The 72,089-nt window shown below is 37.2% G+C and overlaps 2 protein-coding genes and 1 long non-coding RNA gene across 6 annotated transcripts; 1 reads left to right on the forward strand and 2 right to left on the reverse strand.

The window, feature by feature from the left end:
• Positions 1-9,251: 9,251 nt before the first annotated feature.
• LOC110934444 lies at positions 9,252-10,280 on the reverse strand. Of its 2 annotated transcripts, none has more exons than XR_002588349.1 (3): positions 10,238-10,280; positions 9,860-10,141; positions 9,252-9,526 (listed from the first exon to the last, which is right to left on the reverse strand). It is a non-coding gene; the product is annotated as an uncharacterized LOC110934444 (long non-coding RNA). The 2 variants fall into 2 exon arrangements; XR_002588348.1 differs by having other exon boundaries at positions 9,252-9,530.
• A 2,345-nt stretch (positions 10,281-12,625) lies between these two features.
• Positions 12,626-14,956, forward strand: LOC110933052 (protein FAR1-RELATED SEQUENCE 1-like). The gene is made up of 7 exons (XM_022176294.1): positions 12,626-12,719; positions 13,263-13,410; positions 13,457-13,813; positions 14,168-14,301; positions 14,397-14,521; positions 14,649-14,829; positions 14,940-14,956. The coding sequence occupies exons 1-7, from the start codon at positions 12,626-12,628 to the stop codon at positions 14,954-14,956; spliced, it is 1,056 nt and encodes a 351-aa protein (XP_022031986.1).
• Positions 14,957-39,109: 24,153 nt separating this feature from the next.
• LOC110935942 (autophagy-related protein 16) lies at positions 39,110-57,333 on the reverse strand. Of its 3 annotated transcripts, none has more exons than XM_035989561.1 (6): positions 57,208-57,333; positions 56,557-56,683; positions 55,406-55,587; positions 55,107-55,302; positions 52,736-53,766; positions 39,110-39,258 (listed from the first exon to the last, which is right to left on the reverse strand). In XM_035989561.1, coding segments are annotated over exons 1-5 (1,530 nt in total). In that variant the 5' UTR covers positions 57,210-57,333; the 3' UTR covers positions 39,110-39,258; positions 52,736-52,743. The 3 variants fall into 3 exon arrangements, with proteins under 3 accessions (XP_035845454.1, XP_035845455.1, XP_022033980.1); XM_035989562.1 differs by lacking the exon at positions 39,110-39,258 and adding an exon at positions 51,944-52,253; XM_022178288.2 differs by lacking the exon at positions 39,110-39,258 and having other exon boundaries at positions 52,491-53,766.
• Positions 57,334-72,089: the final 14,756 nt, after the last annotated feature.

Raw genomic sequence — 72,089 nt, forward strand, 5'->3', positions numbered from 1 at the left:
GGGTTTTCCCCTTTTTACTTCTTTTAGTTTGAAAGTTACAGTTTGGTCCCTGTGGTTTAACAGAAGTGACAAACTGCCTTTAACCTAGTTAAATGATTTAGAAAATTATAACCTTAAATTCTTTAAGATTTTGGCTAACCAAGTTAGTTTAAACTAACTAAAATTTAATAAAATTTCTTTTATTTAATTAATTTGATAAATAACAAATAAACTAATTTATCTATTTAATAAAATTTGATAAAATAATTTATTTAATTACTAAAAAAAATATTAACTTATGATTTAAAATAAATAAATATTATAAATATTTGGTTTAACCCAAATTTTCTGATAAACTACCGAATTAACGTACGAAGTCCCGATTTTGTGCGGTTTAGGGTAATCTCTTGATAACACTTGTTTCGAGAGCCAAGATTAAGATATCTTTCCACTGTTTTTACGTGTTCGACATGGTTTGACATGTTTTAACGTGTAATAACATAACATAGTATTAAAACAAGCATATGTTCAAAACGATGCAATTTTTCATTATGATTCAAGTCTCGAGATAGAATTTTGAAATAAACGAGAGTACAAACGACTAAATTGGAAAGTACAAAACATCCTGCTAAAAATAGAAAGATCGGAAATGCGAGGCGTTACACCAGACTCGCAAGTTAGGGGTGGCATACCCAAGAAAGTATCCGTCAATTGCTTTAGCCCCAAACTTTCCATTAGGATCGATGATTGTACATGGAGCTCCAAACGGTTCAAGATATGACAAATCTGGTTTCCGTTTCTGAAGAAGCTCAAAGCAGGTCTTGTTGTGCCTTTTGACTGTAAGGACTCGGTTCAATGTGTAACATGCAGAGGCCACAGCTTCAGTCCAGAATGGAATAGGCAACTGCGACTCTACTAACATTGTCCTAGCCGTCTCGATCAATGTGCGGTTCTTACGTTCAGCGACGCCATTCTGTTGAGGAGTATAAGCTGCACTAAACTCATGAAGAATACCCTTTGAAGTGCAAAACTCCGCCATGGCATGATTTTTAAATTCAGTACCATTGTCGCTACGTATCCGCCTAACCTTCAACTTATACAAATTCTCAATCTGAATGATCAAGTTTTTGATAATACCAAAGGTTTCACTCTTGTGTGCCATGAACGCCACCCAAGAAAATCTTGAATAATCATCAGTAATCACGAGGCAGTATTGATCATTCCGAATACTCTTGTGCTTGACAGGACCGAACAAATCCATGTGCAAACGTTCAAGAGGAACTGCCACCGTGTTGATCTTCTTTGTAGGATGTCGTTTCTTCGTTTGTTTTCCTTTCTGGCACGAAACACAGACGTTTTGAAGATGGAAGTTTTTAAGAGGAACACCATTCACTAATTCATTTGAAACCAAATGATTCATTTTGCGTAAGTGAATGTGACCCATTCGTCTGTGCCAAGAGATAGAGTCTTTTTCTGTGGCTTTGGAAACGAAACAAGTTGCTTGTGCAGACGTAGTAATAGCTTGGCTCATATCAAGGACGTACAAATCATTTATCCTTGGAGCTGACAAGAGAATCCATTCTTTTGGAATTTTGAAGCCGGGTTTCAGCACATAACATCCATTAGCATCAAAGTGTACTGAGAATTGCTTGTCACAAATTTGAGAAACACTAAGAAGATTGTGATCAAGTTGTTGCACAAAGTTGATCTTGTCAAAGCTGACAATCCCGTTGGATATCATTCCTTCACCCGTAATATAACCACCCTTATCTCCAGCAAATGCAACATAACCTTCTCTAATAGATTTGACGTCGTAGAGAAGCTTCATGTCGCCTGTCATGTGCCTGGATGCCCCACTATCAACGATCCAATGACTACTGATAGTTCCTCCTGGAACACCCTGCACATGAACTCAATCAATTAGTTGGAGATGGGGACCCAAGCCATTGTGGTCTTGGGTCTTCCATTTTCATCAATAACAATAACTTCTTGTCTTTGATGATTGGTAAATTGTGATGGTCCCCCTGATTCAGTAACCGTTTTTGGTTTCCAGGTCTGTTTTGTTTTACCAGTGTTATTCTTTAAAATTTTAACTTCATGGTTGTCTGAAGTTTTTGAATTTTCTGGTTTGACAGAAACAGCTGTTTTGTTAACCACATCGGTTTTAATCGCCTTTTCAATTTTCTTGACCTGTTGGCGTTTTTGTTTCTTTTCCCTTTCTTTTACAAGGCGGGGATCTTGTTTTACCGAAACAGTTTGCCTGCGGTCAGTTTGGTCACGGGGAACATCAACCTTTCCTTTTTGTTTATGAAGATATGGACAATTTCGAATTATATGTCCAATTGTTCCACACTCAAAACATGATCTTCGTTCAACAAACCCCGAAGTATCATGTGATCGTCTTGCCGATGATGATGAACTTTGTGATCCCGAGGTACTAGGTTTTGAACTACTTGGTTCATTTCTTTTCTGTAAAGTTGCTTTCTTAACAAAATCTAAGTTAGACTTGTTTTCAAACGTTTCAATTTTGTCCGTTCCTGTCGACTTCACAAAGTTTACATTTTTGTTCTTCTTTTGATCCGGCTTCTTTTGTGCTTGAGCCGGTGATTTTCCTTTTGGCTTGGTGTGATTTTGCTGTTTTTGCACTGTTGGTAATTTCTTGTTCCCAAATTGTTTTCGAATTTCGGCCTTTGGAATAGGAGGACACTGTGTAACTGTAACATGTGGTCCTGTCTTTCCTAAAAACTTACTTGTCGAATTTTCAAAGACTTTACTTATTAAGGATTGATTAACATTCTTAATAGGAAAATCTTTGTCAGAGTAGTTTTTATCATCACCAACAAGAGTGTACAGCAAGTTCACACTCTCCGACTCTTTTTCAGACGAGGACTCGATTGCAACAGTCTTAGCGGGTTTTGCAGAAGGCTCACATAGAATGTGATTCTCGAGAGGTATGTCCTCATTTTTGACTACCGCATCAGACTTTGCTGGGACAGCATCATCAGATTCATCATCAGAAGAATCAGCATCCTCAGTAATGACTGGAGAATCCTGATTCAGTTCAGTAGAAGACACACATGTATCTGCTGATACATCTGAATCTGATGATACTTCTTTCTTGTATCCGAGCCCTGTAGCAAACTCCTTTACATCTAGAGGAACAGATGGTTCAAAGAACACTCTATCCTCCTCGTCAGGCATTGCATCATAATTGTGTCTCACTGGTGGTGGACATTTCTTGTAACCTATGCATGTGACATCTCGTTTCTCTTTTTGAACGTCAATGATGTGATCCAACACATAGCTAGAGCTCAAATAACTGTCTAGCTTAAGTTGGATCGCCTCACTTTCGGTTTTCACACAAGCCATCTCTTTTTGCATAATCTCAAGGCGAGAAATATACAAATTAATGTCAGTTTGTTTTCTGGAAACCATTTTAGTTAGCTCGGTTTTATCTTTCTTTAACTTTTCAATTACCGATTTAAACTCCTTTTCATGGTTTTCATAAAACATATTGGCTTCAGTGCATTTTGAAAGATCCACGGTCAACTTTTGATTGTGGATGAATGTCACATCATACTTCTCTTGCAAAGCCTCGTGTTTGCTTTGCAATGCACACCACTTGGCATTCAATGAAACATGTTTGTCTTGCAAGTCAAACAAACTAGCTTGTAAAGCATCATGTTTGCCTTGCAACTCAGACATGTTTGCCTCTAAATCAGCACATTTAACATGCAAACTATCACAATTATCACAGTTAATAGCAGTGGGTTCATCGACACATACCTGACTTGATGAACTGTCGACATTAGCCATAAAGGCTGAATGGAGAGAAGACGAAGAATAAGCAGCTTGATCCACCAAGATAGATCTTCTTTGAGTTCCTGCTTCAGCTTCCTCCAAAAGTTCATCAATATCTGCATCGATTGATGCATTTGATGTCTCACCCACATGATCATCGCCTGAACTTGAGGATTCTTCATCTGAACTCCTGCTATATCCCGAAGAGTCTTCATCCTCAGAAGATTCACCACCATTGGCGGAAGATTCTCCACCACTGGTGTGAACTAACTCCTTAACCACTTCAGCAAAACATGCTGTTCCATCTGGAGCATCACCACTCAACTGGATTGACCAGTCACAACCTTCATCCACTTGAACCACAAGTGCCTGGTTGGCATTTGATGTTCCAGCTTGGCTCTGGTTGTTGACAGGCACTAATGTACGCTCATTGTTTCTGTTCTGGTTCTGCTGGTTGCCTTGGTTTCTGAAGGGGTTCTGGTTCCCGTGCTGTGCTGGCTTTGTACATTCCCTTTTAAAGTGACCCCGTTCACCATAGTTGAAGCACTTTACTGCCTGTTTATCGAACCCATACTTGGTGTCTTTCTTGCTTTCCAAGCTGGTTCTGCCAGTACTTTCCATGAAATCCTTTGCCCTTCTCACAACACTAGCAAAGGCCCACTTGATATCCATCAAGTCCATCTCTTCCTTATCAATCTGCCGATAGTCTTCCTGTGTCAGATTAATGTTGCCAATCTGACCTTCCACTAACCCACAGTACGCGCTCACTATAGTGTTAAGCAGCTCCATGTGTTCCCTTGCTACTTCTACACTGACCTTAGAGAAGCTTGAAGTGTCGAGCTGTACTGTATTTGGTTTTGATTGCTGACCAGCAGATGATGTCCCTCCATAACACGCTTGTTGTTGAGCAGGAGGAGGAGGAGGTGGTTGTATTGGATTTCCATACATGTCTGTGGTGGGAGCTGGCTTAACAGGAACTTGTACCGGATTGCCATACATATCTGTACTTGTGACAAACGTCGTTTGAAGTGGAGCATGTGGACCGGTTCTTGCAGACGAAGAATTGGTAGTTCCATAATACATTTCTGGATTTTGTGGCACTGGAACTCTTTTTGCCTTTAATGTTTCCTCCTGATCCTTGTTTTCTAAAAGTTGCACGAAGTCGTTGATGTTTGTAGTTCTCAAAACTCCGTTATACTTCAAGATTTCCAAGAAACTATTCCATTGTGGAGGCAATGCATCAGCAAACTTCTTCACCACCTCTGCTGTAGTTGTCGCTACTCCAAAATTGTTCAGCTCTGTAAGCAAGTGATAAAACCGGCTTGTCATGTCTCCCAAAGACTCCTTATCCATGCACGTGAAACCGTCAAATTCTTTCTTGAGAAGATCATGACGCAATTGGCGGGTTGCTTCATTCCCTACTCCTCTGGTTTTCAACCCGTCCCACAATTTCTTCGTTGTCTTGAAACTGACAAACTGGTGGTAGATATCTTTGCTTAACGCCTGAGTGAGAATGGCGTATGCTTTCTTTTCCAGATCATACGTTTTCTTTTGATCTTCAGGAAGATCGGCAAACGTAGCAGTATCTGAAGCAGCAACCTCTATAGCTTGATCGAAATCTGTAGTGAAACGTATCCACAGTTCGGTATTTTGACCAAGAACGTATGTACGAAATCTATCAACCCAGCCCGGATACTCGTTTAAGTGCATCAACTTTGGAGGTCGATTCAAACTTCCGGTTTCGCTTTCGCTCAATAAAATACTTTGAATGCTCGGAGTTTGATTTGATACTAATGCCCATTGACCTGACGATATGGTATTTGCTTGCGAAGATGTCGACACCGGAGACTCGGCCCATGAAGGCGATAGACTTGTATTTGTGTACTTTCCACTATCTGGAGCCGGTGTACCCCACCATGAGGGAGTTGAACCCGTACTTGTGTATTTTCCACTGTCTGGAGCCGGAGTTCCCCACCAACTCGGATTCATGTTTGATAAGAAAAATAAATTCTATATGAATATCTCGAAAGATGACAGCCAGCCGAAGGATTCCTTGATCGAAAGACAAGACAACACAAACTTGTTAAATTTTAAACAGACAAGAATCGAAGGATCAACACTTGTTCGAAGGATCAACAGTGTTCGAAAGATCACTGTTGAATTTCGAACAATGATTTCGAAAGATTCACAATTGAAAGATCCTTATCTTTCGAATATATATCCTTCGAAAATATTCCTTGGCTCGAAAGATAAATCACAGACTTCGAAGGATGTTCGAAGGATCAATATCTGTCGAACCTCCTCTGATCGAAAGATGATCTTTCGACTTCGAAGGATATCCTTCGATCTACTGACACAGCTGACACGAAAAGTGACAGGTTGGTGAAAAGGTGATGGGTTGGTAGAGATCTTTCGGCAGAAAGGTATGGTCAGACCATACTTTTTCACCAAACCAGATTTGACCAATAAAATATGCTTAAAATGGAAAGATCTTATCCAGAAACCGGTCACCGGAGTAAGCCGGAATTTGGCCGGAAATCACCAACTTTCTTAAAAACAAGTTTTTAAGTTACCCAACCCGTCCTTTAACATACCCGGTTAGTTTAGAACACGTTTTTACGTCAAGAAATGTGAGAAAAGCACTAAAAACGGGTGCTAAACCATGTGTCCAAACACTCCAAAGTCTTGTAAAAACTCGGTTTTAACAAGGAAAAGAGCCAAACCTCTGATACCACTTGTAGGTCCCTCGGAGGATGAGGTCAAACCTTAACCTTGTTATGTGAAACACACTAGCAAGTGCGGAATCCAAGCTAGAGTGCAAACCGAGATGAAACAAGCACAAACACAAGACACACAATATTCACCGATTAACACCACTTGTATTAATACGTATGAAAGGTTCGGTTACAAGCTCAATGTTTACAAATCAGTTTTGCAAACTCTCTAAGTGTGTGTGTGTTCTCTGTCTCTCTAAGTGTCTGCCTTTTTGTGTCTTGAGTGTCTAAAATGAAGTGAACACACTACATGGGTATATATACCCAACACAGGTTGTCTGGTCGAAGGATCAGATAGATTGATCGAAAGATCATCTATTGATCTGAAACCTGTTGAAGGATCCTCATAAATCTCGAAGGATGATCTATCGAGGTCCATCAACATCTATCGAAGGTTCATCTTTCAAGCTCATCGAAGGATCTAAACTATCCTTCGATGACTCATCCTTCGACACCAATATATGACAACCATTTTCTAACTGTTTGGCTAAGTCAAACCAGGAGGATGGTTGACTTGGTCAAACTTACAGGACTAACAAAAGACATCGTTATATCGTCACGAAATACAGACAAAGTACAGACACAAGTGCACCAACAACCCTCTACTTGTTTTGACATGTAACACCTATAAAGTAGTTTTAGTACATGTGTGGCTTCCATATACAATATCCCTAAAAAAACTAACACCAACTTTCAACTTCTTGCTGTCAAGATTAATACGAACAGATAATATGTCCTGGTTTTTCTCCAGTTGTATTTTCTCTTACATCTTCCACTACATATGTACATGTATATAAAGATAGAGTTGGATGAATAAGAATACACTTCTCATATTTCTCTTATTTTATTATACACAAACTGATCACTACATATGAAAATTGTCTTCTTGTATAGAACCCGAAGTTCTAATTATAAAGAACCCGAAGTTCTCCTAGATTATCCATTATATACCCATGCTTGTTATTAAATGCATGTCTCTTTCTTTTGTAGATAAAATGTCTAACTTATCAAAGCTTGAATTCACCGCACTTGACATCTCGGGTAACAACTACCTCCCATGGACTCTTGATGCTAAAATTCATTTGACAGCAAATAATTTGGGGGAGACAATTATTGATGGTAATCAAACTTCACCTCAAGATCAAGCGAAAGCTATGATATTCCTCCGCGATCATCTTCACGAAGATTTAAAGCGGGAATATCTAACTGTTGGGGACCCCCTTGAATTATGGACAAACATCAAAGAACGTTTTGACCACCAGAAGTTGGTCTTACTCCCCAAAGCTCGCTATGAATGGCTTCATTTACGACTACAGGATTTTAAGACTGTCAGTAAATATAATTCTGAGTTAAAATTATGTGGTGAAAAAATAACCGATGAAGACATGCTTGAAAAAAGTTTCTCAACGTTATATGCCACAAACATGCTCCTGTCGCAACAATACCGGGAACGTAAATTTACTAAATATTCTGAATTCATATCATGCCTTCTGGTTGCGGAGCAAAACAACAAGCTCCTACTACAAAACCATTAATCGCAACCAGCCGGTGCAAGCCCATTCCCTGAAGCAAATGTCGCCTATTATCAAAGCGGACGAGGTAGACGTAGAGGCCACGGCCCCAGCAGAGGTCGTGGTCGTGGTCGAGGACTAGGATATACATGGCATCGACAGTCCCAGAACACTAAAAATAGCGATGGTGAATCGAGTCGACATAATATGGGGCGACCTTGAAAAGGGAAAAGTAGCGGGAACCAAAGCAACATTTGTTATAAATGTGGGATGTCAAATCATTGGTCCTGCACATGTGGCACCCCTAAACACCTCGCTGAGGCATTTCAACGCATGATGAAAGAAAAAGGAAAGAATGTTGAAACTAATATGATTGAGGATACACCTCCAGCCACGATACCAGACGTTCATTTGGATGCATGTGATTTCATTGAAAATATTCGTGATGTTTAAACATATTTAATGTACCTTTTATGTTTTACTTTTCACATTGTGACCTTTGTATTTGGTTTTGGTTTGAAACTCTTGCAATGTTTCATTTTACTTCTTTGCACTAACTTTTATTTATTTTTATTTCCTGAAAAAAATATGTATGCTAGCTCCAGTAGAGCTATTATTGGTGATGAATGTCTGGTATATAGCGGTAGTAGTAATAATATTCTCAAAGATATGAGATTTTTTCTCTTAGTTGTCTCCGGCAGAGACACTGATTGGTACTATATCTAGTGTCAGTAACCTTATCAAAGGCTCCGGTAGAGCACAAATAACATTATCTTCGGGTACCCAATTAAGTATTGATAACGCATTATATTCTAGTAGATCCAGAAGAAATTTGCTCAGCTTTAAAGACAATCGAAAAAACGGTTACCACCTAAAAACAATAGTTGAAAATAAAATTGAATATCTTCAAATTACTTCAAGCAAAAATGGTCAAGAAACCATTGTTGAACAATTAGAAGCCTTATCCTCTGGATTATATTTTACTAATATCAATCCTATGGAATCATACATGTTGAGTAACCAAAAGCTGTTAGATAAAGACACATTCAATATATGGCATGACCGTTTAGGTCACCTGGTAGCATAATGATGAGACGAATAATCAAAAGTGCAACTGGGCACCCTCTTAAAAACTTAAAAGTTTTGCTACCACAAGACTTTACATGTGCAGCATGCTCTCTGGGCAAATTTATTACTTGGCCCTCACAAACTAAATTGATACATGAAACCCCATCATTTTTAGAAATAATCCAAGGGGATATTTGTGGGCCTATTCACCCTCCGTGTGGTCCATTCCGTTAATTCTTGGTCTTAATTGACGTATCCTCAAGGTGGTCACATGCGAGTCTTTTACCTACTCGAAATGTAGCATTTGCCCGACTTCTAGCTCAAATCATACAACTGAGAGCTAATTTCCCGGACAATCAAGGTTCTCCATTCATTGTTGATTTAGTAAATTCTCTATCTAGTCATGTATAACAAATAATTAGTGAAGTTGCTCAAATAATGCATACTCAAAAAGACTATCTAGAAGAAAATACAAAAATATTAATATTACTATAGGTTTGTCTTTCTAACATTATTTCATTAACAAATATGCCTAAGTACGTTTTGACCCGTTATCAACCGGCCATTTTTCCACCATAAACTTTGATTATTAAAGACTTTAACATATAAAATGACCAAAAATGACAATTCTAGTGAAAAATGAGATACAATATTTTAGATGAGAACAAAAAACTTGAATGAGGTTAAAAATTGTATTTATAAATAATTAGGACAGAGGTTGCTTACCCAACGACTAAAGTACCTCTTTCATGCCCACCTTCCTTATGCACACTATCTTGTTGTTGCTCCTAAGCATCAAAAACACAAATAGTATAAGTTTAATGTTGCCTTTAAAGGACCATTATTTAACATGTAACTTCTTTCATGACCTCATATTGTTCGAAGTATAATCTGTTGCTTGTATTTCATTAAGATTGAAGTCACTGGCCATGGAGTAATCGGATTGCACGTTTGCTGAACTTGAAGAAGAGCCTTCCCCTCTAGCCCGTGCTAGCTTCTCAAATCCCTCTTTTTAGGACAAAAAATAAATCAACAATAAGGCTGTGTTTTTGTGCTAATCAATTTTTTTATGAACACTTGATTCAGGCTAAGTATAGTTCTAACCTGCTTCCCTCTGGAAGACCTCCTGCTTTTCATCGTATATATTTGCAGCAAGAAATTAGCATTAATTAGAATGTTAATAGATTCATATAATAAGTTTGTAAAATAAATATTGAAAGAAAACCATCTCAACTGTAATCAGAATCCTCCATCAGTTTCATGGCATCTTCAGTTAGTTGATCAAACACAACTTTTGTTACAACTGATATATTTTCCTTTCTACTACCAGAACTCCTTTCCGCCTTCTTAAAGCTTGCAGAACCTAAAAAGAGAATTATCCTTGAGATGAGATTACCGGCACAATGATAATATGAATTTAACGTGATTGTGTCATCACAAGAAACTTACCGTTTCCCCTGGTTCAAGCACATCAGCAGTCCGTCTCTTAATCTTCCCTATAGAATGACTTGTAAGGTCAGCAGCTTCAACTTTAATGTATGTGGCCATAGATTGTCTTTGTGCAATATTTGGATTAGAATCGATGCTATCAAGCCATGCATCCTACAAAGATACTTGAAGAATGAGGGTAAAAATAACCTTCATTCCTGTCTGGTCAAAATAACCTTCATTCCTTTCTTGTTCAAGATTGAAGGGTTCGAGCTGAATTCCAACATCTTCGAGTTGCACATCATCCTGCAAAACGCAACCCCAGTTCTAAATATATTAAGTAGAGCTTGAAGATCGAATGGCCTCACTAAGGTATACTTTAAGATATAATATATCAAAACATACTAAGGTCAAAATTCTGATTGTAACAGATTTTTTAATGACTAAAGCTATTATTCGATCCATCAGCCACATGTAGCATGTGTATAATAGATCTTAACGTCTCAACATAATATCATTAAACCATGTTTCAATACCTAAAATACATGTTTTCTCAATGTCTTCCTGTTAACATGTTCGAGAACAAATCATACAAAACAGACTAGACTAACTGATTTGGAGAAAATAAAAGTATACAAAAACATAACATAATGCAAGCTACAAGACCGGAAATAAAGATTTAATCAAAATTCCTCATAATGCATTTCAGAAGCAGCTACGTCATCAAGAAGATCCCCGGTTGCTTCAATATCATATTCTGAGCGTGGATTATAAACCCTAAACAACATCAACCATTAACCAAAATCAGATGAAACCGTATATATATATATATAGGATAAGGATCATGTGAGAAGTACTAGGCTAATTGAGAAACTTGAGAAGCATTCTGGACCACACATTTTCCCTAAGCAAAAAAATGTAAAAAAATGCAATTTTTTTTTTTTTTGGAAAATCAGAGGTTTTTCTATAAGGTTTTAATTTTTAATTTTTTTTTTAAATTTTGTTTTTAATTTTTATTTTTTGAGATTTATACACATGTGTATATTGCTAATCTTTTAACTATATATATGTGTGTATATTGTCAAATATACATATATGTATATACATGTTTAAAATTGAAAAATAAGTGTTATTTAGGGTTTAGCATTAGTATTTAGGGTTTAGCATTAGGGTTTAGCCTTAGGGTTTAGGGTTTAGCTTTAGGGTTTAGCAATAGTATTTAGGGTTTAGCTTTTGGGTTTAGCATTAAGGTTTAGTTTTAGCTTTTGGGTTCAACTTTAACTTTAGGGTTTGCATAGGGTTTGGCATTAAGGGTTTAGCTTTAGGTTTTAGCATTAGGGTTTAGAATTAGGGTTTAGCTTTAGGGGTTAGAATTAGGGTTTAGCTTTAGGGTACATTCATCTTTTGTGAGAACCATGAGAATAAATCTCAGCCACTCATTTTATTTTCCATGTGTTTTAATGAAAGGTTAAATTGGTAATTGTATAACCCAATGAATCAGGCCGCTAGTTAAGTCACAATTTCCCCAGCTTAAAACCGTCGTTGTCTCCGATAGCCTGCAAACACAAACCATCGTCATTGTTTCCGATCGCCGGTGGATACGAATCATTTCCATTATCTCCGATCATTTGCAAATTCAAGAAGGAGAAATTCTAGAACTCAAGGTGGAACCTAATTCTCAATAAAAGGTTCTATATACTTATCTTCTTTGTTTATACACGAATTGATGTGTATCTGTAGATAAATATGTAGCAAAATACAACTTACCAAATGAAGATCTCAACAAACCCAGATCTCACCCACCTACCAAATCAAGATCTCAAATCAATGAAATCACCCACTTACCAAATCGCAAATCTGAAATCACCCACTTACCAACTCATGACTTAATCGTTTGATCAATTCAACGATTTTAGGCCTTTTTAATATTCAACCAGTTCTGTATTCATCATCGATTTCTCTATTTGCATGTATGAACTCGGTTTTGTTTTCTTATAATTTGCCCTAATTTGTTGTTGTTTGTTTAATTACAGTCAATCAACTGTTCAGTGGTAAAACAACATGATGTCGAATGTGTCCAGCTCTGTTGATGCACCGAACAATAGCTCTGATGATGCACTGAACAATTCCATTAATACCAATGTTGTTGATGAAGAAGGTACTACTACTCTAGATGTTCACAAGATGATGGATAAACGTTATTGTACAATTTGTGGTGTTTGGGTTATCATGATGCTAGAAATTGTCCAAAAAATAAAAGTCTAGGGTTCAACATGTTTTTCAAGTAATTTTAGTGTGTATGTATTTGTTTGTATTGTACTTATTTGTGTAGTTGTTTCTTATTTTAATGCAATATCAATATGAGTGTTTATTCTTCTGAATTGTGTGTGCCTTGATGTTTTATCATTTATGTTGTATAGTTTCGACTTAAATTAGTTTCATGACTTGATGTTCTGCGTTACACATGTGTAATCGCATACAAACAAATGAGGCTTGCGTGGTTGTTTAAGATCTTGAAAGCAGACATGTGTAATTTGTAAAAGCATCCTGTTGAGATTTACACATGTGTAACTACTGATTGCTTTCTTTTCATCTTGTTCATATTTACACACGTGTAACTGTTTGTTCTATTCTTTGTGTTATTGATGCCAAGTCTTTATCATATCAGATGTTCCATATATTCTATTTTATGTTATTGTAGAGCCACATATACAAGATTTTCAGGAATCGGTTCGTAGTACTTATTATCATTCACCGAATGGCACTAGATATTGGATACCCAATGTATTGGAAGCGTATAGACCTGTTTTGGGTACGGTATTTGCTAAAGAGGAAGATGCAATTTCCATGTATCAGTCATATGTCATATGCTGAGAAAGCTGGGTTTGATATTAGGTTGTCGACAACTAAGAAATCAAAAGATGGTACTGTTAGACTTAGGTATGTTCTTTGTAGTAGATCGGGAAAGCCCAATTGCCAAAATGTTGATTCAATGCTTTTGAAGTCATCTTCCAAGTTGCCTCGTAGCAGTAATTACAAGGTTTCAGACTGTAAAGCTAAAATAAAGGTTAAAGTTTTCAATGGTTATCCTGGTTTACGGTTATATGAATTTGTTGAGTCTCATAATCACCCGTTAGTTTCAATTGAGAACATGGATTTGACGCGCAAGAGGCGGCAACTGGAATTTAGCGACCAAGATTTCATTCATAGGCTAAGTTTAGCTAAAGTTGGCCCGTCAACTGCCTTTAAGATGCAAGTTGTTTTGAAAGGGGGACAACACAACGTCCGTGGTACCAGGATAGAATATAAAAATTTCAGCAAGGATTTAAGAGCTTTCATTGGTTAAGGAGATGCTCAAATGGTTGTAAATATGATGGATAAACGTAAAGTTAATATAGAAAATTACTTTTGCCATTACATAATTCGTCATGGAGAGCTTAGGTCCTTATTTTGGGCAGATGAGGTTATGAAGTGCAATTACAGAGTTTTTGGCGAAGTGTTAGCTTTTGATGCCACCTACAAACTAACCAGTAAGAATTTGTTTGTTTGTTTTTTCCTATTTTCAGTTGTGTATTTTTTGATTTTTTATTTATTATTATCTTGTAGGTATAATATGATTTTTGTTCCTTTTACGGGGGTTGATCACCATAAGAATTGCGTAACATTTGCGGCTGCTCTTCTTTATGATGAAACTATTGAGTCGTTCACATGGATGTTGGAACAATTTCTTGAAGCACATGGTAAGTGTTTCTATTTTACACATGTGTAACTTTGCTTCACAAAGTTTATGTTTTACACCATAAGAATAGCGTAACTTTGTTTTATTAATTATCAGGTAAACAACCGAGGCTAGTGTTAACCGACCAAGACCCGGCAATGAAACAAGCCATAGCTAAAGTTTTCAATGAATCTGTCCATCGTCTATGTATGTGGCATATTATGGATAAACATCCTCATAAGGTACATTTAATTTAAAAATAATTAATCTTGTCAGTTTTACACATGTGTATTTATGTTTTTCTAGTTTCTGTGTTTTTATTAAACTTGTGTAATAATGGTATTTTATTTTTAAAAATTTTATCTACAGATTGATGGTGATGTGTTACAGAATACCAACTTGAGGGTACGTATACATAAGTTGGTCTGGAATGTTTTTATCGCTCCTGCCACGTTTGAGAAGCGATGGGAGTTATTGACAAATGATTGCAACTTGCAGCGTTACAAGTGGTTGTTTGACATGTTTTCTATTAGAGATCAGTGGGTCCCAGGTTATTTTAGGGACATACCAATGTGTTGTTTAATGAAAACAACGTCTAGATGCGAAAGTTCAAACGCGCTTTTCAAGGTAAACTCTAGCGCATCGAATACTTTCGTTCAGTTTATGTTGTGTTTTGAGATAGCAATTGATGGTCAACGCTACCGGCAACGGGTTTCTGAGCATAAAACCGAATCAACTTCTGCCGCCTTTTTCACCATCTGTTTTTCCCTTTTTTCTGTTAAAACAATAGAAAGCAGTTAAAAACATGTATAAACAGCCTACTTAAACATGTGTAAACAGCTTACTTACAATTATTTACACATGTGTAAACATCTAACTTTATGATGTGTTTTATTACAAACCTGGAAGCAATTCTTTAATCATCTCATTCCTTTGTCTTCTTAAAACCATCTTCAGATTCACTGAACTTTCTGTTGAAATCAAAGAATTTAACCACAAGTTTATTTTATTTTTTAATGATCTATGAAAATGCATTTGTCTTACCTAATTGTCTTTCTAGTTCAGCATCCATTTCTGATAATGTATTAACTCGATCCACATTCAATGACACTTCAGAATCTGTAACCAAAAGTCGACAAAATTTATTGTTTGCTTTCAAAACTGTTATTCAAGTAATAATTGTTACTTGCCTGTTTTGTCATTGGTCTCAGAACTATCGTCATCAATTATGTCTGGATTTGTTTTTTTATTTGAGAAACTTTTTGCTTTAATCCTTAATATCCGTGGACTTTTCCAACCTGTAAATATAGTGTATTAATACATCATATTCTACAATATATCTTTATAAATCCGAGATTAATGTTTTAGGATGCTTACTTGCCATTCTTCCTTTTTTGCCTGTAGAATCTTCTGATAACAATACCATTAGACTTCCAAAAGCAGTCTATTCAAGTCGAGTCATCATTGAACATATGAGTAAACTAAGCAAGAAAGTAAAATAGCCCAACGAATACAAATATACAACAATCAACGCATCAACCAGTCCAAAATTAAACAGTATTACAATGCACTATAGCAGTTGCAAAATAAGCTTCAAACCCTAACTAATCAATAAACTCTTCACTAGTTACCAAACAGCCACCACCTCATTCATCGCTTTATTATACACAAATCCATAACTTCATATAACTAATTTACACAAATCGCTTTATTATCTACATTCCACTTAATTCAGCTATCTATTCTATATACACACATTACATATCTACTACAGTCCTCATCAGTTAAATTATGAACAATTTTGTTAACATATTTTAACAAATACATATGCAAATCCGAATTGATGGTCAACGCTACCGGCAACGGGTTTCTGAGCATAAAACCGAATCAACTTCTGCCGCCTTTTTCACCATCTGTTTTTCCCTTTTTTCTGTTAAAACAATAGAAAGCAGTTAAAAACATGTATAAACAGCCTACTTAAACATGTGTAAACAGCTTACTTACAATTATTTACACATGTGTAAACATCTAACTTTATGATGTGTTTTATTACAAACCTGGAAGCAATTCTTTAATCATCTCATTCCTTTGTCTTCTTAAAACCATCTTCAGATTCACTGAACTTTCTGTTGAAATCAAAGAATTTAACCACAAGTTTATTTTATTTTTTAATGATCTATGAAAATGCATTTGTCTTACCTAATTGTCTTTCTAGTTCAGCATCCATTTCTGATAATGTATTAACTCGATCCACATTCAATGACACTTCAGAATCTGTAACCAAAAGTCGACAAAATTTATTGTTTGCTTTCAAAACTGTTATTCAAGTAATAATTGTTACTTGCCTGTTTTGTCATTGGTCTCAGAACTATCGTCATCAATTATGTCTGGATTTGTTTTTTTATTTGAGAAACTTTTTGCTTTAATCCTTAATATCCGTGGACTTTTCCAACCTGTAAATATAGTGTATTAATACATCATATTCTACAATATATCTTTATAAATCCGAGATTAATGTTTTAGGATGCTTACTTGCCATTCTTCCTTTTTTGCCTGTAGAATCTTCTGATAACAATACCATTAGACTTCCAAAAGCAGTCTATTCAAGTCGAGTCATCATTGAACATATGAGTAAACTAAGCAAGAAAGTAAAATAGCCCAACGAATACAAATATACAACAATCAACGCATCAACCAGTCCAAAATTAAACAGTATTACAATGCACTATAGCAGTTGCAAAATAAGCTTCAAACCCTAACTAATCAATAAACTCTTCACTAGTTACCAAACAGCCACCACCTCATTCATCGCTTTATTATACACAAATCCATAACTTCATATAACTAATTTACACAAATCGCTTTATTATCTACATTCCACTTAATTCAGCTATCTATTCTATATACACACATTACATATCTACTACAGTCCTCATCAGTTAAATTATGAACAATTTTGTTAACATATTTTAACAAATACATATGCAAATCCGAATTCACCACTAATTAGTAGCTAAATGCACTCTTATAATCACGAAAACCTAATATACTGAAGTCCTCAAGGCAAACACAACAGCTGGAATGCATGAATTCATCAGAAATTACAAACCAAAAACGATAATCAAGTACGAATATAACAACACATAAATATTGACCAACTACTTTCAAACTACAATATGTAACAACACATAAATATTGACCAAAAAGCACAAAATCGGACTCTATAAGTAGGTTTCGAGTGGTGCGATTGCATAACAGATAGAAGGGGGAAGATGAGAGGCGTACCGAGTGGATGAATCAGCAGATTTTTGAGCTTCAAATCGAGTGTTCGTCGGTGTCTCTGGTGCAGATATCAACGGTTGAGGGTTTCGAGAAATGGGGAAGCAGAATCCGTTGCTGCGTTTGGTGAATGATTCGAGAAGATGGATTATGTGTGTTTGGACGGTGTCTCTAGTGCAGATATCAACGATTGAGGGTTTCGAGAAATGGGGAAGGAGAAACCGTCTGCGTACGGTGAATGATTCTAGAAGATGGATTTTGTGTGTGTGGACAATAATACCCTTTTCTATTTTACTTCAGCTTTTTTCCTTTTCATTTAAACCCAACTAATCTTAGCCATTAATTTAGGATGATCTATGAATGAGATTTGTTCTCATGGTTCTCACAAAATTTAGTGTTCTCAAGATAACCCTCCCCCATATATATATATATATATATAGGGAGCCGCTAAAATAGAAACCACCTCCAGTTGTAAGAACCGCGAGAACCACTCTCAACCAATCAGGAAAAGGGGTAATTTGGTCATTTACTCTTAAATGTCTAATCTATTCTCTCTCTCTATTTAATGTGACTGACATTCCTCATTTACTCTATCCTCTCTCATCTCACATTTACTCTCTCCACACTCATCTCCGTTCAAGATCTGTTTTAAATGGGTGGTTGGCCGATGATGATGATGACCAGTACCCCACACCTGGTTCTCCGATGATGATGGTGTTTCCGGCGACAACCCCTAGCCAAACACTCCCCCTCCGTCTCTACAGTAATCGCCGGCTACCCACCAGCCGCTGATGATGATGATGACAATACCCACCCCGACTGACCACCACCGCTTATTTCTGATCACCTCGCCGCCGCACCCACCACCGGTCACATAAACCCACCGACTTCCACCTACCACCGACCATCTCTGATTTACCTCCATCACGGCAACCACCTAACTCATCTCTCTGTTACACCACTGCCGCCCGACCACCGTGGGGCTCCGATTAACCTCCATCACGCCATCAGGTAGTTTTTGTGTTTTTTTTTTCATGTTTTCAAAGACCAGATCTTCCGGTTGTTTTTCATGTTTTCAAAGACCAGTTCTTTGAAAGTTTTGAATCTGGAAAATATTTGATTTTTGTGGGTTTTGATCTGTTGATTCTGTTGATAGGTGTGGAATCAACTGTTGATATGTGGGGGGTTTCTTTTGAAAGTTTTGGAATCAACTGTTGATTCTTTTGAAAGTTTCTTGGGGGTTTCTTTGGTTTTTGTGGGTTTGACCTGTTAATGGGTGCGGTGGGTGCGGTGGTGTGGCAGTGGGTGTGGTGGGTGTGGTGGGTGCGGTGGGTTTGGTGGTGTGGCAGTGGTTTTCGTGGTGTGTGGCAGTGGTTGATGTCGACGGCTCCGATGTTTGGGTTTTGAGGTCGACTGCTCCGATGTGCGGTGGGTGTGGTGGTGTGGCGGTGGGTGGGTGTGGTGGTGTGGCGGTGGGTGTGGTGGTGTGGCAGTGGGTTTGGTGGTGTGGCGGTGGGTTTCGTGGGTTTTGATTTGTTGTTCTGTTGAATCTGTAGGTTTTGATATGTTGGCTGTGGGCGGCGATGATGAAAAAAAACGCCGATCTTGATGACGATGACGCGGCAAGAACAGCGGAGGGTAGGTTTTTAAACCTGCAACCCTTCTTTTGCAGCCTTTTGATTATCGGTTAATCTGAGCCAAACCCTGTTTTTTTTTTTCGAGATAGACTTTGTTTTGATGTTGTTGGTTTTTAAACTTTTCCCCCTAGTCGATGATGATAACGATATATCTGAGACATCTCCCAAGTTTGCAATTTCTGGGTGCGTTCGTTTTTGCGTAAAGAACTTTTTGTAAAAAAAAAAAATTTAACCCGTAAACTTTAGCGTAAAACATAAAACGTAAAAATTTTTCATGTAAAACGTAAAAAGTTTTAAAGTAAAACGTAAAACGTAAAAAGTTTTACGTAAAATGTAAAAAGTTTTTCGTAAAACGTAAAACGTAAAAAGTTTTACATAAAACGTACAAAGGTTTTCGTAAAACGTAAAATGTAAAAAGTTTTTCGTAAAACGTAAAAAGTAAAAAGTTTAACGTAATACGTAAAAGTTTAACGTAAAACGTAAAAAGTTTAATGTAAAACGTAAAAAGTTTAAAAGGTCTAACGTAAAAAAACTGTATAATAAAACGGCGCCTAAACAAGGGGCGTGAATGTGGAGCATGAAAACGCCGCGAAAAAAAAAACGGGACATAAAAAACGCCGCGTTAAAAAAAGACGCTTGAAAAAGTCGGGCGTAAAAAACGGCGTGAAAAAAACGACCCATTAAAAAACGATGCGTTAAAAAACCCGGCGTAAAAACGGCGTGCAAAAATTGGCGCGCAAAAAAAAAATTTGTCTTTTGTTAAAAAAATGAATTTAAAAATGTTTTTAATAAAAAATCTTTTAAAAAAATAAAAAGTAATATAATAAAACTAAAAAGTAATATAATAAAACACAAAAAGTAATAAAAAATAATAAAGGCAAAAAGACAAAAAAGAGTTATTTTACTAAAATACCCTTTTGGATTAAAATATTAAAGACATAATAAGACAAAATGCATTTAGTATTAATTTTTGTTACTTTTAATCTTATCGATCTATCTTCTTGATCCAAATGCTAGAAAGTGGTTCCCGTGGTTTTTACAACTAGAGGTGGTTTTCGTTTTAGCAATCCCCTATATATATATATATATATATATATATATAGGGTTAGGATCGTGTGAGAATCACTATGCTAATTGAGAAACTTGAGAAGCATTCTTTACCACACATTTTCCCTAAGCTTTTCATAATATACACATATGTATTGTTAAAAAGTGATTATATACATATGTGTATAATTCAAGATTTCACAATATACATATATGTATATTGTGAATTTTAAACTATACATATGTGTATACTACAAAAAAATTAGGGAAACATGTGGTCCAGAACGATTCTCAAGTTTCTCAAATAGGGTGGACTTCTCTTAAAATCCCTACCATATATATATATATATATATATATATATATATATATATATATATGTGTGTGTGTGTGTGTGTGTGTGTATATGTATATATATATGATAAGGATCATGTGAGAAGTAATAGGCAAATTGACAAACTTGAGAAGCATTTTGGACCACACATTTTCCCTAAGCAAAAAAATGCAAAAAAACAAAAAGTGAAAAATGCAATTTTTTTTTTTTTGGAAAATCGGAGGTTTTTCTTTAAGGTTTTAATTTTATTTTTTTTTTTTTTTTACTTTTTTTTGAGATTTATATGTCACACCCCCAAAATCCACCATGCGGAGTATCACCGCTTGGAGACGTGACATGACCAGGACCAAGCCACCAATCATATTGAACAACGTAATTAAGTAATTAAAACCAACCACAATACAATTGATGGCCAAAAGGAAGTTAACCAAGTTCAATTTAAACAGCGGAAGCATAAGACGTTAAACCAAAACATAAGTTCGTAGTTCATAAGTTTAAAGACCCAAAACCTATGTTTCATAAGTTCATAAGGTTTATTTATTAAGTATGAGACATAGCAGTTCGCATCCCACAACGACCGCCTCCTTGTGCAAGCCCCATAGCATCTAGCAACCTGCAAAGCATGTAACAACGAGTCAACAACAAAGTTGACTGAGTTCACGGTTGGTTGTCCATTTTAGAGTTGTTTCCAAAAACGTAGTTTAATCTTAATCAGCTATCCAGCCGTGGGGGTTACCCCATAGTTCGAAGACGTTTATTAGTTAACCATCCCATGTCCACCTTCCCTGGCTTTCCAGCCCGACATTCCGGCCGTGGGAGCTACCCCATTATTTAAACTACCAGACTCGTTTATCATATCGACTACTAACGAAAATTACTTGTGCCATAGCATCGGTGTCTATCATCACCGACGTGCCATAGTCCATTTGTACACGCCCGTCCGACTGGCACGGTGTGAGGTTTGTTAATCCTAATAGTGCTATTAACTAATGACCCGCTCGCCATAGCCTCGGCGATTAAGTCGATATAAAGGGAGGGACTTCGCGGATAGAGTTCTAGTCTAGTAAGTCTAATTCCGTCCTCACAGGACGAGGAATTTTCATTCCTGAACACGTCCCAAGGACGAGGAATCCCTATTCCTGAACCCATTCCCATCCCCATCAGGAATTACCATGCTTTGTAGAAAAGTGTGAACTCACCATGGTTCGCTCGGTTAGATTAGTTACTCTAATAATCAGGAAATCAAGCACGTCCTAATAAGGTACAAATAACAATCAATTTCTCATGCACAACACGTATGGTTTATCTACTCATTACTTTCATCACATATCACACAATCTAAACGTCAAGGCATTTTGTTAAGTTATATATTATTTTACCCTAAAATAATATAACGGTAAAATAAACAAGTATTCACACAAGAGTTTTAGTACATAATATATATTTATCAAATTTTATTTACGAAAGTCAACCTCCGATACTTGGTGTTTTGTAATAGAAATCATGGCGAAGTTTATTTTGAAAACAAGGTTAAAAATACGTTTGTAAACACTTGTTAGAAAATATTTTCTAAGTGTTCAAATTTTAGAAAAGTTTCGCCAGAGTTTCCTTTGTAAATGGAGGTGTCCATGCTTACTAGCATATCATTTTCTTTTCAAAAATTCATTCAGACAATTCTCAGTCAACGACATACAATCTCTATTTACCAAACTTGTCAAAAACAAGCATAAACTATAAACTTATGAACTTGAAAATTTATAAAAGTATGTAGTAACTTACTAGCATACTTAGTAAGTCTTGTTACCTTTAAAAATGTGATTAGTTCCTTAAAAGTTTCATTTTTAAAGAGTTTGAATGTTCACAACTTCTAGTAATATTTTCCAAAAATATTTCTTTGTGAAATTTTCTCATTACACAAGTGTTTCTACACTTGTTTATCCACCAAAAATGAGGTTAGTTTATGTAAGATCCAAGTTTCAACGTAACTCATATTTTTCACTTGGTTCTTTCGAAAAACCACTCATGGATCTTTAGATCTACAAAATTATAACCTACTTTGATCTTTATTTTTCAAGAAAACATTTATTTATTCAAGTTCATAGTTTATGTGTGGATGATTCCATCATCCTACACATTTCTAACTTTCTCATTGTAACACCCCAAATTTCGTATAACATAATATAATGTTTTAATCACAGTATTTGACGGAAGGAAATGGTAAACATAGATTTTTACCATTAGTAAAGTCTTATAAATTTTAGTAAATCTAAAATTCTTAGGTATGCATGAAGGTTTGCTAGATTAGTATGAAGAAATGGGGGAAGATGACATGTTATGAATAAATGAGGGGTTGAAAATGAAAAATGTGTTATTAAAACACATAACAAAAAAAAAATGCCCAGGGAATGGAAGTGGGTGTGTGTGCGATCGTGAGGAGAGACCAGGGGAAACCTTCCCCTCAAAACCCTAACACCTCTCAAATCATCAAATTAAGAAGGAAATTGAAGGTCAATCGAATGCATGTGATCAATTCCTTAGTCATCTAAGGGTTTCCCATCATGGGGTAAGTCGAATGATGTGATTTGATGCTAGTTAATGATAAGGGTTTTGATTAATCTTTGAAGTAGTATGAAATTGAACTTGTTTATGAGTTAGAATCATCATGTAGAACATGGATTATGCATGGTTTGGGTTAAATTGATGTTTATATGTGAAACCCATTTGGTTATGGTGATGATAACAACTTGAATGATCACCCATGTCCAATTCTTGCTTAATATTGATGTATTTTGGCATGCATGGTAGATTCTTGTTAGAGGAATTGAAAGAAATGTGATTCTAGTATGTTTAATGATTATGTAGAAATGATTCATGATGATTAGAAGGAGGAATTTTGGTGAATTATGTATGAGGTTAGAAGGATATGCATGAATTAGTTGTACATTAAGCTTAGATGGTAGTACGCACACAAGGTGTTTGATGAAATGCCTGAATGACAATAATATGTGAAATTCGTACCATACGCTTGAATGATGTGATGAATATATATGGAATGTTTGATCGTATTAGTTTCAACTTAAGAATGGTTATGGAACGAATGAGAATCCTAGAAAAGAGTAAACTTAATTGATATTGGCGTTAACTATAAAGATGTGTTATGAACGGAATCGTATGTATATGTGTATATGTAATTATTTGATTATGCGGCCAAATATGTCCTACAAAATGAGCATGAAGCGTAGATGGCATAATGACTATATTCCAACATGTTAATTTGTGAATGAATGTGTGTCCAAGTTGGAAGTTGAAATGCTTGATAGTTGACTTTCTGGAAAGTCAACAATGGTAGGAATGTTGTGAGGTAGATCTCTTATCATAAATGTACGGTTTAGGAAGTCAAAGTGATGCACGAAATATTTATAGCAAGATATGTAATGGCGTGTTTACATTATGCGAGTAGAAAGGATCTCATTGTTAATCTATGCTATGAGTTGCAAGAAATCCATTAATGAAAGTCAATTGTTGAGCATAGATTTATTGTGATTGATGCTTTGTGTGGCCTTGTTTACTAACAAGGGTATCAATGTATGGTCATGTAAGGATAGATAGCATGTCTACGGGCGCAAGCACGGAGGCTAATGGGTCAAAAGAAAGCATGGAACCTATGCTTGAGCTTGGACGCTCAAGGTAAGTGGCTTCCGACTCACTTCTTAGTATGCATATAGATTTCATGTTCATGAGTATGGGAAATTATGTAAGAATATGAAATAATGAAAGTTTTAAGATATGTATTGATCTAGTTTAGATGAGGGAAGTTATCTAAGTCGAAGGTAATCTGATGGGATTAAACGGGTCAAGATGAGGCAAGGAAACGGGTATGAACACGGATGCACAAGGTAAGTGATTTCCGTAATCACTTCTTAGATCGTTTAAGTAATATAATGTTTTAATTAATTAAACATGATGTTGAGATCAAATATGTGATGAAGTCCTTCGTCGTAAATGTGGGATCCTAAAGCATATGTAGTAATAGGGTACCTAAATGTGGGATCCTAAAGAATATGTAGTAATAGGGTACCTAAATGTGGGATCCTAAAGAATAAGTAGTAATAGGGTACCTAAATGTGGGATCCTAAAGAGTATGTAGTAATATGGTACCTAAATGTGGGATCCTAAAGCATATGTAGTAATATGGTACCTAAATGTGGGATCCTAAAGAATATGTAGTAATATGGTACCTAAATGTGGGATCCTAAAGAATATGTAGTAATATGGTACCTAAATGTGGGATCCTAAAGCATATGTAGTAATAGGGTACCTAAATGTGGGATCCTAAAGAATATGTAGTAATAGGGTACCTAAATGTGGGATCCTAAAGAATATGTAGTAATAGGGTACCTAAATGTGGGATCCTAAAGAATATGTAGTAATATGGTACCTAAATGTGGGATCCTAAAGAATATGTAGTAATATGGTACCTAAATGTGGGATCCTAAAGCATATGTAGTAATATGGTACCTAAATGTGGGATTCTAAGTTAAGAATTTCCTTAATCCGGAGGTAGGATTTTAAGTTAATATGATAGAATGTGAATTTACAAGCATGTAGGAAGAACGAGAGGTTAAACGGATAAACGGTTCAAAAGTTATGCGCGTTTTAGCGCGTACGAACGACAAAACATCAGTTTTGCCAGACGCCTTATTTAGCTGTTTACGGGTATTTCTGGCTACGGGTAAAGGCAAGGCCCGTCGCCGACGGCCTCCCCAAGTCTCAAAAGCTGAAATCTTGTTATTTAAGTTGATTTATGTATCGTAGGCTTCGGTTTGTTACCCGTGGACTACGGCGTATGTAGATACGCATGAAGTGACGTAGATGTGTTTATATAAGAGTATGAACGTATGTATGTAATTGGTTATGTGTGATACGACAGTAATTCGGGGAGAATTAGGTAGGTGATATGTTCGAGTTAGTATGTATGTATGAATGTATTTATGTAAGTATATGTACGTGTGAGCGAAGGTATGCACGTGTGTAATTATGATTCGTTTATGAATGCATGTAAGTATGTAATTATGTATGCAAGATCGGTATATATGTAGGTATCGGTATAGGTATGAACGCAAGTAGCTATGTATGGGCGTAAGCATTATGTATTTAGGTACGAAGGTACATACGCGTATAGGTACGAATGTATATACGTGGATGCAAGTATGTATGTATGTATGTGAGTAGGTATGTTTGTAAGTAGATATGTATGTAATGATGTACATGAGTTTATGTGTGGGTATGTACGTATGTACGTAGATGGTCATGTGTGAACATATGAATATGTATGAAGGTAGGTACGCAAGTATCCAATGAAATTGAGTACTAACGTTAATATTAGCGTGTATGGTGAAGGAAGTGTAACGCAGGAATAACAAAGAAGTCTCACCACGGAATGTATGATCAGATGGAAAGCTGGGATGTAAAGAGTTAATGGATCAATAAGTAAACGAGAATAAATCGTGTATGTTTATAATGCGTACTAACGTTATGAATTTATGTGGTGAGCGCAGGTAACACAAGTCATGAGGATCATCAAGGAATAGAGATCGAGGATCGAGTCACATGAAGGATTGTACGGGGTGTATAAGAATGTAATTTCTTATATATATAAGTTATGTTTTATTCTATAATTGAGTTAGTCTGATGTGTTGAATATAGAGGAGTTATTTTAAAAGTGAACTTTCAAGTAAGACATAAGGTTTATAATGAAAGAAATTTTATGGTACGTATTTTCCGCTGCGTCTTTTAGTTAAAGCGTGTTAGGGCGTTACAAGTTGGTATCAGAGCCCTGGTTTGAGGGAATCAAGTACGAGAAAGTAGGTACTTGAACTCAAACCTATGTGCTCTTGTGATAAGGAACCTGTACAATCCATGACTCGATCAAGATCTAAATGTAGAAATGGTATGAAAACGTGTATGTATGTATTCATATGAAGAAGCTAACGGTTTGCTATGTGCAAGGTAAGCTTAAAAGTTTGGAGAGGATGATCCGTGAATGCAGTCTAAGGTGGATGCTAAGGCAATCAAGGATGCGAATAGACAGACGGACCCCAGGTACACAATGTTGATATGTATGGGTACCGTTGTTAAAAGAAAAAGGAAGAAGTCTCCTTGGGAGGGTAAGTACTAAACGGAAGACAACGATATTGTCTTGGTAAAATTGTAAAAATGTAGCACGAACTGAGACCCACTAATGCGGACATAAGGCGATGATTACCTGAAGGCACAGAATTAGTATGTGAATTGCGCACCTGGCCAGTACGCAAGAAGCATATGACGTTCGTGAGACCGTGGTAATTATCGCGGGTATGTCCGTTAGAATTGGGTAGCAGGTGGGCGTGCGGGTGAAGTGGGTAGTAAGGCTCTCGGGAAATTGAGAGTACTATGTAGGAATGAAAAGTATGAGTGATAAAAATGAAGAATGTTGAATCCGTAAGAAAGTACGGATCAACAGGGCATGAATGGAATGTTTGAATCCGCGAGACGGATTCAAAGAATGAAAGGTGTAAAATGCAATGTTTGAATCGACAAGAAGGAATCAAGGAATGAAATGCAGAAAACGATATGTTTGAATCTGCGAGACGGATTCAGCACATATAATGAATGAAAGATGTGAATGGATGATGTAAATGAAATGTTTGAATCCGCGAAAAGGATTCAAAGCACGAAAGGAAGAAAATGTATGAATGGTATGTTTGGAACCGCTAGACGGATTCAAAACATGAAAGCAATAAAAGGCATGAATGTGACGTTTGAGTTCGTGAAACGGATTTAAAATATAAAGGGATGAAATTAGGGTATATAAGAAGATGCCGATGGTTCGACCATGATTGAGTTGAACGGGCCATGTAAGTTAGTATAAAGTAAAAGGTGATAGTGTAATGAAAGAAGTTTTGTATGAGTTACGCGTTAGATGTGTTAGAAATCGACTCTTGGGAGTCAGGATGGATGAAGGGCTACGACCCGGACAATAACTTAAGTATTGACGGGAAGGGTAAGTTTGGTAAGAAATACTGAAACGATGTAGTAAAGTCTTTGCAAGTAAGCATGAAAGGAAAGAAGTAAGGGCATGTACTTCAATACATTTACGATAAGTAAGAAGTGCAATTTGACCTTGAAAAGTCAAAATGTGGCAAGTTGGCGAAATGACTAATAAAATGAAAGAAATGCGTGTAAGAATTGGAATGTGTGATATGTTATAGCATGTACGTAGGAAATGGTAGAAGAGTTATAGGTGAGTAACTCCTTAGTAAATGAATGTTAGGATAGGCATGGTATGGTACGCGATGTCTGACTAGTATGACCCGTATACTTATGTAAACTAAATAATGTATTAAATAAGAGAAAAAGTAATGTAAAATTAATGGGATGATTTAAAGGTAATGTAAAAGTACGCATGGTACAAGTAACTGTAGAAAACGTAGAACGACGCTAACTATGGAGCTAAGCATGTAGGTGTAACTATGAAGTAGTAGTTTTGTTGTGATAACAAAACAAGAGTTAAATGTTATACAACGTGTGCTTGGAATGAAATCTTAAAGGATGAGGCAAAAGTATTAAATCTATTTTAAACAGATCATATGAAGGTAAGCATTATTATAAGTTTAAATGAATATGTATACTGACCTGCTACTAACGGGTCGAGGAAATGAGAATGTTATGTGAAAGTATGCCATGGAAAGTATAGACTTGTTAAGAAGAAGTCAAGTGTATGAATAATTACGAAATGAGATAGAACGATTACTTATAATTAAAATGTGACTATTAAGTCAAACACAGATGTGTGTGTGTAAGAGGAAAGTGAGAAAGGTTTCGGGGACGAAACCTTCTTTAAGGGGGGTAGACTTGTAACACCCCAAATTTCGTATAACATAATATAATGTTTTAATCACAGTATTTGACGGAAGGAAATGGTAAACATAGATTTTTACCATTAGTAAAGTCTTATAAATTTTAGTAAATCTAAAATTCTTAGGTATGCATGAAGGTTTGCTAGATTAGTATGAAGAAATGGGGGAAGATGACATGTTATGAATAAATGAGGGGTTGAAAATGAAAAATGTGTTATTAAAACACATAACAAAAAAAAATGCCCAGGGAATGGAAGTGGGTGTGTGTGCGATCGTGAGGAGAGACCAGGGGAAACCTTCCCCTCAAAACCCTAACACCTCTCAAATCATCAAATTAAGAAGGAAATTGAAGGTCAATCGAATGCATGTGATCAATTCCTTAGTCATCTAAGGGTTTCCCATCATGGGGTAAGTCGAATGATGTGATTTGATGCTAGTTAATGATAAGGGTTTTGATTAATCTTTGAAGTAGTATGAAATTGAACTTGTTTATGAGTTAGAATCATCATGTAGAACATGGATTATGCATGGTTTGGGTTAAATTGATGTTTATATGTGAAACCCATTTGGTTATGGTGATGATAACAACTTGAATGATCACCCATGTCCAATTCTTGCTTAATATTGATGTATTTTGGCATGCATGGTAGATTCTTGTTAGAGGAATTGAAAGAAATGTGATTCTAGTATGTTTAATGATTATGTAGAAATGATTCATGATGATTAGAAGGAGGAATTTTGGTGAATTATGTATGAGGTTAGAAGGATATGCATGAATTAGTTGTACATTAAGCTTAGATGGTAGTACGCACACAAGGTGTTTGATGAAATGCCTGAATGACAATAATATGTGAAATTCGTACCATACGCTTGAATGATGTGATGAATATATATGGAATGTTTGATCGTATTAGTTTCAACTTAAGAATGGTTATGGAACGAATGAGAATCCTAGAAAAGAGTAAACTTAATTGATATTGGCGTTAACTATAAAGATGTGTTATGAACGGAATCGTATGTATATGTGTATATGTAATTATTTGATTATGCGGCCAAATATGTCCTACAAAATGAGCATGAAGCGTAGATGGCATAATGACTATATTCCAACATGTTAATTTGTGAATGAATGTGTGTCCAAGTTGGAAGTTGAAATGCTTGATAGTTGACTTTCTGGAAAGTCAACAATGGTAGGAATGTTGTGAGGTAGATCTCTTATCATAAATGTACGGTTTAGGAAGTCAAAGTGATGCACGAAATATTTATAGCAAGATATGTAATGGCGTGTTTACATTATGCGAGTAGAAAGGATCTCATTGTTAATCTATGCTATGAGTTGCAAGAAATCCATTAATGAAAGTCAATTGTTGAGCATAGATTTATTGTGATTGATGCTTTGTGTGGCCTTGTTTACTAACAAGGGTATCAATGTATGGTCATGTAAGGATAGATAGCATGTCTACGGGCGCAAGCACGGAGGCTAATGGGTCAAAAGAAAGCATGGAACCTATGCTTGAGCTTGGACGCTCAAGGTAAGTGGCTTCCGACTCACTTCTTAGTATGCATATAGATTTCATGTTCATGAGTATGGGAAATTATGTAAGAATATGAAATAATGAAAGTTTTAAGATATGTATTGATCTAGTTTAGATGAGGGAAGTTATCTAAGTCGAAGGTAATCTGATGGGATTAAACGGGTCAAGATGAGGCAAGGAAACGGGTATGAACACGGATGCACAAGGTAAGTGATTTCCGTAATCACTTCTTAGATCGTTTAAGTAATATAATGTTTTAATTAATTAAACATGATGTTGAGATCAAATATGTGATGAAGTCCTTCGTCGTAAATGTGGGATCCTAAAGCATATGTAGTAATAGGGTACCTAAATGTGGGATCCTAAAGAATATGTAGTAATAGGGTACCTAAATGTGGGATCCTAAAGAATAAGTAGTAATAGGGTACCTAAATGTGGGATCCTAAAGAGTATGTAGTAATATGGTACCTAAATGTGGGATCCTAAAGCATATGTAGTAATATGGTACCTAAATGTGGGATCCTAAAGAATATGTAGTAATATGGTACCTAAATGTGGGATCCTAAAGAATATGTAGTAATATGGTACCTAAATGTGGGATCCTAAAGCATATGTAGTAATAGGGTACCTAAATGTGGGATCCTAAAGAATATGTAGTAATAGGGTACCTAAATGTGGGATCCTAAAGAATATGTAGTAATAGGGTACCTAAATGTGGGATCCTAAAGAATATGTAGTAATATGGTACCTAAATGTGGGATCCTAAAGAATATGTAGTAATATGGTACCTAAATGTGGGATCCTAAAGCATATGTAGTAATATGGTACCTAAATGTGGGATTCTAAGTTAAGAATTTCCTTAATCCGGAGGTAGGATTTTAAGTTAATATGATAGAATGTGAATTTACAAGCATGTAGGAAGAACGAGAGGTTAAACGGATAAACGGTTCAAAAGTTATGCGCGTTTTAGCGCGTACGAACGACAAAACATCAGTTTTGCCAGACGCCTTATTTAGCTGTTTACGGGTATTTCTGGCTACGGGTAAAGGCAAGGCCCGTCGCCGACGGCCTCCCCAAGTCTCAAAAGCTGAAATCTTGTTATTTAAGTTGATTTATGTATCGTAGGCTTCGGTTTGTTACCCGTGGACTACGGCGTATGTAGATACGCATGAAGTGACGTAGATGTGTTTATATAAGAGTATGAACGTATGTATGTAATTGGTTATGTGTGATACGACAGTAATTCGGGGAGAATTAGGTAGGTGATATGTTCGAGTTAGTATGTATGTATGAATGTATTTATGTAAGTATATGTACGTGTGAGCGAAGGTATGCACGTGTGTAATTATGATTCGTTTATGAATGCATGTAAGTATGTAATTATGTATGCAAGATCGATATATATGTAGGTATCGGTATAGGTATGAACGCAAGTAGCTATGTATGGGCGTAAGCATTATGTATTTAGGTACGAAGGTACATACGCGTATAGGTACGAATGTATATACGTGGATGCAAGTATGTATGTATGTATGTGAGTAGGTATGTTTGTAAGTAGATATGTATGTAATGATGTACATGAGTTTATGTGTGGGTATGTACGTATGTACGTAGATGGTCATGTGTGAACATATGAATATGTATGAAGGTAGGTACGCAAGTATCCAATGAAATTGAGTACTAACGTTAATATTAGCGTGTATGGTGAAGGAAGTGTAACGCAGGAATAACAAAGAAGTCTCACCACGGAATGTATGATCAGATGGAAAGCTGGGATGTAAAGAGTTAATGGATCAATAAGTAAACGAGAATAAATCGTGTATGTTTATAATGCGTACTAACGTTATGAATTTATGTGGTGAGCGCAGGTAACACAAGTCATGAGGATCATCAAGGAATAGAGATCGAGGATCGAGTCACATGAAGGATTGTACGGGGTGTATAAGAATGTAATTTCTTATATATATAAGTTATGTTTTATTCTATAATTGAGTTAGTCTGATGTGTTGAATATAGAGGAGTTATTTTAAAAGTGAACTTTCAAGTAAGACATAAGGTTTATAATGAAAGAAATTTTATGGTACGTATTTTCCGCTGCGTCTTTTAGTTAAAGCGTGTTAGGGCGTTACACTCATCTTGCTAGATCATGTTTCAATCATGATCTAGCAAGATCAAATGATAATTCATATCAACTACATGAGTAACAACAACCAACAAGCATCACAACATATGAATATCATGATTTCTTCATCTTTTAACCACACTTTATTACTAAGTTAGTTTATGTTCAAGACTTCTTCATTAGATTCATTAAAGTTCTTATCATTTTGATCACTACACATCATTAACCACTTAAACAACATGTAAAATGCAAGGATCTAAGTTCTTACCACTAGCTCAAGGCTAGGGGAGTTCAAGTGTAGAAAAGTGGTGGTTAAAAGAAGATAAGAGAGGTCCTTCAACTTCTGAGCACACCGAGCTTCGTTGAACGCCTTGTAGCACCTAGAAGTACACTTGGATCTCTAGAATGAAAAACAAAAATGTGGTGGTGATGGGGGCGGGGGGGCTATGGCCGAGATATGGGGGTCAAGGAGGAGAAAGAAGTTGAAGTGTGGTGATGAGTGAAGATTATGAGAGCTTTAACCCTTCATGTCCATTTGATAATCAACCTTAGACTTTGACCAAAGGGTATTATGTTTCTAAAAGTACCTACAAGATCAATTAGGATCTCACAACAATCAAGCAAGATCAAGGGTGAGGGCCACCCTTGGATCCATCAACAATGGGGGGGTATAGGGTTGGGTTTCAACTATTAGTTAGTGATTTGGTTATAATTCAAATATTTAGTTAGTGTCTTATGGTGTGTTCTGTAGTATATGGTGTGTTAGGGTGTTCGGGGACCCTAACTAGCTTAACAAAATAGGAGCAATGCTTCTAGCATTATTTTGGTGTTCTGGGTAATGTCCGGTTGTTCGGTTTGATATTGTTCCGTTAAAGTGCTTAATTAATCCGCAAAGTGTCCTATATGTATATTTTTGTAACATTTTTAATTTTCAACACTCAGGAAAGCATAACGGACTATTAAGTAGCTTTTCTGTACACTACTAGTATGTTAAGAAGCACATATAAGTATAATACAGAAATCAGAGAGCAGTTAAATGATTCAGCACAGTCATCAAGCACTTTAATTATCATTAATAAATTGTACAGATACATGGAATTATGAGGGTTGTCACATTATACACATGTGTATATTGTTAATCTTTTAACTATAGATATGTGTATATTGTCAAATATACATATATGTTTAAAATTGAAAAATCAGTGTTATTTTGGGTTTAGCATTAGTATTTAGGGCTTAGCATTAGGGTTTAGCCTTAGGATTTAGGGTTTAGCTTTAGGGTTTAGGGTTTAGCTTTATGGTTTAAGGTTTAGCTTTAGGATTTAGCATTAGGGTTTAGCAATAGTATTTAGGGTTTAGCTTTTGGGTTTAGCATTAGGGTTTAGCTTTAACTTTAACTTTTGGGTTTAACTTTAGCTTTTGGGTTTGCATAGGGTTTAGCATTAAGGGTTTAGCTTTAGGCTTTAGGGTTTAGCATTAGGGTAAGCTTTAGGGTTTAGAATTACGGTTTAGCTTTAGGGTTTAGCTTTAGGGTTTAGGGTTTAGCATTATGGTTTAGCTTTAGTGTTTAGGGTTTAAGATTTAGGGTTTATAACATATATTTTTCATTTTTACACATGTATATTCATATATGTATAATTGATAATATACATATATGTATAGTAAAAAGATTAACAATATACACATGTGTATAAATCTCAAAAAAAAATTGAAAAAAAAATAAAAAAATTAAAACTTTAAAGAAAAACCTCCGATTTTTCCGAAAAAAAAATATTGCATTTTTCACCTTTTTTTTTTTGCATTTTTTGCTTAGGGAAAATGTGTTGTCCAGATTGCTTCTCAAAGTTTCTCAAATATGGTGGACTTCTCTTAATATCGCTACCCTATATATATATATATATATATATATAGGAGAAGGATCCGTTAGGATCCATCCTTTTGGAGGGGTTTAGTTTTTAGCATTTTAGCTTGGAGGAGGGGGGGTTAGGTTTTTTGGGGGTGGGCGGGTTTAGGGGTTTTTTTTTTGGGGGGGGGGGGATGGGGGGGAGGGGTTCGGTTTTTTTAGGTTATTTTAGCTATTCTAGATTGTGTTCATAAAGGTGGTTCTCGCAATAAAGGTGTTTCTCGCATGAACCTTACTCTATATATCTGTTAATTAACAAATCATCCTCGCAGAACTCCTAATAAAAAGAATTTGGGGACACTTGAACATTACCAACGGGCTGGTATGTAGGAATATCTACAACGAAAAATCGACACATCAGTCGTTTATAAAAACAGTGATAAGAACATGTTTCTAAATTTGATAAAAACACTATATGAAGAAATAACACTATCTGTTTCCTGTAAAGACACTATACAGCTTAGTTAACAAATAATCTGTTGATTTAAAACACTTAATAATAATAAAACACTATGACGAATAAAATAAATATGTCTACACAGAATATAACAGTATTGGTGTAGGGTAAAACACTATGAAAAGAAATTAAGATTCCTGTACATAATATAACACTATAGATTGTGGATACAAACACTATACATCTAAATATCAAAAAAAAAAATTAAATAACTATGTTAATGATAAAACCCTACAACATAGAATTCAATGTATAAAACACTATGAAGGGGAATTCAGATGTGTGAATAGAATATAACACTATTGTTCATACATATGACACTATACACCTAAATATGAAAAAAAAATATCTTTGTTAATTATAAAACACTACAAAAACTTACTAAAACAAAGGTAAACAATTCAATGTATAAAACACTATGAAATGAAAATAAGATGTGTGAACAGAATATTGATCATGCATATAACACTACACATCTAAAAAACTATAAAACAAAATATTGATCATGCATATAACACTACACTATAAAACACTACGGATCATGCATATAACACTACATATCTAAAAATCAAAAAAATAATAAAAAAAACGTGATCAAGAAAAAACAGTAAAAGAACAATACCCTAAACAACTTAATGTATAAAACACTACATATACACAAAATCAAACCATACTAATGTCCTGTAAAAACGGCATATTAAAAAACAAAACGTCGAACAAATAACACTAATTATCGGAACATGATAACTATTAAGAGATTAAAATACTCTTATACACATGTACCTGCATCGCCAGACTCCATTGAAATTGATATAAAACACCAGAATCGAAGAAGGGCGCAGACGTTAAACAACTGTATTGTGTCTATCGATTTGATAAGCCTTGTTGTATTTATAATTGATGACGTAGATAACAATCGTATTGGATCTTGCAAAAAATATACAAAATTGATCCAATCCCTAAACAATCTCATCGGCAGTTATTTTTTTCAGTTATATTGTAAATCAATTAAATGACAAAAATGTACAATTACTAACCTACCCTTTTGAATTAATTAAGAGGAGGGACATTTGTCATTCCCAGATTATTTCTTACACTTCTTACAAAAGATGGACTTTGTACAGGATCCTTTACCTATATATATATATATATATATATATATATATATATATATATATATTTATATATAGGGAGAGGATCATGAGAAAACTAGATATAAATGAGAAAACTAGATATAAATGAGAAAACTAGAAAACTAACTAAAATCCACTAAAAAGGAGGGGGAGGGAGACTTTTAATGAAGGAGTGGGGACTTTTAATGAAGGAGGGGTAAAATTGGAAAAAAAATATATATAACTTTTCAAGGTTAGTTTTTTCGGAGGTTTAGGATTAGGATTAGGTTTTTGGGTGTGGGGGAGGGGGGTTTAAGTTTTTTTTTTTTTTTGTGGGGGGGGGGGTTAGGTTTTTTTCAGGTTTATGTTTAGGGTTTAGTTTTAGGTTTTCGGGAGGGTGGGGGTGGGGGTGGAGGGTTAGGTTTTTGGGGGGTGGGGGGGTTAGGTTTTTGGTGGGAGGGAGAATTTAGGTTTTTGGGGGGTGGGGGGGTTAGGTTTTTGGGGGGGTGTCGGTGGGGGGTGAGTTAAGTGGTTTAGGCTTTCCGTATTAGTGCACATGTGCAGTACAACAAAAAAAAAATTTTTTTTTTTTGAAAATTTTTTCCATACATAAAAAGTATCTATTTTTCTTTAAAAAATTGTAAAAAAAAAATTGGTATTTTTTTAGGTTTTTCTAGTTAGTTTTTGGATTTCTCATTTAAACTAGTTTTCTCATGATCCATCCCCTATATATATATATATATATATATAGCCAGGATCATTTCAGAAGCATAAGTATTTACAGAACTCATAATAAACAATCTTTTTATTTATATATTTTTGTGTTTAGGATAATTTTATTATTTATTATGTGTATTTTTACGATTACATACATGTTAAGAAAATTTTATCATTTTTATATGTAATTTTATAATTACACATATGTAAACTAGTTTGTTTACATATATGTGATTAGTTATGACACGTATATATAATTTTGGCAATTAAACATATGTAAACTACTATTAACATTTATGTAATCTAAGAAATACATATAATAGATGAGTTCATTTTATCATTAGGAGAGTTCTGAAAGTTCTGTAGTTATTTAAAGTTCTGAAATGAACTCAACCCTATATATAGTACTAGTTCATATATGTTTAATTGCCAAAATTATATATTTGTGTCATAACTAATTACATATATGTAAAAAAACTAGTTTACATATGTGTAATTACATATAAAAAATGATAAAATTACTCTTAACATGTATGTAATTGTAAAAATACAAATAATAAATGATAAAATTATCCTAAACATAAAAATATATAAATAAAAAGATTGTTATTGATACAGTTTGTGGATGCGACTCGCTCGGTTCGACAACATTACCAAGTGAACACCGAAACCCGATATCCTATGTCGTGTCTCGGTACGTAATCAACTGTGTCTGCAAGTTCTGCATATTCTGCTGGTTGTTGAAATATCTTTCTGTTGCTACTGTTTCTTTATACTCTGAAAGTTGTGGCCATTGACGAAAAACCAGCACCTTGCCTACATGACGAAAAACCTGCTATGTATGCTGTTGATGAAAAACAGATAAGCCTGCATGACGAAAAACCTCCTATGTATGTTGTGGATGAAAAACCTGCACATGCTCCTGATGAAAAAACCTACACGCTCATGTATGACGAAAAACCTCATAAACATAAGGTTTTCGTCGTGTTGGTATTTCGTGGGAGTCTTTCGTCGCTGCAGGATGTTCGTCGAGGTAATTCGTCGCTGAAGGTCCTTCGTCGACCTGCAGCCTATATATATATGCACTGAAGACAGAAGCCAGAAAGGAGAACAAAAGCACAAGAAAGCACACACCAGAGAGCACAAGAACGAGAGAACAGTGAGTTTGTGAGACTCTTGTAAACAGTGTACTAAAACTTTGTTGATCTATAATATACAAGTGAACTTTAAACTGTGAATCTGTGTGCTTTTCTGTTCTGGATCTCGGTTTGCTTACCCGGTTGGATTCCGCACAACCGGGTTTGTTCGTATCACAAGGATTAGGCGACTAGATCCTCCGCTAGTGGACAACTCTCTTCCTTGTTAAAACCGACTCGTTTTCTTGTGATTCGGAAGATTTTCGTGTATTTTTAGAAATTCTTCTTGAGTTTTAATGTTTTGGAAGTCATATTCTGGAAAAATAGTTTGAGATCCTTGAAAATCTTGGTATTTTGCTTTTTAGTTTGATCAAAAACCTTGTTAAATTCATGTTTACATGTTAAGGTTGGGTTTTTATTAAACTTTTGTGCAAAATTGTAGTTCAGAAATATCTACGGTGACCGGAAAACTCATAGTGTTCTTCATATATTCAAAAAGTTCATATTGTTCTTCAAAATATAACCTGCTTTTGATCTTGGTTAAATTATTGTTGAAGTGTTAAGGATTATAATATAATTGTTTGACAATCTTGACACAAGGCATAATGTATGGTTGGTAAGTCAGTGACATGGGTCTTTGAAAAGGTATGGGCAAGGTATGGTTGTTTGACTATTGTGTTCAACAACTTTAAGAAGAAAAGATCTATCTTTTTTTTTTGAAAATATCTCACCAACTTTGTGCACATTAGTCAACGAAAAACCTTTTCTTTATTTGATTTGTCTTTGACGAAAAACCTATTTTTCGTCACAATTGGTCTAGACAAAAAACCGTTTTTTTCGTCACTTTGTCTTTTACGAAAAAAAACCAGTATTTCGTCAGTTAAGGTCTTTCGCCAAGAACCAAATTTTTCGTGGGTCACTCTTGTCATTTTTTTAACAGAAGCTTTCAAAAATTGTCTTCACGAATTGTTGTAAGTGATTTAAGCAGGTATTCATTATTATATATCCAAAATGAGTTCAGATTGGTGTGGTATTCCATCCAATACGGAGAGCAAGTATAGAAGAACGGGTTCATCTTCGTCTATTCCATCTCAAACGAATCAAATTTCGACAAGTCAATGGGCATTCGTTTCAAATCAAAATCAAAGTATTCAAAGTATACTTTTAAGCGAAAGTGAAACCGGAAGCCTTAATCGTCCACCGAAGCTAATGCACATGAATGAATATCCTGGATGGGAAGAAAGATTCCATACGTGTGTTCTTGGGCAAAACACGGAATTGTGGTTATGTTTTACTACAGATTTCGATCAAGCACTTGAGGTTGCCGCTTCAACTGCCGCGACATTTGCAGATCTTACGGCAGACGAGAAAAAGGCATATGATTTAGAAAAGAATGCATATTCTATTCTAACTCAAGCGTTGAGAAAGGATATATATCATCAGTTTGTCAGCTTCAAGACGTCAAAGCGGTTAGGGGTGTCACACCCCCAAAATCCACCATGCATAGTATCACCACTTGGAGGCGTGACATGACCAGGATCGAGCCACCAATCATATTGAACAACGTAATTAAGTAAATAAAATCATCCATAATACAATTGGTGACCAAAGCAATTTAACTAAGTTCAAATTAAACAGCGGAAGCATAAACGTAAATCCAAAAACATAAGTCCATAGTTTATAAGTTTAAAGTCCAAAGCAAAAGTTTAATAAGTTCATAAGGATTTAAATATTAAGCACGGAACATAACAGTCCGTATCCCACAACAACTCCTTCCTCGTGCAAGCTCCAAGCATTTAACGACCTGCAAGGCATGTAACAACGAGTCAACAACAAAGTTGAGTGAGTTCACAGTTGGTTGATTAGTTTTAAGTTGTTTCTGAAAACGTGGTTTGTCTTTCGTTGGCGTAATTGCCGTGGGGGTTACCCCGTAGTTGAAAGCATGATTAACCAGTTCATTCTTTATTACCCAAACCATATCCATGATCAGTGGGGGCTTCCCCATGTGAACCACTAGACCGTACCATATCGACTACTAATGCAAATAAGTTGTGCCCTACATCAGTGTCTATCATCACTAACAGTTTGCCATAGTCCATTAGTACACGCCCGTCCGACTGGCACGATGTGAGGTTTGTTAAACCTAATAGCGCTATTAACTAATGACCCGCTCGCCATTAGCCTCGGCGATTAAGTCGATATAAATTGAGGGACTTCATGATAGAGTTTTGTCTAGTAAGTTTTAAGGTTATTGTCCTACCCAAGTAGGAGGAATGTACATATTCTACCCAAAGAGAATACGCAGGATTAATATTGGCATCCTACCTATGGAGGATGGTCGTACATATCCTACCCAAGGAGGATATGTAGATCTCGTTTTAAATTCTTTAACCCATTCCCAACCACCGGGAATCCCATGCCTTAGAAAGTGTGTGAACTCACCTCGGTTTGCTCGTTTAGATTCTCAAATATAGCTAACGGTCAAAGTCGGTCAATCACGTCCTAGTAGGATTACTACTTAGTTTATTAGTGACTTCAAATAAGCACAAAGTTCCTACACGTGTCTATCACATAACAAGCATCACATCAACAGTTCATACTCATATCAACATTCCACCTATAGCTACTCAAGAACATGCATACGATATTGCACATATTACTTTCATTGATATATGACATGTTAGATCATCCTCAAATAATATACTCGACATTTAGACACGCGAATTACTACTTCTGTCATTTCAACTTAAATATCCAAAACTGGGCTGTTTTCGGGCATTTTAATAAAATAGTTAACTTGTTCCAAAAATTCCCAACTTTTTACAGAAAGCTTTAAACGATCCAAATGTTATTGTGTAAAAATCTCGGGATCCAATTCATCACTAATATTTTATAAAAATTCATTTTCCAGACTACAATCAGATTCATCTTTTTCTGATTGCAGTCCACGGAATAATTTATTAAAAATTCATCGTAAGTCCGATTTAAGAAATCCAGTGGGACAATTACTATGACATCAGTGTCCATCTACAGTACCAATTTCATGACCTAGTTCTACCCAGGTTTCAAGTTATGATGAAGAATATAACACATATTTTCAGCAGCAAAAATGCAGCTTTAGCTGCTGTTACAAAACGACACTTTAAAAATAGTAAACGAAGTCCAAAAATTATGATTCCAGTGCCATAAAACCGTATTTCATAATACATAAATCTAGGCTTCAGAAAATACAGTTTTCGTGTTATTAAGGTCCTGTTACAGCCAACTAAAGTTGGCTGTAATCACCAATCAGACTCCTGTTTTCAGCTTTTAGCTTTCTAACTCGTGTTCGATCAATTTCGTTAACATGTTTAGTGATCGACAACAACATCAAACATCAATATTAACAAGCAAATCATCAGATAATCAACAAGAATCAAAACAACTTCATATTAACATCATGTTTTCATCTTACTTCATCATCATGTTACTTTATAGTCAAGACTTTGTTTATGACCCTATAGTGTTCATGGATTCTCATCATCAAATAACTATTAACCACTTAAATAACATGAAAAATGAACGGATCTAAGTTCTTACCACTAGCTCAAGGCTAGGGGAGTTCGAGTGTAGAAAAGTGATGGTTAATAGCAAACGAAGAAGGTCCTTCCACTTCCGAGAGCACCAAGCTTCGTTATGCACCTTGTAGCACCTTTGTATGGCCTTGGAAAGCTTGCAAGTGACCAAGTGATGGTGGTGGTGGTGCCACTAGGGGCGGCCGAGATCAAGAAGAGAGGAAGGAGAGTGTTTGAGTGAAGTGTGTGTTGAGTAGTGAGAGAAGGGTAGACTTGTGGGTAATACTTATAGACTCCATCTTACCATTGTCTTATGGGTAACATGTCTCTAATCTAGCAACATGATCAAATTAAATAATGAAAGAAATCAAAGGGGTGTCCTTCTTGTCTCCTAACCAGTTTGGGGGGGGGGGGGGGGGGGCGGGGGGTTGGTTTAGTTAGGTTTCAACTAGTTAGTTGGTGATCTTAGTTGAAATCAAATGTTAAGTTAATGCTTTATGTGTGTTACGTAATATATAGTGTGTTAGGGTGTTCGGGGACCCTAACTAGCTCAGAAAAACAATAACAATGTGTTTGACAATATTTTTGTGTTTCGGGTAAAGTCCGGTTGTTCGGTTCGGTGTTGTTCCGTTAAAGTGCTTAATTACTTCGTAACGTGTCTTTTATGTATATTTTTGTAACACTTTTAATTTCTAACACTTAGGAAAACACACAGGACCATTTAGTAACTTTTCTGTACACTACTAGTATGTTAACAAGCACATGTAAGTATAACACAGAAATCAGAAAGCAGTTAAATGATTTAGCACAGTCATTAAGCACTTTAATTATCATTAATAAATTGTACGGAATACATGTAATTTTGAGGGTTGTCACAATGGGATGTATTGAAGACGAGAGGTCTAGGAAATGAAGCGTCACGCAAATTGCGACATGATCTACTCAAGAAGGAGTTTGATGGCTTCACATGTATGGAAAGGGAGTCTTTGGGAGACTTGACAAGTCGATTTTATCACTTGTTGACTGAGTTAAATAACTTTGGGGTAGTAGTGACTCTAGAAGAAGTTGTCATCAAGTTTGCCGATGCATTACCAGCTCAATGGAATGGTTTCTTGGAAATCTTGAAATACAATGGCACTTTGGCTACGACAAACATAAATGATTTCGTTCAGCTCTTGGAGAACAAAGATCAAAAAGAGTTCAGGAAGGCCAAAAAGATTCCAGTGCAACAGAATCCTGATATGTATTAGGGAAACTGTGGAAGTTCTAGCACTGCTGCAAGACCTGCTCCACATGCTCAGCTTCAAACAGCCTTGTATCAAGAGATATGTACGGAAATCCACTACCAGTTTCCTCGACTCAAATGGTTTTTGTCTCAAGCACTGACATGTACGGAAGCCCACAACCGGAAGTCTCAAAGCAAAGCTATCAATCTACCGAAGCAAGAGATATGTACGGAAATCCATTACCAGTTCCACAACAAGCTTGTTATGGAAGCACTTCATCTGTCGGTCAGCCATCTAATCCAAATACAGTTCGGCTCGACACTTCAAATTTCTCGAAAGTAAGTGTTGAAGTAGCTAAGGATCATATGAAGCTATTAAACACATTGGTGAGCGCGTATTGTGGGTTAATAGCAGGTCAGATTGGAAACATTAATCTGACACACGAAGATTATCAGCAGATTGATAAGGAGGAAATGGATATGATGGACATCAAATGGGCTTTCGCTAGTGCTGTTAGGCGAGCTAAAGACTTCATGGAAAGGACTGGTAGAACCAGCTTGGAAAGAAAGAAAGATAGCAAGTATAGATTCGATAAACAATCAGTCAAGTGCTTCAATTATGGTGAACGAGGTCACTTCAAGAGAGAATGTACAAAGCCAGCTCAACATGGGAACCAGAATCCGTTCAGGAATCAAGGCAATCAAGGCAACGAGCAAAATCAGAATCAAAACAGGAATAACGAGCGTACGTTGATGCCTGTGAACAATCCAAATCAAGCAGGAGCATCAAATGCCAATCAGGCTCTTGTGGTACAAGTCGATGAAGGTTGTGACTGGTCGATTCAATTGGGAAGTGATGTTCAGGATGGAACAACTTGTTTTGTTGCGGTTGTCAAGGATCTGAAACACACCAGTGGTGGAGAATCTTCCGCCAGTGGTGGAGAATCATCTGAAGATGAAGACAGTTCTGGTTACAGTTGAAGATGAAGAATCCTCAACTTCAGGCGATGATCATTTGGATGAAACGTCAAGTGTGTATGTCGATGCAAATGTTGATGAATTGTTGGGAGAAGCTGCAGCAGGGAATGACAGAAGATCAATTCTGGTGGATAAAGCTGCTTATTCTTCTTTGTCTATTCATTCAGCCTTTATGGCTAATGTGGGCGGTTCATCAAACATTAATCTGACACACGAAGATTATCAGCAGATTGATAAGGAGGAAATGGATATGATGGACATCAAATGGGCTTTCGCTAGTGCTGTTAGGCGAGCTAAAGACTTCATGGAAAGGACTGGTAGAACCAGCTTGGAAAGAAAGATAGCAAGTATGGATTCGATAAACAATCAGTCAAGTGCTTCAATTATGGTGAACGAGGTCACTTCAAGAGAGAATGTACAAAGCCAGCTCAATATGGGAACCAGAATCCGTTCAGGAATCAAGGCAATCAAGGCAACCAGCAAAATCAGAATCAAAACAGGAATAACGAGTGTACGTTGATGCCTGTGAACAATCCAAATCAAGCAGGAGCATCAAATGCCAATCAGGCTCTTGTGGTACAAGTCAATGAAGGTTGTGACTGGTCGATTCAGTTGGGAAGTGATGTTCAGGATGGAACAACTTGTTTTGCTGAGGTTGTCAAGGATCTGAAACACACCAGTGGTGGAGAAACTTCCGCCAGTGGTGGAGAATCATCTGAAGATGAAGACAGTTCTGGTTACAGTTGAAGATGAAGAATCCTCAACTTCAGGCGATGATCATTTGGATGAAACGTCAAGTGTGTCAGTCGATGCAAATGTTGATGAATTGTTGGGAGAAGCTGCAACAGGGAATTGACAGAAGATCAATTCTGGTGGATAAAGCTGCTTATTCTTCTTTGTCTATTCATTCAGCCTTTATGGCTAATGTGGGCGATTCATCAAACCAGGTATGTGTCGTTCATCCAATTTCTTATAATTGTGATAAATGTGTTCGTTTAGGTGATAAATTGTCGGACTTGCAAGGCAAATATGATGATTTGCAAAGCAAGTATGACGTGACATATATCTACAATCAAAAGTTGATAGTGGATCTCTCGAAATACACACAGTGGGTGTGGTTCTGAAAGTCAAAAGATGAATAATTCCCTCTCAACACCCAAGAACAAAAACGTTGGATGCTCTTAATTATAAATAAAGTCGCTAGAATAATAATAGCTCAAAAACAACATCAGATCTCCCATCAATTAACGTCTCTGGCGGGTTTTGCGGTGAAGAACCGACCAAACCAAAACTGAAACGAGCCACCGAGGCTCTGATACCAAATGATGTGTCCGTAACGATCCGATTTCAGTCTCGGTTCGGTGAAAAATAGTGAGACAGGTGATTCGAGCCAAGAACAAACAGAAATGAACAAGAAAGATGGAAACTTTTAGGATTGGAACATAGATGTTTTCATTGAATGTGATAACAAAATACAAGATAAACATCCAACCCCGGGTGAGCTCCCCCGGGGTGGTGGCTCACAAATGCACCCCTCACAAGTGGTGTTTAGTAATCTATTTATAGCCCCCCGAGCCTTGTCCTCCAAGCAAGCCGCCTCTTGCTTTGAAAACCTAATAAACACGCAAAAAAATGCAAAACAATAATATCCCTAAACTAAAGATGTTGTAATTGATAAAATCATTCTCCATTTTGACCCAACAGAGTTAGCCTGTGTAAAGTGTGAAAGTAAGGTGATCCGGCTTAAGCTAGATAGTTATTCAAACTCTAGGTATGTGCTGGATCACATCATTGACATACAAAAAGAGAAAAAGGATGTCACGTGCATTGGATATAAGAAGTGTCCACCACCTGTTAGACAAAATTATGACGCAATGCCTGATGAGGAGAATAGAACTTATTTTGAGCATTCTGTTCCTTTAGACATTGAGGAATTTGCGACCGGACTTGGATACAAAATGGAAGTATCATCAGATTCGGATGTGTCAGCAGATATAGATGCATCAATTGCTGAACAAAATTAGGATCCTCCAGCCATTGTTAAGGATGCCGATTCTTCAGATGATGAATCCGATGATACTGAGTTTGCACAGTCTGATGCGGTTATCAAAGAAGAGGACATACCTCTCGAGAATCACATTCTATGTGATCCTCCTGCAAAACCTGCTAAGACTGTTCAGGTTGAGTCCACTTCTGCACAAAAGTCTGAGAGTGTGAATTTTTGTACAATCTTGTTGGCGATGATAAAATCTATTCTGACAAAGATTTTCCGATTAAAAATGTAAATCAATCTTTAATCAGTAATGTTTTTGAAGATTCGACAAGTAGGTTTTTGAGAAAGTCGGGTTCACACGTTGTGGTAACACAGTGCCCTCCGATTCCAACGGCCGAAATTCGAAAACGATATGGCAATCAGAAATTACCAACAGTGAAAAAGCAGCATAATCATACCAAACCAAAAGGCAAATCAACGACTCAAGGTCGTAAGGAACGGAATCAAAAGAAGAACAAGAAGATGAACTTTGTGAAATCAAAGGGAACGGATAAATTGGAAACTTTTGCAAATAAATCTAACTTAGATCATATTAATCAAGTTAAATTTTGAAAAGAAATGAACAAAACAGTTCAAAACCAAGTACCTCGGGATCACAAAGTTCATCAACAAGACAGTCACATGATGCTTCGGGGTTTGTTGAACGAAGATCATGTTTTGAGTGTTGTGAAATTGGACATATTATTCGAAATTGTCCGTATCTTCATAAACTAAAAGCCAAAGTTGATGATCCTTGTGAACAAAATTACTGAAAGCGTTCTGTTTCTTCAAAACAAGATCCCGTCTTGTAAAAGAAAGGGAAAACAAACAGAAACGCCAACAAGTTAAAGTAAGTGAAAAGGCAATTAAAACCGACGAACTAATTTCCCGGACAATCAAATTAGAAACATCCGGATGGATAATGCAGGAGAGTTCACATCTCAAGCTTTTAATGATTATTGTATGTAAATCGGGATCAATGTTGAACATTCAGTACCTCATGTTCACACACAAAACAGTTTAGTTGAATCTCTGATTAAACGTTTACAAATAATCGTTATACCACTCTTAATGAAATGTGAACTACTATCTTCTGCATGGGGTCATGCTATTTTGCATGCCGCTGCACTGATTAGAATGAGACCAATTGCTGATCACGAATACTCCCCATTGCAACTGGTCTCCAGACGAGAACCAAGTTTGTCCCACCTTAGAATTTTTTGTTGTGCGGTATATGTACCAATACCGCCACCATAACGTACTACAATGGTACCCCAAAGAAGACTGGGTATCTATATTGGTTTTAACTCCCCGTCCACAATTAAATATTTAGAACCAATGACGGGAGACATGTTTACAGCACGGTACGTTGACTGTTATTTTGATGAAACAATGTTCCCAGTCTTAGGGGGAGATAAGGACAAAGAAAGACTGGTAACACAAGAAATAACGTGGAATGCATCATCGCTATCAAATCTCGACCCCCGAAGTGGTCAATGTGAATATGAAGTCCAAAAGATCATACATTTGCAAAGAATAGCGAACGAATTACCAGATGCATTCAAAGACATGAATAGAGTGAAAAACTCGCATGTACCAGCATCAAATGCACCTGCTCGAATTGAAGTAATTCCAGAAGCGATTACTATACAACAAAAGCGTGGGAGACCAATCGGTTCCAAAGACAAAAACCCATGGAAACGAAAAGAGAAAAGTAACGCAGTCGGTGAAAACTCACAAAATATTATAAGTGAAACTGATGTGTGTAAAATGCAACATATAAATTACATCAAATGAGGCAAAAAACTAACCATTTTTTAGTACTAATGTTGGAAAAAGTGTGCTTTTGTCTTCCTTTTGTATTTCAGGACCAAACGAGCTTAAATGAACAAAAGGAACAAATATGCAGCAAAAACTAACATAAATACAAAGACAAGGAATAAACGTTGCATGCCCGACCCTCGACAGCATCTCCCCAAGCAAAAACAAGAAACAGAAGGCTGACCACGGCTCGTGCCCAGCAAACACGAGGGCCTTGTCAGGTGTCTGCAGAAAGGGACAAAGCTATAGAAGCTTCTACGCCCACCATGGGGGCGTGCCCAGCTCAGCACGGGGCGTGGTCAACACTAAGATTTGCAAAATCTTGCAAATTTTGATAGTACAGATAGGCTTCTGCACACGGGGCCGTACCCAGCGAACACGGGGCCATGTGGAGCCTAATGCAGAAAATTGCAATTAATGAAGAAAGAGAAAGGAAATGGCCACGGGGGTGTGTCCAGCGGACACGGGGCCGTGGCCGGGCTACTGTTCCGGCAATAAATAGGGGTGCTTGGTTCACTTCAAAGGCATCCCTTGGCAAACCACCTCTCTCCCACTTTGCCACCACTCCACCACCACTACAACACCCTCATCCACCACCATCATCCACCTTAGAGTGTGTGTAGTAGTCTCGGGATCCAAGATTGATCGTATGAGTTCTTGTGAATCAAAGGCCATGTTTGGCTAAGTCTCTTACACCACTTGGTGAAGACAAGCATTTAATGTTTACTTTTGATTTTTAATCTATTCGCACTTTTTATTTGGTTTTGTATTAATGACTTTAATAACTAGTTTCTTATGTTGAAGTTGAAACTTCCTTATCATTTGTCCGTGGTGTCTTGGCATTACTTTAATGTCTATATAAAGTAAAAGATTTTCACCATTCATATCTCTACGGTCTATATAGAGATATGTTGGCTACCTGGTCGGGAGTTAAGGGAATGGTTTGGTAAGGTTCTTGCCTTGTTCAGTGTATAGATCCTGCAAGTACCTGGGTCAAGCTTACTAGGACCCCCTTCAATACCCACTGGTATTGGATGACGGGGGTGCGAATGGCTTGATCCCCTCATAAGTAAACTACTATTAATACACTTAACCGGCTACTTGGGATTGTATCATTGCTGACTCAAACCACTTAGCCGAGGGTAACGTCACCTTCAAAAGTGGGGTCTACCACTTTACGCATTAATAACTTAATTAATTATCTTCCAATATTCCAACCCTTTGGGATTGTATCCTTGCTGATCACTGGGTTGAGGATAATGTCACCTTCAAAAGAATGGCCAACTATTATAACTAAGATAATCTCTTAAAAAGTGCAAAAGTGCGGAAATCGTCAAAGGATACATTAAAGGCGAGTCGGATCCAAGTGATTCATCTTATCTATCTATTTTTATTTTATTTTTATTTTCAGCATTTTAGTTTTTATTTTTCATACTTAAAACCTTTTCTAAAAATTTTGATTTAATTAGACGTTGAGAATAAACCGGTACTAAAAGCTCTTCTGTCCTTGGACGACCTCGGTATCTTACCAACGCTATACTACGCTCACGATGGTTGCAAACAGATGATAAATGGTATACTCACCAGTAAGATGAACTCTCGTACATACCTTGATACGGGAATTTGTCGTGTGTGTATGAACATCAGTCGGTAAGTATAAATCATACCTTAACGTATCCCCTAACCGCGAGTACATCTGATAAGTTGAGCTTAAGTGGACAACAATATCGATAGTCGTTATAGGGTGCTTATCTTAATACTAACTAATTGAACAACAAGAGTGTTTTGACGTAACCATACACTGATATGATTCTTTTACCCTTGAAACTCACAAAAAGAATGTCGGCAAATATTTATTTATTGCTTTCCGTCTTTACATTTGAAATATTAAAAAATACCAAAAATATTTTATTTCTATTTTATTTTTTATTGCCCGATGTTGGATCTCGAGTCTTTACCCCCTGAAACTTGATCGAAACCAAAACAATTGCATCTCCATAAACGGTCGAACTTAACAAGTTTTGAAAGTTAAAATCTAAAATTGATCAAATTTTTAAACTTTCAAACTGTTGTTGGTCGGTAGTTGATTGAGAGTTGGTCACATGTGTGTCATTTGTTTATGCTAACTATATTCCAAGCAGTTGTTCTCATTACGCGTTTAAGTCTGTTGCGTGTGCAAATGCGGCATCCAAACCAGCTAAAGGCAAAGAGAACATTTTCCATGACAAGCTTCGGAATGAAGAAACGACATGAATGCAATCAAAGGATCAAGATAATCGAGTCGCAACCGTCCACTCATTTACACCACAAGGATCTAAAATTTGAAGATCAACGTCTCACGAGCAACGTTCAAGGGGGAGTTTGTTGATACACTCCCTGTTTGTGACACGTGAACACTTTGAAGATCCTACAGCGTGAAGAACGAACCATCACCAGCAACATCCAAGGGGGAGTTTGTTGATGCAGTTTTGTGTGGATGTGGCTCGGTTCGGTTTAAGACCGACGTCGCGACGTTCCTCTGTCGGTTTGACTCGGCGTTTGCTATATTGGAAACAGAATGTCATGTGATATATTCTACACATAACACATGCATGCATAACTTTTATATATATATATATATATATATATATATATATATATATATATATTCATGAAGAATACAGTTCCTTGCAAGCATGTCCACGAATAACGTAATTCATCCATTTGAAAACACCTCATAAAGAACCAACATTGACGAAGAATCATCATTGACGAAGAACATGGTTCTTCATGAGTTAGTTGTTCGCTGGATGTCCTTCAACGAAAGACTCATATCTTTCATGGGATGTAGTCTTTCGTGGGCCTTGTTTCTAGGCCCAGTGAATCTTTCGTTGGGTTGCAGATAGGGTTGGCTATAAAAGCAAACTCACAGAAACAGTTAGGGTTAGAGAACTAGAGCACACACCAGAGAGGTTTAGAGGGTTTCTTGTTAAACTTTGTAACTCTTATGGTTGAATACATTGAAGCTTTAAACGTTGAATCTTGTTATTGTGCTTACTCTCTCGCTCGGTTTATGTCACAACGAGGATTCCGCACTCGTTACGGCACCCGAAACAAGAAATAATCTAAGTCCGACGATCCGTATCGGGATCTACAGATAACCCTTAGGTTCCTAATCGGCCTCACAATCTCTGAAGGACTTCATATGAGACTAATGGATGTCGTCACCGCATACTTATACGGGACACTTGAAAATGACATCTACATGAAGATCCCTAAAGGATTAAAATTGCCTGAAGCATTAAAATCAACACCTCGATAAATGTGTTCTATAAAGTTCCAGAGATCTTTATATGGTCTCAAACAATCTGATCGTATGTTGTACAATCGACTTAGTGAATATCTCGAAAAAGAATGATACAAGTCTGATGTAATCAGTCCATGTGTCTTTATAAAAAGATCACTCTCAAATTTCACTATAATAGCAGTCTATGTTGATGATATCAACATCATCGGATCTCTTGAAGAGATAGAGAAAAATGCTCAGTTGTTAAAGAATGAATTTGAAATGAAAAATCTTGGTATGACGAAATTATGTATCAGACTACAATTTGAGTATCTGTGTAATGGCGCATTTGTCCATCAATCAAACTACATCCGGAAGATGTTAGTACGTTTCAATATGGACAATGCACATCCGTTTAGCGTGCATATGGTTGTCCGACCACTAGATCCACACAAGGATCCTTATCGCCCTCAAGAAGAAGGTGAAGAAGTACTTGGTCCAGAAGTACCGTACTTAAGCGCGATCGGTGCCCTTATGTATCTCGCAAATAACGCAAGACCTGACATTGCATTTGCAGTTCATGTACTAGTGAGATACAGTTCGAATCCAACACGTAGACACTGGAATGGTGTGAAACATATATTCCGATATATTTGTCGGACACAAGACTTAGGTCTTTTCTATCAAAAGGATCAAAAGTCCTAACTTGTTGGGTATGCTGATGTCGGATATCTATTAGATCCTCACAAAGCTAAATCTCAGACAGGTTATGTATTCACATACGGTGGCACCGCAATTTCTTGGAAGTCAACTAAGCAAACACTTACAGTAACATCATCAAATCATGTTGAATTGATAGCACTATATGATGCTGGTCGAGAATGTGTGTGGTTGAGATCAATGATTAATCACATACAAGAAGCATGTGAATTTAGAACAGATCAAGAAGGAGCCGACGATTATTTATGAAGATAATGTTGCTTGCATAGCTCAAATCAAAGAAGGTTACATCAAGGGTGATCGAACAAAGCACATTTCGGCAAAATTCTTCTCAACAAATGACTTGCAGAAAGAAGGGGAAATTGATGTTTGCTTGATCAAGTCAAGTGAAAATTTAGTTGACCTATTCACAAAATCTTTACCAAGAAGTAGTTTCGAGCAACTATCACACAAGATCGGTCTCCGTAGATTGAAAGATCGGTCTCCGTAGTTTCGAACACTGTACTCTTTTTCTCTTAACTAAGTTTTGTCCCAATAGGTTTTCTTAGTAAGATTTTTAATGAGGTAGTACAACTGATCCAGTAGTATCAGTTTATTTACATAGGTCCTGAAGTATGTTGTTAACAATGTATAATAAGTAGTAACATATATCTGAGAGGGAGTGTTATGAATGCAGATAATATGTCCTGGTTTTTCTCATCTTTAGTTGTATTTTTTGTTACATCTTCCACTACATATGTACATGTATATAAAGATAGAGTTGGATGAATAAGAATACACTTCTCATATTTCTCTCATTTTCTTATCAATGATAACCTTATTGAAAATAAAAGCATGCATTTTTTTCTATAAACAAATAAACATACATACCCGATAATAATATAATCTCACTCATAAAGCAGATAGGTTGCTCCCATAAGATTGCAGGATGTAGGGCTCATACCCTGCCCGTTGACCTCTAGCTAGGACCAGCAAAACCGCCCCCTTGGGCCCGTCATCAACCGGAGAATGCCGCCTTCGACGGGGCTCTTTCTTTTTATCTCACACACACACACATATGCATACATACACATATATATATATATACTAAGGCCCATCCCCACACCCTAGGTCCATCCCTCTAGGCTCATCCCCCACACCCACTGACGTGAGGCTTACGTGACGAATCTTCCTTTGAGGACTACCCTCCTCCACACCCAAAAGCCTAAGACCTCCGGCCAAAAAAAAACACTTTTTTACATTATAATAAGACGGAGTATATATAAGAAAAGAAAAACAAAACAAAAGCACTAATAATAGTTGTAAACTACCGATATCAAAACTAAGAAAAACAAAACAAAAGCACTAATAGTAGTTGTAAACTACCGATATCAAAACTACAAATAACAAAAGCTTCTATATATGATGGTGAGGATTGTGATCATATAATGGGGGTATTGGATTCAAATGCAAAAGAATTAATATAAAACACTGAAATATTCATGAGAATGTAGCTATAGTATTCAACTGGCTTAAAAGTGCAAGTGATCACCATGCGTGTTTAACGTTTAAACTTTAGACCCTTAATGTTGTAACCAAGAGTCAAAAAAACAAAACAATCGACTTTTTTGCGTGTATGAAAGAAATTGAGAAGATATATTTACATACTTGCACCTGACGTGACACGAGGTTGAAATAGTGAAATACCGTATCTTTTATGTCCACATACATATCACTCCATTCCTGTCTGATGTGGCAAGAGGTTTTCCAAGACCACTCCAAGAACAACACAGTACCGAACCCGTATGTTCCTTAAGAGTGCTGACTATGTTACCATTAGATATCGACCATACATGAACCGACCCGTCAACAGATCCAGCCGCAACATAATTATTATCCGCACTAATACAAGATCTGCTCCAATTAGACGCAACTCTATTCTCACTCGCTCTTAACGTCCCCCAAACTTCAAGTGTCCTCGTATCAAACAAATTATGCAAATTATCCCTCCCGCTTGTCAATATCGTATTACCGTTTCGGGATAACGATATAGACGTCACTGCAGAAGAATGTGCGGCAACTTCACTAAGTAACTTTCCCGTTTGTATGTCCCATAACCGTAAATGCCCGTCAACATGGCCCGAAAATATAGTCTGACCATCCGGGCTAAACGATAACGTATTGCAGTTACTCGGGAACATAAGCGTGTTAACACAATACCCTTTATTAAGATCCCAAACTTTAATCGTTCGGTCATACCCCGAACTGACAACATGACGAGCTGACAATCTGCTGACATCAACGGCGCATACTTTATCTTTATGGCCCGTGAGAGTATGACGGACCCGACCCGAATTTGCATCCCAAACGTATAGATTATTCGAGCTGCTAGCTGCAATTATGGATCTGTTATCATGCGTGATGCTGAGATCAAGAACGGACCCTAAACAACCGTTGTAGGTTTGGATTAACCGGCCCGTTGTTGAGTCCCATGTTTTAACGGTGTGATCCTGCCCGCCACTGACTAATTTACCGGAACTGTTCTCGAATACTATGGCTGCACAACCGCCGTCATGAGCTGGGATCCTGTGTTTGCATGTCTTTGGTATGATTGGTTCTACGTAATATTCTGCACCTTCTTCACTCTGACGGACCACGCCGTCAACTTGTTGCCTTGCGAGTTGCTCTAAACCGCTGGCTTTGAGCTTACCAAGCATGTCTTCGTATAACGCATTGGCCTGATAAATAAACAAAGCCCAGTTGAGTCTATGTATAAAGTTAGCATCTGAATATAATTAATATATATCAATTACAGAAAAAAAGTAAAAAAACTACCCAAAACAAAAACGAACCTTACGCTTTTTCCAGAATTGGCAACTTTTTTAAAACTAGGCATAAATAAAAACCAACTACCAATTTAGCAGCCAAGTTAGTAAGCTACTTTTTGATACTGATAGTTAGAACGAGAGGCTTGGTTTTAAAATGCATGCATCAGGAGTGCATAATGCGCACGATGCGCTGATGAGATCGCATTAGGTGATGCGATGCGCTGCGATTACATGATGCGAGGATGATGCGCTCGCACGATGCGCCCCGATGCGCACATTTTTCTGAAATAGACCACTATAGAGAAAAACTGTACAATGTACTTAATAAGCTTGTACATTGAGCTGATGAAGTTGTTAATTGAGTTCCTACATAGATTACTTGTACTATTTGCATAGACTACTTGTACACATAAAAGTTCAAGGCTTAATTTGGTTATATTGAACTTCTTTAATGGTACGAGAGCTATTTTTTGTATTTATTTACTTTAATCTCTAAAGTTGACAAATCAAAATGTTATCTATAAATAATTTTTTAAATACAAACGCATCGCATACGTGATGGGCATGTATCACGCATTGCGCATCGCGCATCGGCTTATGGGATCAAAACATATGGGAGGGCATCGCACATTTTAAAACTAAGCGAGTGACGTATTCAACCGGTAACCATAGTTACTAAAGCGAGCGCCCAGGTGCGCCTAGGCGCAAATAAAGCCCCGAGCCCAACAAATCGCCCTGAGTGCGCCTCGCGCCTTTAATAACTATGCCGGTAACAGATCTCTTTCGCTGATCTTTCAAAAACTGCTGGTGTGGCATCTTGTTTTTCATTTTTGTGTATGTGTATGCCACATGGCATTTGATGCGACATTTAATAATTATTTTAACAGAATCATTTTTTCAAACTTGCAAACAATTTATTTTTAACATTTTTTTGCGCAAAATTGGCTGCTGAAATTAGGTCTAAGTTGGGCTCTAAGTTGCACAAAGTTGGTTACTAAAATTGGGACAAAGTGTAACTTTGTTTCTATTGCATGAAATTTGCCTTAAATATGGTCTGAACATTATGATGAATGGAGAATATTGCATGAGATGCATATGAACATGGACCATTTTAAATGCATTACATATATCATATATGATTTCAACTGATACAGATACGTAATGCTTGATGTATCCCTGCATAGTGATTAGTGCATGCTAGAATTCGGAGCACTAAAAGCAAACAAAAATCTATTAATAGAACATCAAACCTCATTAAGGCGTTCAGCATCCTGCATTTTCTGCAGCATCCATCGATCAACCAATGTCTTGTTTTCAGCCTCTGCATTAACAGCTCTAGTTCTCATCTCTTCATATTGAGATTTGAGCTCTTTATTTTCACCAATAAGCAATTCAAGGGCTTTCGTCTTTTCTTCTAAAACTGATGCCAAACGAGCACATTCATCCCTGAAACATAAGCATAACAACCACAGTCATTAACATGATATTTCTGTTAATTTCAGCTCACTCTACTGTAAAGCCACACATAAGGCAAATAGCCAAATAAAACCTTGCTTGTGAAAGATCATGCTCAAGAGTAGGAATTAAGGCTTCTTTTTCTTGAACTAAAGATTTTGCAGCTCGAGATTCAGCAACTTCCACCACAAGCTGCTCTGATAATCGAGCTTGAGCTTTATAACATTGCTGAAGTTCTAACTCGAGATTTTCTGCTTTATCCTTCCATTCTGAACCCTTCATTTTGCATATACAAGTTAGATCAATTTTATTCCTCTAGTATAAGAGTTGACATTAGTAAAAGTAAAGAAACAACTATACAAGTTGAGTTGATTGCAGAACATAATGCAGTTTGATAAACTTCCCCTTCTATGCTTCAAATTAACTTGTAACAAAGAGGTTTGTTCACGAAGAAGATGAAAACACACGTATGGTGGCAGACTGACAGTCACCTAGGGTAACAATTCCATGATTGTACACCAGGTGGTAACAATTGATAACAAATACATGCCAAAGCAAGCAGTATGTTAAGGAAAAAGGATAGTTTGGAACTGATGATCACAAAACACACTCTGATATGCCACTAGTTGTTGATGTTTTAAGTTGTTGCCACTAAATATAGGTCTTGCAACTGAAAACTTGCTTTGCTACTTTTAAGATATAATCTTGTAAAGAGATAATGTTTCGAGTAGCAAACTAGGAGTAAAAAGTGCAGATATTTTGTTGAGACTAGAATAGTTTGTTAGATCAGATTAAGTTTGTTTTTTATCTTTCGTTAGTCTCTTAGTATACATTTTTCGTATATGTTATGTAATTAGCAACCCAGCTGTTTCAGATAACACATTGATTTTATTAATCAAAGTGCTTTGAAGTATATCGTTGTGTGATTGTGTTCTTGATAAATTTTTTGTTTGCCAGTTAAGATTTCCCGCTACAATCTTTACAAGTCTGATACATGATCCTAACACAGTACATCAATTCAACTTTCTACAATCCCTTTCGATTTTTTCATTGTCCTTCCATATAACAATGATAATCACTTTAATACATGTAATATCATCTACCAGCGCAGCGAACACTGTATCCATAGCATGATTGACAAGATTCTCATTCAAGAACCACAGGAATTCCTAGCTAACTACCAAAATATTTATAAATCTCTTGAAATTCAAATAAATTCAAATAAATACAAATTTACAATATGACCTGAGACGCAATAGGTTTAGAAAGAGCTACAAACGCCGGCGCGTGAGCTCCCTCCTCAACCAGATGCCGCTTCCGAAGAGCCTTTAACGCATGTTTTATCGCTTGAATCCCGATTTCTTCGTCTGACCTAAATAACAAAACCGATCAAATCAACCACAATTCATTCAGAAACAGTACACAGACATTCAATAACAGAAATTCGTCGATTCTCATTTGTGCAATAGATTACAGACCTAAATTGTTCAAATAGACCCTAAATAAACAATTCGATAATAAAAATTCGACAATTCTCAGTTGTGGAATAGATTTACAGAACTAAAATGTTCAAATAAACCCTACAGAAACAAAATCGATCAAATCAACAACTTGATAACAAAATTCGTCGATTATCAGTTGTGCAATAGATTACGGAACTAAAATGTTCGAATAAACCCTACAGAAACAAAATCGATCAAATCAACAACTTGACAACAAAATTTGTCGATTGTCAGTTGTGCAATAGATTACGGAACTAAAATGTTCGAATAAACCCTAAGGAAACGAAATCGATCAAATCAACAATTCGATAACGAAAATTCGTCAATTATTATTTGTTCAATAGGTTTACAGAGCTAAAATGTTCGATTAAACAGTGAAGAAACGAGTACTTACATGATGATTAGATGAGAATGTTATGGAAGCAATCGATTCAATTTGAGGATTTTTAGGGTTTTGAGTTTAATCTGATCTCACAAGGTTGGGGGTGACGTACCGGTTGGAATAAAGTTCTTATCAACCAATTCGAAGATGGGCCCACTGGGTTTTTTTTTTTTTTTTATAAATTGAGCATTTTATATTTAGAGTTAAATGTTTGGTTGGTCTATATGGTTTTCAAAAATTGCAGACTTGGTCCCAGTGGTTTACTAATTACACGTGTGGTCCTAAAACTTGTCAAAAATGCACTCGGTTGATCCCCAGCACTAACATCAGTTAAATTTCTCAGTTAAGTCCATGTTAAATGACCAAAATACCCTTGCTTATTAACTCTCTTTATAATTTTTGTTTTGTTTTACTTCCATCATCATCTTCATCAGTACAACATTCTTGATGGGCAAGCGATAAAATATGGGCTACGCATATAACCAGTAATCATTGCATTCCAAGACGCAACATTTCGTTCAGGCATCTCATCGAACAGTTTACGGGCATTATTAATCTGGCCATTTTCTGCATATGCAGTGAGCATAGTTGTCCAAGATACGACATTCTTGATGGGCATGCGATAAAATATGGTCTCTGCATCCTTAATGTTACCAGTTCGACCATGTTTGCTGATCTGGGAGTTCAAATGGATGATGGCTTTGATTGCTTTGTCATTAAGGTTTATGGAAATTGATGAATATGAAGTTGATTGACTAAATTTGACTGAATTATAAGCAATCAATTTGTGAAGAAGGATGCAAGCTTGTTTTACTAACATGGCGGATTGCAACCCATGAGAAAGAAGAGGGGTTTAGATTTCAAATCTGCAGATGATGATGGTGATGAAAATGACTTGGTCCTACTGATGAAGATGATGATGGAAGTAAAACTAAACAAAAATTATAAAGAGAGTTGATAACCAAGGGTATTTTGGTCATTTAACATTGACTTAACTGAGAAATTTAACTGATGTTAGGGCTAGGGACCAACCAAGTGCATTTTTGACAAGTTTTAGGACCACGCGTGTAATTAGTAAACCACTGGGACCAAGTCTGCAATTTTTGAAAACCACAAGGACCAACCAAGCATTTAACTCATACTTTTACAAAACTTATTGAGTATTTTTGGTATTGTTAGTTGTCTAGAGTGTCAGTTTCGTAATGGTAACGTGACTTACTAAACTGATATCGTCCGAGGAACTTCGGTGTCGGTATTCGTTTTTATAGTTTTCGATTGGTGTAAAACACATGTTGATTTTTATACCGAGTGCGGGCATCGTAAATGACAAGATGTATTGTATGTAAGATTAAATATATTATGTATTAATATTTAATCTATAGCCATTATAATCATTTACATAATATAGATCAAAATATATAATAACCTATTAAATAATTAGTTGGTAATTGTTGATGGACTATATTACCCTTATTAACTAATTAGGTTTCCTCCTGGGTGCTTATATAAGGAGACTTATGTGGAGGTTAAGGGGTTAGACAGTTACACAATTAGAGATACCCCATAAGCATAACATCATCACGTTCGACCTCCCTCTCCTACGGCCGATACCCTTTTCGGTTTAATCAGTCACCATCATCAGTTAGCACCCTAAGGAGGAACCAGATCACCTTGACAAAGATGTCGAACTCCATGTCGTCTTCTCTCACTGGATTCTCCACTACACTGTCTGTGGTGACAGGTATGTTTTCATGTTTTCCATCATGTTTAAACAGAACTGATCCATCATGTGGTATCAGAGCATATGTTGATTAGTCAGTTCTGTTTTCGTATCCATTAATTCTGGGATTTAAATCATGAAAACAGAATTTTGATAACTTAATAAACCTAACAGCCGGTTTCGAGTCATAAAGGTCCACTCGAGATCACTGTTTTCGGAAAAAGGATTGCTTATATGTTCACTCGATTTCAACTGGGTTATGTTTTGACCAAAATCTGTTTAGAAACTATTAAAATTCAGGTTTTGGGTTCCAGAATTAAGTATTAATTTTTTAGGGTTCATCACATGTTCTTAGAAAATTCGAAAATTCCTTTATGTTTTGGAATATGATTCGGATTATTAAGTGTTTTTTCCTGTTTTGATCTGATTTTGTCCTCTAAAGATTTTCGAAAACTGTTATTAGATAAACAGATTATGATTTTCGAAATATTTGGTAAAATTAGATCAGCACTGAAATAGGGAACACTATCACAAAATCCCTTAGAATTCGAATTTTCAGTTATGCTTTCACATTCACAGCTGTTAACAGGAAGCTTCGAGATCATCATATTACGACTCGAGACCATCAGTCTCGACTCGAAATCATCAGGTCCTTAAACCTTCACAACTCGAGACCAACAGATCTCGACTCGAGACCATAAGGTTTCGACTCGAAATCATAAGGGCTCAAAAGTCTACAACTCGAGACAAAGGTCTCGACTCGAGACATAAGGTCTCGACTCGAGACCATAAGGTCATAACTCGAGACCATAAGGTTGCGACTCGAGACCGTGGTTGCGACTCGAGACCTCAGCATGACTCGAGATCTCATAAGATATAGTAGTCGAGACCATGGTTCCGACTCGTGACAACAAGGTTGCGACTCGAGACCTCATAACTGACTCGAGATCTCATAACTCAGTTCGATCTGCGCTAACGGGTGGTTTGCTATTAAATGATTGGTTTTGTAATTATTTAGTTAATCAATCAAAATCAGATAATGTTTTGCAAAACCAAGATGGCTTAACTTGAATGAGCTTCTGATGTATCACTTCTGGCCAAAGCTGATTTGATACATCTACTTATCATCCAAGTATTACGAAAGCCAAGTTAAGTGTGCATCATAAACATGAATGTATTAATATCTGGCCAAAGCTGATTTAATTCCTTCATAGATGGCATACTTAACAAGTGCATAACTAAAGTGATTGTTTCAATTTCTGGCCAAAGCTGATTTGTTACAACCACTTTGCACATATGCTTAAATGATTACACTTCTAGCCAAAGCTATTTTGTCTTCGTTTAAGTAGAATTTTAACTAAGTCTATTATTTTGATGTTAGTAATAGACAATATCACAGCTTCATAACGTAAAATGGTCATTATTTATGCCTGCCTTAGTTTAACGTTCCCTTAGATCACATTAGGACTTCTTCCTTAGTATCATAACTTGCTCATCTTATTTCCACTATCAGCGCCCAATTGCAATATTCCACCTTTGACCGGTGATAACTATGCTGCATGGAAGGATGCTCTCATGCTTACACTTGGATTGCTGGATTTTGATTATTCTCTAAGAGAGAATAAGCCAGCGGACCTTACCACTCAAAGTACTGCTGCTTAGCAGTTGATGCGTGTGTAGTGTAATATATTTTTAGAATATAATTAAGCCCTTTTTTACACCTTTAGCCAAGTTTTAAATTTATAAAACACGATATTTACTAACACTAAACACACATATGGGCAAGTGCACCCATCGTGAGCGTAGTATAGTGTTGGTAAGATACCGAGGTCGTCCAAGGACACAAGAGCTTTTAGTACCGGTTTATCCTCAACGTCTAATCAAATCAAAATGTTAGAAAAGGTTTTTAAACTAAGAAAATAAAAACTAACTAAATGCTGAAAAATAAAAATAAAATAAAAACAGATAGACAAGATGAATCACTTGGATCCGACTCGTGTATTAGTATAACCTTTGATTATTTTCGCACTTTTGCACTTGTTTAAGAGATTATCTTAGTTATTGTAGTAGGCCCCTCTTTTGAAGGCGACGTTACCCTCAACCCAGTAGTTTGAGTCAGCAAGGATACAATCCTAAAAGGTTGGATTATTGGAAGATAATGAATTAAGTTATTAATGCAAATTATGGTAGGCCCCGCTTTTGGCGGTGACGTTACCCTCGACTAAGTAGTCTGAGTCAGCAGGGATACAGTCCTAAATAGCCGGGTTATAGTATTAGTAGTAGTTAACTTATGAGGGGGTCAAAGGGTTTGGATCCCCGCCATCCAATACCTATGGGCATTGAAGGAGATCCTACTAAATTTGACCCAGGTCCCTTGCAGGACCTCTAAACGCTGAACGAGGGCAAGACCCTTACCAAACCGTTCCCTTAACCCCCGACCAGGTAGCCAACATACCTCCATATAGACCGTGGAGGTATGAATGGTGAAAATCTTTTATTTTATATAGACAGTAAAATAATGCCAAGACACCACGGACAAACGATAAGGAAAGATCACCTTCAACATAAGTAACTAGTTATTAAAGTCATTAATACAAAATCAAATAAAAAGTGCAAAAGATTAAAAATAAAAAGTATTATACTAAACACTTGTCTTCACCAAGTGATGTAAGAGACTTAGGCAAACATGGCCTTGATTGTCAAGAACTCTTACGATCAATCTTGGATCCCGAGACGACTCACACACTCTACGATGCACAATGGATGATGGTGGTGGATGATGGTGTTATGGTGGTGGTGGGTGGTGGATGAAGTGTGAGAGAGGTGGTGTGCCAAGGGATGAGTTGAAATGAGGCCAAGCACTCTTATTTATAGGCTGAACAGAAGGCTGGGCACGGCCCCGTGTCCGCTGGGCACGGCCCCGTGCCCGTATGACAATCTCTCTCCTCATTAATTGTAATTCGCAATTACAATTAATGCGCCTGCAGTACTTTCGACACGCCCCCGTGCTCACAGCACACGGCCCCGTGGTGGGCAATAGAAGCTTCTACAGGTTTGTCTTTTCTGCTGCTTCTTGGGCACGGCCCCGTGCTGGCTGAGCACGGGGCGTGTTCAGGCTTCTGTTTTCTCTTCTTTGCTTGGGAGGATGCCGTTGAGGGTTCGGGCAATCTACTTTTGCTCCTTTTCTTGTATTTATGTTAGAATTAGCCGTCTTTTTGCTTCTTTTGTGAATCTGAGCTCATTTCATCCTGAAAATACAATAGGAAGACAAAAACACTCTTTTTCCAACATTAGTACTTAAAAAGGGTTAGTTTTATGCCTTGTTTGATGTAATTTATATGTTGCATTTTACACACATCAAATACCCCCATACTTGAACTTTTGCTTGTCCTCAAGCAAAACTCTTTAAATGTGGCTTACACTCCCAAATGGAATGGGTAGGAGAGAAGGTTTTTTTTTTTTTTTTTTTTTTGGCTTGTCGTAGAGTGTCGGGAATCCAAGATCTTTTTGGGTTTTATTTTTATTTATTTACAATCCTATTCGTTATGATTTATTTAGAACGTTTCATAGGATAAATTACTTATTTGGGCATAACATACCTTTTTAAAATTCCATTTACATACAAGTTCACATACCTCACGGGAGAAATCACTCAACACTCGGCCGAAGGTGTATTTTTTTAGTGAATTGCTCGAGAGCGGCATGGAACTTACGCCTTCCATAGGCTTGCCAAGCAATCAATCCCCCTCCTTTTTAACTTTATACCTTTGTAAATATCAAGAGGACTTTTTGGGTGAAAGGTTAGGCTTGGGCTAAAGGTAGGTGGTTAGGTTAGTGGTTAGTAAAAAGGGCGAAAAGCGTAAAAAGCGTCGGTTTTCGTAACGCATTTTGTTTTTAGTGACTTTTTATTTTGAAGTATTTCTCCAAACAAGCTTTTGTTTGCATAGCTTTGTTTGTTTTTAACTTCATCATTTTTTTTTTGTCACTTAAAAGAACGAGCTTGAAAAACCGAGCTTGTTACTAAAATAAAGGGTGAAAAATAAAAAGGGTTTTTGGTGGGTAAAAAGGGTTTAGGGTGAAGAAACGAAAGGTTTAGGCTCAAAGGGGTTAACTAGGGGGATTTTGGGTAGGTGGTAAAAAATTGAAAAATAATGGTGTAGAAAGAAAAAATGGTTAGTCCTAATGCCTCCATCATTTACTTACTTGGGTTTAAGTTGGTAAGGACCGGGAATGAATCGTCGTGGCAAGTTCTAGAGTTGTAAGAACCAAGCGGCTATTCACACAAGAAACGAAAAATGAGCATTTAGTCTAAAGATGTAATTTTGTATGCTCAATAAAGGCTCAAAACTCACTTTTGTGGGAATGGGTTTTTAATGTGATCAGGTATATATAATCAAATTTTAACTAGATTTGTTATGCCGTTTCATAATTTTCTTATGTTGGTTCTTGTTATCACGACGTTCTCGGTTGTAAATTTCATAAAAATATAACCTTATTAATCTTGGGATTCCCAACTTAAACTTTAGACAAGTAAGAAAAAATGAAAATTTTTGAAAAAATTTGGGGTGTTTAGCGGTTCCAATAGAATTTTGTGTAAGGCTTGTTGTTAGGACTTGCAAAATTTCAAGGTGTTAGCTTCCCCCCCACACTTAAATTACACATTGTCCTCAATGTGTCCCAAAAATAAATTTTTAGGTTGATTGGATGTGTAATGTGTTGTTAAAAAGCAAAGATTTATGTTACTGGCAGTCTGGACATGGCCCCGTGGGGACCGGACACGGCCCCGTGTTCAGGTGCCAGTAACAGAAATTAAAGAAATGAGACAGAAGCCTGGACACGGGGGCGTGTCTGGTGAACACGGCCCGCGTCCAGTTACCTGAACTGTGCGTTTTTTCTGCAGGTGGCTCAGCACGGGGCCGTGTTGGTTGAGCACGGCCCGTGTTGAGCCTTCTGTAATGGAGATTTGTGTCGGGTTGCTTCGTTCTTTGTGCATGGGGCCATTTTTCTCGTTCCCTTTTTCATCCATTACCACCACGAGTGTGTTTTATTTATTATAAACCGTCAAACCTTTAGAAACCATCATTTCATTGCAAACATAGAGAGATATTTCATAAAAACTAAAGATGAAAATACATAAATATTAAACCATGGAGTTCTAGCCCTATGTCTTATTTTAATTAGCAAAATTTCCAAGAAGCTACTAATCTTGGTTAGATAAGGCTTTTTGAAACTCCTTCTTCCGGGTGTGGCCCTCCTCACATGTCGGCGAGCCACTCCTCCACCTCCCTTGGAAGGAGAAAGGAGGGCTCATTTGCATTAGTTTGAGGAGTTTTGATTTCAGCTGGAATCTCTTGTGGGTGTTCCATGGGAGGTTCTGCTGGAAAGTCTTCCCACCCGGTAGGGTTGTTAACCCCGAGTGCCAAGTTCCAATCCTGTTGTGGAAGGACTGGTTCCATCGGGGGTGCTACAAGAATATTTAACCTTTGGTGCAAGAGGTTAATTTCTTGGAAGCTGCTTTCGAGCCCCACCGTAAGATCGTTAATACGGTCAATTAGGACCTCCTCTACTGACGTCATTTCGTCGAGAGCCTCCCTTAATGCTATCACATAGTGCACAAGTGTAGCTTCAACGGAGGGCCTCCTTCCTCTTCGGCTGTTTGATGAATGTACGGATGATGTTTCGCTGTTTTCACTTGACATTCTACGAAAAATAAACTGAAAAACAGTTTATTTGATGAAACAGTATCTGGACACGGCCCCGTGCTTATTGAGCACGGCCCCGTGTTCATTTTTCTGCAGAATTTTGAAGCAAGGAATCTTGAAGTTTTAAGTTATTTTCTGAATTTATGTAGGCTTCTTGGATATTAATAACTTTAAACAATGTTACATAACATGTTTTTACCAAGATTCCTTGAACAAAACTCATTGCTTCCTACCACAAAGGTTGAAGAATTCAAACTTTTAATGGTAGTTCTTGGAGAAAGATGAAGAAGAAGGAAATGGCTAGAAGAGGAAAGGACAAGATGGGTTGTTGGAACCTTCTTTTAGACTTACCTAGGATAGTTTGAGAGAAGATTCCTTCAAATCTCTGTCCCAAGTTGGTCCAAATGTGCAGAATTCTTGGCTGCATTTATAGAAAACGACAGCATCCTGGACACGGCCCCGTGCCCGTTGGACACGGCCCCGTGTGCAGGTGAAATTCTGACACAGTTTGTCCGTATTCTGATGTACTGATCAGAAGGGAATCTTTTGGTGAACACGGGGGCGTGTTGGCTGGACACGGCCCTGTGTCGAGGGATCTTTTTATGAAGTTGTCTGTTTTTTTAAGGAGCTTACCTGTATCGGGTGGCTCTTGATTAGTTGGAACAACCCCAAAGTGCCTAAGATACCTTAATTGTCCTATACTAAGGCGAGAACGCAAGAGGTTGTCGGTGAGGGTAATTCCTATTTTCATTCTAGGTGGACAAGTCCAACCCTTTCCCGGGCTCTCGTTAAAGAAGGTGTATGCCGAATCGCTCAGGTCTATGTATGCATCGAACGAAGTCGATGGAGAGTCCTTCACGGCACAATCGGCACAGGGACGACTATCGTCCAAGTCTTTTCTAGGTATGAAGGTATTTTTGGGAGCAACGAGGTTGTCGGAATGCGGTTCCAACATTTCCTCATGGTCGTCGTCTTGGGGCGGATCAATAAAATCCTTCCTAAGTTCTTTTGACCAATTCAGAATTAGTTCTTCTAGTTGAAATAACTCATCAAGGAGCATTTCCCCTAGAATATCTGGCTGGGCGCATTCGAGCGAGAGATAGTGCTTATTTTTACTTTCGCCCCTCTTAAGGTTATAAGGAATTGGTGGGTCTATATAGTGGGGCCTATAATTTAGAAAATAACATTTTAATTCTTCATGTTCGCCTCCACATAATTGACACCACATACCATAAGAGTGCCGAAAGTAAAAAGAATTACTATCACTCATGTTTGTGTCAGAAATTACCAACCGCCAGGATCTAACGGTTCTGTTTTCAGTAAGAGAATCTTGGGCACGGGGGCGTGTTGAGTGAGCACAGCCCCGTGTTCAGCTTACTGTCTGACTTAAAACAGGATTGCCAGTTCCAATGATTGAGCACGGGGGCGTGTTCAGCGGGCACGACCCGTGCTGAGCTCTGCAGAAGCTGAAAAACTAAGAAAATCCTAAAAAATTAAAAAGAAAAATAAAAATATGATTAGGCCGTTGATTCCTAACTTTCTTAAAATCCTTGTGTCCCCGGCAGCGGCGCCAAAAACTTGATGCGTGTGTATGTAATATATTTTTAGAATATAATTAAGCCCTTTTTTACACCTTTAGCCAAGTTTTAAATTTATAAAACACGATATTTACTAACACTAAACACACATATGGGCAAGTGCACCCATCGTGAGCGTAGTATAGTGTTGGTAAGATACTGAGGTCGTCTAAGGACACAAGAGCTTTTAGTACCGGTTTATCCTCAACGTCTAATCAAATCAAAATGTTAGAAAAGGTTTTAAACTAAGAAAATAAAAACTAACTAAATGCTGAAAAATAAAAATAAAATAAAAACAGATAGACAAGATGAATCACTTGGATCCGACTCGTGTATTAGTATAACCTTTGATTATTTTCGCACTTTTGCACTTGTTTAAGAGATTATCTTAGCTATTGTAGTAGGCCCCTCTTTTGAAGGCGACGTCACCCTCAACCCAGTAGTTTGAGTCAGCAAGGATACAATCCTAAAAGGTTGGATTATTGGAAGATAATGAATTAAGTTATTAATGCAAATTATGGTAGGCCCCGCTTTTGGCGGTGACGTTACCCTCGACTAAGTAGTCTGAGTCAGCAGGGATACAGTCCTAAATAGCCGGGTTATAGAATTAATAGTAGTTAACTTATGAGGGGGTCAAAGAGTTTGGATCCCCGCCATCCAATACCTATGGGCATTGAAGGAGATCCTACTAAATTTGACTCAGGTCCCTTGCAGGACCTCTAAACGCTGAACAAGGGCAAGACCCTTACCAAACCTTTCCCTTAACCCCCGACCAGGTAGCCAACATACCTCCATATAGACCGTGGAGATATGAATGGTGAAAATCTTTTATTTTATATAGACAGTAAAATAATGCCAAGACACCACGGACAAACGATAAGGAAAGATCACCTTCAACATAAGTAACTAGTTATTAAAGTCATTAATACAAAATCAAATAAAAAGTGCAAAAGATTAAAAATAAAAAGTGTTATACTAAACACTTGTCTTCACCAAGTGATGTAAGAGACTTAGGCAAACATGGCCTTTATTGTCAAGAACTCTTACGATCAATCTTGGATCCCGAGACGACTCACACACTCTACGATGGACAATGGATGATGGTGTTATGGTGGTGGTGGGTGGTGGATGAAGTGTGAGAGAGGTGGTGTGCCAAGGGATGAGTTGAAATGAGGCCAAGCACTCTTATTTATAGGCTGAACAGAAGGCTGGGCACGGCCCCGTGTCCGCTGGGCACGGCCCCGTGCCCGTCTGACAATCTCTCTCCTCATTAATTGTAATTCGCAATTACAATTAATGCGCCTGCAGTACTTTCGACATGCCCCCGTGCTCACTGGACACGGCCCCGTGGTGGGCAATAGAAGCTTCTACAGGTTTGTCTTTTCAGCTGCTTCTTGGGCACGGCCCCGTGCTGGCTGAGCACGGGGCGTGTTCAGGCTTCTGTTTTCTCTTCTTTGCTTGGGAGGATGCCGTTGAGGGTTCGGGCAATCTACTTTTGCTCCTTTTCTTGTATTTATGTTAGAATTAGCTGTCTTTTTGCTTCTTTTGTGAATCTGAGCTCATTTCATCCTGAAAATACAATAGGAAGACAAAAACACTCTTTTTCCAACATTAGTACTTAAAAAGGGTTAGTTTTATGCCTTGTTTGATGTAATTTATATGTTGCATTTTACACACATCAGCAGTTAACTCATGAAAAGTGGACTAGGTGTAACTGCATGTCTCTCATGTTTATGAAGCAGTCCATAAGCAATGCAATCAGGGGAGCTATTCCTGATTCTGAAGATGCTAAAACCTACTTGGAACATGTGGAGGCGCAGTTCAAAGGGACGTCTAAAGCACACGCTAGTACCCTTATCCTCAAGCTGGTGACAACTAAGTATGATGGGAGGAACGGCATTCGCAAGCACATCATGATGATGAATGACATGGCCAATAAGCTGAAGGGGCTGGAAATGGAAATCAGTGATGGTTTCCTCGTTCATTTTATCATCACTTTGCTTCCTTCGTCCTTTGAAGCATTTAAGATCAATTACAACACTCAAAAGGAAAAATGGACGATGAGTGAGCTGGTCGCCATGTGCGTACAGGAGGAAGAGCGCATGAGGATGGATCGCACTACTGATGTTGCCAACTTCACTACCTCCAACTCTAAGAAAAGGAAGAACAATCATCAGAGGAAGGATGCTTCAAAAGTCCAAAGGCCTAATCCTAATACAAGTGCACCTTCCAGCTCTAAGAACTCCTTAGGCAGTATCCGCTGCAAGTTCTGTAAAAAGACAGGACACATGCAGAAGGAACGCCCTGACTTTAAGGAGTGGCTGGCTATGAAAGGTAACGATTATTTTATGATACTTGAGTCCTATAATTTAAGTGTTCCTGCTAATTCTTGGTGGTTTGATTCTGGTTCTATGGTTCATGTTACCAATTCAACTCAGGGATTCCTTTTAATCCGGAAGCTGGAAAGAAACCAAAGAACGCTTAAGGTTGGGGATGATCGAGAATTAGAAGTGAAGGCCATTGGAACATTACAATTAGTTATGAAAACTGGTTTATGTATTAAACTTTATGATACCTTATATGTTCCTGAGGTAACTCGGAACCTTGTATCAGGACCAAAGTTAGACATGGACGGTTTTATTGTTTCCCATGGTCATCGCAAACTCTCTATCCTCTATGATTCTGTTCTTTATGGTACTGGTGTTCTGGATGGTGATCTCTATAGATTAGAACTAGATGATGGCTTTTCCAAATCTTTGTTATCATATAACATTAATGAATCACTCACAAAGATGGAAGAGAAATGAGACTTAGAGACTTCATCCATGTTGTGGCATCAGCGTTTAGGCCACATTTCAAAAGAACGATTAAATCGTCTAGTAAAGGATGAAGTCTTAGCTCCTCTAGATTTCTCTGATTTTGGAACATGTGTCAAATGTCTTAAAGGTAAATTGACATTAGCGAATAAGAAAGGTGCCACTAGGAGCTCTAATTTATTAGAACTCATTCACACTGACATTAGTGGTCCCTACCAAATCGCTGGCATAACAGGACATACTTCATTTATCACTTTCATTGATGATTATTCTCGTTACATGTACTTGTATCTTATTAAGAAGAAATCTGAATCTCTTGCAACTTTTAAAGATTATAAGGCTGAAGTTGAAAAGCAATTAGATCATCAGATTAAAGTTGTGAGATCAGATAGAGGCGGTGAATATTATGGAAGACATACTGATGTGGGTCAAGCTCCTGGTCAATTTTATGAGTTTTGTAAAGGCCAGGGGATTGTAAACCAATACACCATGCCTGGTACACCTCAACAGAACGGTGTCGCTGAAAGAAGAAACCGTACCCTTATGAACATGGTGCGCAGTATGTTAGCCAACACTAATTTACCATTATTCCTCTGGACTGAAGCGTTAAAAGCAGCTGTTCATATACTCAATAGAGTTCCTTCTAAGTCTGTCCCTAAAACTCCTTATGAACTTTGGACAGAAAGGAAACCGAGTCTTAAATATATGAAAGTATGGGGCTGCATTGCTGAAGCAAAACTTTACAATCCTTTCTTAAGGAAACTTGACCCTAAAACAGTTACCTGTTTCTTTATCGGGTATCCTGATAATTCAAAGGGTTATCGTTTCTATTGTCCTTCCCATGTCACCCGTATTGTTGAAACCAAGCGTGCTGCGTTCCTGGAGGATTTCAAGGTCAGTGGGAGCAGTACCAACCCTTACGAAGAATTGCAAGAAGTACAAGATGCGGGGGGAGAGATTCGTCGCTTACCATTACTCCGATTACTCCTCTTGTACCCAATGCAACTACTGTACCTGAAGCTACTGCACCAACTCCAAATTCACCTCCACAATCAGAACCCATTATACCTCATGACGAAGGCACATCAAACGCTCATAACCAAGACAACACTGAACCTGATAATCCACTCAGGAGGTCATCTAGTGTAACACCTCAAAATTTTGCATCCAATAATGTATTGACACGTGTCTTAGGTTTACACGTGGTGTTAAATACTAAATAAAGGACTAAAGTTGACAAACATTGAAAGTATGCAAATTCGAGGGTTTAAAATGTCAACAAGGGATAAATATACTGTACGGTAACCCTAAATGATGCTCGTACCTTCAAACGAACGAATCATGGATCGTACGGAACGAAATATGGAAGAAAGTGAGGAATTTCAAACTACAGGGGTCAAATGTGTCAACATGTTTAAGTTATACCTCTGAGTGACCTTTTGACAAACCCGAAGCTTTGTAACGGTTAATTATGCTCACTAGAATACTCGACAAAAATTTCATAAAGTTTCGTTATCGTATGAGCAAGTTGTGATCAAATTCGTATGCGAGGGATTAAAACGTCAACGTTGAAAGTTAGGACTTTTCGGGTAACAATAAAGTTAACCGGGGACTTAACGAAATGGGTATAAGTCTTGAAGCCCCTAAACGTCAATTTTGAAGGCTCAATATGCAAGAAAATGATGGCCAATCAGAGTTTGAAGAGCCAAGGATCAAATCGTAAAAATCAAAAATTGAAGATCTGGTGCAGAAGGGGGTCGCGCGACGCGAGGCCCAAGGGGGGGTCCTTCGCGTCACGCGAGGGCCTGTCTGGTCGTTTTTCTTTTGCTCCATGCTTGCTTTTCCACTCTAACCGACTTAGATCCATTAATGCTGCAGCATGGGCGCCCAATACATGCTTTAGGGCCCTTAGGGACACTTGTTGATGATCAATGAGCATGGGTAGACTTGGTTGTCAACAATCTAGTGCCTTATGAACACTATATAAAGGCCTTCATGTACAACAAGTTCTTCACACCTTTCTCTTGCACTTCTAATCATTTCTGGAGCTCCAAAACAGAACCAAGCCATCCCTAGTCGTGCATAGGACTTTGGTAAGCACCCTTAACCTTTCTTAGTTGAGTTTTTGGTTAGTTATTGCTTAAAAGTCAAACCGTCGTAATTAATGGTTGACTTAACGGTTAATCACAAATGGTCCAGTGATTAGCCGAATCAAAGGTAGTTATTTATTGGTAATTATGTGGGCTTTAAACCCTTAAAAGGGCACCCTCTGATTCCCACTCTAACTAGTCCGAATGTCGAGTCAAACTTGCTTAGAAAAAGTCAACAGAATTCTAAATTCCGATTTTATGCATAATCAGTAATGTAGATGGCGTGTAACCTGTTTTGACACTCATATAACATGATAATAAGTATATTAACTAGTCTAAGCTTGTTTTATAACAACCCTCGGTAAAACAGACATCCTCATAATATTTCCGACACCCTAATATATTTTAAAAAATCTCAATGTGTCTTTATATGCACCCCGTATGTGAAAACCGAGCCCCAAGATAGATTATACTATATAAAATAAATAAAAACAATAATTATTAAGTTGAGGCGGGCCGCGTAGGGCCTCACCTCAAGTTAAAGCGGGCCGCGCGAGTGTGTACCAGTATATCGCCAAAACCATAAGCCCAAGCGGGCCGCGTACATGTTCGGTTTAGTTGATGCGGGCCGCGCGCGTCCTAAATGGTGGCATGACCCGGAGCCGCCACGTGTCCAGCGCGTGTCGAACCTAGTGTGTGAGCCGGACAAGCTAGTCCGTTGACCGAGATTGACGCGGGCCGCGTAGGCCCTGCCCAAATGTCACGCGGGCCGCGTGGGAACCAGATTTCACAACTATAAATAGAAGGCAACGGGCCTTCAGTCTGCTCGTTCAATTTTCGATTCTCAATCACAATTTCTGTAGTAGTGTTATTATACCCGGGCATTATACCCCCTAAATTAGCGAGGTTCTGCTACGATGTAAGTATTATAACCCCTGGAGACGTATTAGATACGCTGCCCGATTGATCTAGGGTTCCGTAACGGCTGT

Source organism: Helianthus annuus, chromosome 4 (genome assembly GCF_002127325.2).
Source record: "Helianthus annuus cultivar XRQ/B chromosome 4, HanXRQr2.0-SUNRISE, whole genome shotgun sequence".
Lineage (NCBI taxonomy): Eukaryota > Viridiplantae > Streptophyta > Magnoliopsida > Asterales > Asteraceae > Helianthus > Helianthus annuus.

Excerpts from the sequence above, each read along its gene's own strand:
- LOC110933052 (XM_022176294.1), top strand. The coding sequence starts at position 12,626 with ATGTCGAATGTGTCCAGCTCTGTTGATGCACCGAACAATAGCTCTGAT. Across the intron at positions 13,411-13,456 it reads GAGGAAGATGCAATTTCCAT|GTTGTCGACAACTAAGAAAT; the intron begins GTATCAGTCATA and ends GTTTGATATTAG. Across the intron at positions 14,522-14,648 it reads TGGATAAACATCCTCATAAG|ATTGATGGTGATGTGTTACA; the intron begins GTACATTTAATT and ends TTTTATCTACAG.
- LOC110935942 (XM_035989561.1), bottom strand. Across the intron at positions 55,588-56,556 it reads CTAAACCTATTGCGTCTCAG|GGTTCAGAATGGAAGGATAA; the intron begins GTCATATTGTAA and ends TGCAAAATGAAG. Across the intron at positions 55,303-55,405 it reads CATGATCTTTCACAAGCAAG|GGATGAATGTGCTCGTTTGG; the intron begins GTTTTATTTGGC and ends CTTATGTTTCAG.